Source organism: Schistocerca cancellata, chromosome 4 (assembly GCF_023864275.1).
Source record: "Schistocerca cancellata isolate TAMUIC-IGC-003103 chromosome 4, iqSchCanc2.1, whole genome shotgun sequence".
Lineage (NCBI taxonomy): Eukaryota > Metazoa > Arthropoda > Insecta > Orthoptera > Acrididae > Schistocerca > Schistocerca cancellata.
The window spans coordinates 143,779,780-143,851,868 of NC_064629.1; the positions used below are offsets into that span (position 1 = coordinate 143,779,780).

The following is a 72,089-nucleotide window of genomic DNA, read 5'->3' on the forward strand; positions in this document are numbered from 1 at the left end:
ATTCAATTGTTGCAACTGCGAACAAAACTCAAAACGCTTGTCTTTGTCGTCGTTATTGAGCTTCTGCACTAGATCCAATTTCAGTGGTTTCATAGACAGCTTCTGTCGCAGGACTTTACACACTGTCATCGGAGCCATTACGAGTTCGCCCGCATCTCGTGGTCGTGCGGTAGCGTTCTCGCTTCCCACGCCCGGGTTCTCGGGTTCGATTCCCGGCGGGGTCAGGGATTTTCTCTGCCTCGTGATGTCTGGGTGTTGTGTGCTGTCCTTAGGTTAGTTAGGTTTAAGTAGTTCTAAGTTCTAGGGGACTGATGACCATAGATGTTAAGTCCCATAGTCCTCAGAGCCATTTGAACCATTTCGAGTTCACGGGATGCACGACGCACCGATTTCTTTGGACTACTTATGGATGGCTCTCGTACGCGCTCCAAATTCACTTCACTCACGCTGGGACGTCCGCTTGTCTTTGCCGGGAACAAGCAACCCGTCGTGACGAATTTGTTGGCCAGTGGTAAATGGCCATCCTTGTTGGTGGCTTCTTACCGTACTTGGTTCAAAACATCCGTTGAACAGCCGTAGCACACTTGTTTTTGTCGAACACACAGAAAGCTTGCTCCGCACCTGAACTCGGCATGTTTGCGACTATCGCTGACTGTCAGCAAATTACCAAACTACGCAGAATCAGTATACATGAAAAAAAAAAGAAAAAAAACTTTCAGGGTTTCTCTTCAAAACGACATATGTATGATATCTGTACAATGTTTGGTTCTTGTGCAATAAATAATTGAAAGTGTTCCCGGACTTTATGTACACCCTGTATATTACGTATATTTACTGATCGATCCAAAAATCTTTCAGGATTGTGGGACAGATCTAAAGAATGGCTCTGAGCACTATAGGACTAAACTGCTGAGGTCATCAGTCCCCTAGAACTTAGAACTACTTAAACCTAACTAACCTAAGGACATCACACACATCCACGCCCAAGGCAGGATTCGAACCTGCGACCGTACGGTCGCGCGGTTCCAGACTGTAGCGCCTAGAACCGCTCGGCCACGACGGCCGGCCTCTAAAGAATGAATTTGCAAATATTGTATGCACGTGCACACACTCACACACACACTGCTACAGAAAATTAAAGATAGATTGTTGTTCTTGGAGTTCCAGAAGCTGCGAAAGTGTATCTGCCGACCGTTATTTTCACTTTCAGTAATAAAGCAAAAACACGCTGAAATCAAATGGAGTGCAGCGGGTATTACTCCACGATAGGTAAGACAGTGTGCATGTGTTTCTAATTACAGCCAACAGGGAGCAGTGGTGGGAGGAATGTGGACTAACATAGTACAACCAAGGTGAAAGTTTTGTGGCATGACAAGAGTTGCGTCTCTTAAGCTGCGCCACTGAGAAATGAGAGTTCACACATGCAATTTCGTTGCAGCTTCTGTATGCCACTAGCTGTGGCTATACTTTTGTTGCGTCTGTGAACCCAGCTTTACCCATTTCAGTAAGTTTCCTCCATTCTCACCTCTCCAGTGCGGTTATTCACCATTTTCAGGCTCTGAGAGATTTTGTATTTTCTTCCACATCGTTTGATCTTTCAACGCTTTCGTGGCATTCCTATCTGTCTTCTCCAGTTGTCCTCTATTAAGGGCATATCCAAGCCAGGCTATCCTTCTGCTTTTTATTAATCTTACAATGCCAGCTCCTTGTATGAGGTGACCAATTAAGCGTTTGTTCTAGATGAAACAATTGTTATTCTGAACTGTTGGTTGGTTGATTGATTTGGGGGAGGGGACCTAACAGCGAGGTCATCGGTCCAACCGGATTAGTGAAAAATGGGGAAGGAAATCTGCCGTGCCCTTCCAAAGAAACCATCCCGACATTTGCCTGAAGCGATTTAGGGAAATCACGGGAAACCTAAATCAGGATGGCCGGATGCAGGTTGAAACAGTGGTCCAGTCGCCCGCCGGAATGCGAGTCTAGCAGAGCCATCTCTCTTCTTAAACTGCCAGTCTGCCACACAGGTCGTCAGAACACCATTTCCAACACCCATAATTGCTGCTCGTCAGCGCTCGTTAACCCTTACACTGCGAAATATGTGTACCACTGGTCATAAATTCTGTTTATTGCTTTATTTATTTGAAATAATGGATTGTATTGGTTATATTTTCAATAGTTTATCTAGTTACCATTTTTATGTTTGCAAGTTGGTAGGTTTGAGATAGCCGCGAACAAGTGAGTAAAGATAACCGAACAAACATGGGCTGTAACTGCCTGTCGTTTGCTATCGCTATTCGCTAGTAACTAAACGGATTAGCGCGAAGATTGACTGTGATTTATGCACGGCCTTCATATCCAGGGAATTAGAAATGCGCGTGCTTAGTTACGCTGCTGGAAATTTATGCACATGTGCAGAGTTGAACACAAAAAAGGCATGGTGTGGATGTGCCTTAAAAGTTAGTTATTCAAAATAACGTTTGAGGCACTTGTCCCCAGAGTTGGATTTGCATTCAGGTAGCGTTTGCCATCCGTAGATTTATTCTTCTAATATAAATGACATAGCTCAATTCACAGCAGCAATTCCCACATTCTGAAGTATAAAATCAGTAGGGCACTCGTTTGTAAGCGTACAACTAGATTTCTTCCTCGCCGTATGTATAAACAAATAAATTGTCGGAAATTCAGTTACTAGTTAGAAAACAGTTTTAATAATTATATGCTGTGAAACGCTACTTCTAATGAAGAATGAACATTTCGGTTAATATTGTTTCACAAGTTATCACGAAAATGTTCACATGTGAGATATTACGAATCATTTCTGCTGAAAGTGCAGATCTAGGATGATTACTGAAAATACACAACGTAACTAGAGTAGTTTGACACATCTGAATCTAATAGGCATATTACGTTTTCATTTATGGTGAATTTTTATAGATAGAGGGATCATATTGACATTTGTGCGCATCTTTACTTTCTTTAGAGGTGCACGAGTGACTTCATATAGGTGGTATAGAACTGTGGCAGATTAAGTTGTGTGTGTTCATGTAATGAACTGCTGGGAAGAGGTTACTGAAGGTAACGCAGAAGGTTTGGAATTTGAAAGAGACTTGGTGCAGATGATGTAGCCACTATTTCCACACTTTCCAACACTCCTGCAATAACTAATGGTAGTGTGTGTATAACACAGTGGCAAGTAGGCTAGTTGATGAAACATCTAGTACAGATTCAGCAAGTGGGATATACTGTTTGCTTGTGCTTGAAGCATTTCATGAAAATTTTGAAACAGATTGATACTGAAATGGCTGCAAATGTGGATTTATATACACGGTCTGAAGTTGATGCTGCTAATTTCCTGCAGATTTGTTTCAAAAAATTTAGCTCAAATTTTGTGCTCCTGGTTCATTGTCATGAATATTTACCACCACACATCTTGTGGTGAACTTATTAATATGTAATAGAGTACATAGGGTGTAGTTACATTGATAACTATTACCAAAGAACACATACTGTTTGTATTTCAGTGTTACATGGGATAAAACATAATTGAAGGATTAATGTCCATCCTGCATATCTGTAAGTTACAACTGGCCTGATTGTAATCATACATATTTGCAATTTTAGCTGTCTGTCTGATAACTTGGAGACTAATAATTTATTAAACATGTTGAAGCATCTATTTTGCTTAGTCTCAAATATTTTATTTCAGTTGACATGGAATATGCCATGTTAGTTTGATGTTCCATAGATCATTTGACGATAATTAAAATGGTGTGAAACAAGTTATTTTGCAGTCATATTGCACATTAATTAGTAAATATGGCTACAAGCTGAACATTTTATAAGTTTTTTGTGTTGTTGCTAAATTTACTGATGAGTCAGTAATTTCCACCCACCACCTTTTACACTTTACAACAGAAATTCTTCTGTGGGATAAGAGTTGTGAAGGAGAAACTGTTTCAGTTTTTTTAAATTTCTGTGCAGTTTGTCTGACATTTCATATCAGAGGGGAAGTAGTCAAAAGTTATAGTTGCAGGATTATGCACTCCTTTTTGTACTAGAGGCAACTGTAATATTGTAATTACATAAATCATTGTTTCTTTTGAACTGCAGTGGATTATTTACAAAGGACTTCATGAATGGATAATATACTGTGAAGCAGTATTCAGAATGCTGAACTTCTTAAACAGATGTCTACAAGATGTTTGTGGGTGAGCATCCCATGTTAGTCTTACAGCATATTTTTTTCTGTTAATATGAAAATGCAGGTAACCAAAGTTCTGCACACCTTGGAAAGTAAGCTCTGCTGCTGATAGTTTATCGAAATTGTTGTTTTCCTTACTGCTGAGATTCGTGCCCTTAGCCTTGATTTCATTTATAGCAAGTTCTCAAATTATGACTTATTTCAGTTCACATATTCTGTCATGAAATTCTACTGCTTATTGCATCAGAGCATATTCATGTAAGAGTTGACTTCGTGTGTATGTAACCTGATACTTGAGGCTTTTGAATAGCTACTTATTCAGATTGAAAAGCTTTGTAAAGAGGGTAACCACAAGTCTGGTTCCTTCAATAATGCTAAACCAATTAATTAGTTTTCTATCCACTCAAACTGAAGCCTTGGAACCAGGAAATGTTGTTAGAATGAGTGAAATGTATTAGAGTGTGTACCAAGTAGTAACAAATAATTTATCATTTCTGCCATGTGAAGACTATCAAAGGCCTGCTATAAGTCTACATAGACATTATGAAGCTCAATATTATATGCTAATGCCTTTTCACATATTTGCCATAGCTCAATTATCTGATCTGGTAGGCTGAAATTTGCACTGATTCTCCCAGAATCTCAGCATAAGGAATTAGCTTTTTGTTCATAATGCTAGTGATAATTTTGTAGGTTATACCCAGCAGAGTAATCCCTTGATAATCTTAACAAGTCTTGTCTCTCTCCTTACGTAACTGTATAATTACACCTAAGATCCACTCTTCCAAATCATCCTTCCCTGATTACTGTAAACTTAATAGTTTGTGGATTCACTTATGGAAACCAGTTCTGCCAGTTTATCAACAGTTCTTGGTACTTTCTAATTTTTTAGATTGTGCACTACCTTCCATATTTGCTATAATGTGGGCTCTTCTATCTTTCCATCTGCAGTGTAACGGAGTGGCTGCTCACTACTGGTAGCGTTGCCCTAAAAAATTCCCTTAAACTACTCTCTCTCAATTTGTGAAAGAGGTATTGTTTATATGCCAGTAAATTTACTTCTTCACACTTACATGCAGTTACTTTTACTCACATTCTTCAGTTCTTTCTGTAATTTTCTTACAAAATTTTCTTTGATTCCTTTGGTAGTACTCTTCCATCTTTTTCTCCTTATGGTTTTTTTTTTTTTTTTTTTTTTTTTTTTTTTACCCCACCAATATACCTTTGCTCCCTTGATCCTATTTTTATTGTATAATGCTTTTTGATCTAGTATTGGATTGTAAGCATTTGTCTTGCTTCGTTCTTCTGTTTCACTGCCTGGCTATATTAATCACTCTCCATTTCTCTTTCTCATTGTTTCCCCTTGTATTTCATGTGATGGGTAAAAGTCTGCAATAGGGTCAGTGGTGTACTTACATGTGTCATACAGGAATGTTGTCAGCACTTGCTGTGAGGTATCATGGGAGCAAAAAGTGTGTCAGCTGTTTGTGTTACACAGCCAATGAGAGAGCAGCAGCCAAATGATGTGTTTGGAAATAATACATTTAGGAGAAAGGGTGAAGCATGTTTGTAAATGAGGATTATAAATTTAATTGCTCCTTGTTTGAGCAACTGGTATTTAAACTGCTCTATAACCAACAACAACGTCACAGCCCATGATATATTCAAAAAAGCAGTGAAATATTTATCTGCTCTTTGTTCCTACACAATGATACGCATGAGCACAAATCAGTGTTTTTTAATTAAATCATGGAGAAAGGTAGGTAAATCATTGTTTGGTAATATATCGAATACGTGACTCTATTAGTAATAAACATCGATCGACCTACCTTCTCCCATGACATAATTGAACAACACTGGTCCACTTACTCAAAGTGGTGGCATTTGATGCACTTTCAGATGATTCCATCCTTACAAACCTTTGACTCCTTGAGAGTCAGCACACTGGACTCGCTTTCGGAAGGACGACGGTTCAATCCCGCGTCCAGCCATCCTGATTTAGATTTTCCGTTATTTCCCTAAATCGCTCCAGGCAAATGCCGGGATGGTTCCTTTGAAAGGGCACGGTCGGCTTCCTTCCCCATTCTTCCCTAATCCTATGAGACCGATAACCTCGCTGTTTGGTCACTTCCCCCAAATAACCAACCAACCTTAAGAGTCATTTGACCACCACATTTGATACATTTTCGTGTTTCTGCAATTAATCCACGAGACATGCACCAATGGACATCATCGCCGTGCAGAACTAAAACACTGAAATCAGTCCACTTTACAATACTCATTGACATAATCACAAAATGTTTCTCCCAAAACTTGCTAATACACTGAAAAACAGCAAACGACAATGGTTTCAATTTTGGCACTAGAAATTAATTGCCTCCATTCTCGCATCTCATTGGTTATTTCAAAGAATCATTCCATTGGCCACACGAAACATGCGTTGCCAACCTATGAGCAGTAGATAGTCACTGCAGTGACTGCCGCAGACCCTGATGTAGACTTAGCCCATGTGCTGTTGTTGAAGCAGCACTTTTTTTCTTTTTTTATGCTTTTGAACAGTAGACCTCTCTCTGCTGTACTATATTACATTTATGAACTCTTCTGTTGTTCTTAGGAAGCCGTAGCAAGCTTCTGCCTCATTTTTTTGCTTCTAGTAGGTAATTGTAAGAATTATAATTAGCTCCTCAGAAAGCATGCACATTTTTTCTGTACCAAGATACTTACCTCTTTAGTACCAATAGGTATTACTTTTTCAGGTCCCTTTGCAGATATTATTCTCAGGAGACAGTCATTTACAGCATTTAACTAGTTTGCAGCAGCAAACTGGGTGATCCTCATATTATACTGGTTTGATCGTACAAAATTTTCCAATAAAACACACTTCTTAAATGATCTTCCTTGCCCAGTTGGGCATTATAGTTACCAAGGTCTAATGTGGAGTTATGTCTGGGCATTTTATGACATGCTTCATGTAGTTACTGATGGAAACTACATACCATATCTTCATCTTATTCTTCTGTTGGCACATACGCATTCATGAAGGTCACAATGTGAAATTTCCCTTTGATATGCCCAGTACATATTCTTCCACCATGAGGAGTGAAAGCAACTCCGTATCTTTATTAGTTTTCTCTTTTTATGAGTAGCACAGGAAGAATTTCAGCTCATGTACCTCACAGCTTCCCTGAACCTGATATCCTGGAGTGTGACAACTCCCATTCCATGCCTCAGTTTCTCTTCAGCAGGGTTCTTCATAACTACTGTGTGAACACCGACATACCCATTTCCAGTGTCCTGTGAGGAGGACCTCTGTATTTTTACATTGTATTATTTAACTTTCACATTTACAAAAAAATTATTTCACAATAAAGTAAAAACCTTTTATTCATATTCAGCATTGTTATTCCACAATGTATTAAAATATGAAATTCCTGAACAAACTTTAAATGGTGATGTATGCTAGGATTGTGTACTTGGCACCCTTGGTATCCTATATTTAAGTTGTTTCTAACAGAGACATGCATTTTAAAGTTCAGCATTTTTTAGTGTCCATCACTGCTATCATTCCAACTCATTGCATTTCATTCACTTTACCATCCTGGACTGCCCATTTTATGTCACTGAATTTCATACATTTAGTAACTATCTACAATGTATGGCTTTTATTTAAAGCATTGTGAACCAGATGTATTATGTATATGTACTGTTCCACAGTGAAAAACTATAGTATAATTTCAGTTGTCTGCTTTAATGAAAGTTACTTTTCTTTCATTTCAGATTGAAGATAGACCTTTATGTTTGTTAATGATGGATCTAGACACATTGTTTAGGATGCCAGTACTAAACACTCTGTACACCAACTAGATTATAATTTTGGATCAGGAATGCTACCCTGATATGTCGGAGCTCCACTACTTTTCACTCCAAGATGTCGCTCAATATGATGTGTTATTTGACAATTTCCAGGCAGTCTTCTGAACTTCAGGTATATTTGAATCTCATATCATTCCTAAAGTGTAATTTTCACCCCATCTGACTCATCGTATTCATGAACTTACAGCATAATAGATAATACAGTTGTAATATTGTACTTTATAATATGCATATATAAATTTCTTATTTCTTCTATATTTTTCTGAAATTCATAATTCAATGTATAGTTTACAACCTGCTTATAGGAACTATGTAATTAGTTCATATAGTAACATTTTATTTAAATAATTAAAATCTGATTCCCTATAATCAAGTGCAGTTCGAAATTTCATCCATCATGTAATGGTTATTGTATAGGTGTAAATAGCATTTTGTTTCTTCTGATATCCATTTCAGACATAATCTTTATTCAAAATTGTCAGTTTTCACAAAGTTTGAGTCTGAAAACCCAATCATTTCAAAAATCGTGTATCGTTGTGCTTTAGCCATGATTTTTTTTGTTTTTTCGTTTCCAGAAATCTGTTGCATATTCAAATACAGAGATACGTCAACAGGAAGAATATGGTGCTGCGATCGGCAATGCCTATATAAGACAGCAAGTGTCTGCAGCATTTGTTAGATCGGTTACTGCTGCTACAATGGCAGGTTATCAAGATGTGAGTGAGTTTGAATGTGGTGTTATAGTCGGCACATGAGCAATGGGGGCGGTGGACTCAGCCCTGTGCTTGCCATAGGCTGCGGCCACTGCAGACTTCCTGCGCATTCTGGTGTGCACAGAACCATTGTTCAGTTATGTTCTTCCTAAAAACAGTAGACCCTGTATGGTCACAGTGGTTATAGTTTCTGATAACCACGAAAGAGAGCTTCTAAACTAACCAACACTTTCAGTTATATGTTCATTGCTCATTTTGGACCGAAAAACAGTTGGTTTAGAAAAACGATAGGAACTTTTTTAACAGTAATTCCTGTAACAGCATCGATATGTATGTCTATAACATATTAAAATTTCATTAAGATTGAACGAATGTGTTTCAAGATATATAGTTTTAAAGTGAGTAGTGTGTAGCGGAAATGCCCAAATCTCTCACAATTCTTCCTACTATCTTAATTAAAAAATAATTACAGAAATTTAAAACCAAATTGTCTCGTGTGTCTGGACTCGGAGTTAAACAAAGAATATATCTGGATAACTCATTTTGCGATAGGCCCATAGCTTCATTTGTAATTAAAGCCTAAAGTTAGTTCTCCACAGTAAGAAATCGGATAGTAAAAGTCTGCCTTCTCCTTGCTCGCTGTTTTCTTTTTCAGCTTGTCATGTTCGATATGGTTTATTTTAGTGGTTTCCCATCCTCATTTTTGATGCAGGCTTTGGACTGCCGCTGGCTGAGTGAAAAACCACTTTATTTACTTTTTTATTTTTATTTTTTACATTTCTTTACTTGGAACGTACACAGTTACTAAAACAACCTAATATTTCTTTAGTGTGTGATATTTTTCGAAACATGGTGCCATGCAGAGAGCCACATCACAATTTTTGCATCTTATGTGTGTCATTTTTCATTGTGAATGAGTAGTACATACTACCCAGTGTCTCTGGGAAATCTCCTTTTTCTCTGTTGCTACGAGGAACCCTGGATAATGTCCCTCTTTATGCTGCAGTCAGAAAGGGCTTTCTTCTTTGATTGTTCGTGGGATCACACTTTTACACGTTGGACTATGAAATTTATCAAGCAACTGACGAATTATTTCGAAGTGGTATTTCACTAGTGGTATCTTCTGTTGCTTTTGTATTTCAGAAATAGTTTTTGCATTAAGCACATACAAGTCAGTCAAATGAAAGAATACTTTCTTGTACCACTTCATTGTCTTTTGGATGCATTGTAAAGAAGATAACAGCACATCTGTTATATCAACTGCACCTATTGACTTATTATAGCTGACAAATCAGGTAGGTTTCAATTTGTTTTGGCCCATTTTATGTTCTTTTTTCTTTGTCTCCACAAACTCTGACAGTGGTGGTAGGTGTTTCCTGTTTTTGCATACTGTTCTGAAGGCGTTTGTACATATCATGGAGCCACAGGAATATTTGGAGCTCAAATACCAATTGTCAGAATAAATGGTATGACCTACATTGAGGTATGGCAATAACAAACTCAAATCATCATCGTCTGATTTTCCCCATTCAGTATTTCTAGATTCTATTTCTGTGGCAGCATCAGTGTAGACAATATAATCCAAAATATAGTTGGTTTGTACATCACAAAGGACGAAAATTTTAGTGCCAAAATGGCTATTTTTGTTTGGTATGTACTGCTTAAATTGGAGCCTTCCTTTGAAAAGTAGCAGACTTTCATCAATCACTAGGTTTTCAAAGGGTACTACTGCCTTGAGGAATTTATTTTTTGTGTGCTACAATGAGACATATTTTTACAAGTATATCTTGAGATGCGGTGGAATTGTCACTGAACTGCAATAAATGCAGGATCAACTTGTACTGGCCCCTGGGCATTGTGTTAGAAAATATTGGTGTTTGAAGCAAAGAATCTGTCTGCCAGTATTCATTCACCTCTAATGTTTGACTTCTAGGCATAAGCAGAGAACAAGCTAGGAAGCAATAAAATTCTGCTGGCTCTATATGCTTCCAGCGCGCTAATCTCCTGTGTACTTGTCATCCTTTTTCAGTAATAAATTTATATTTATTATTGATCTGTGTACAGATAGCAGAAACGAATTCCATGGACATTAAGTACAAAAAAAGTCTAAATGACTTCCTGATTCTTCAGAGTCTGCTTTTAACCCCCTAAATGTGTTCACAAAACAGTGTCGTTTTGTCACTGGATGAGCCCCCATCCACTTAAACTTTCTTTTTCCTGACGTAGATTCACTTACTTCATCTTCTTTTCTGTCTTCAGAGGAAGAATCTTCTGTTCATGATGTCTAGAATTCAGCAATACGTCCAGATGCATCCAACTCTTCATTGGAAGAAAGCTCCGAAGCATCACTACAATCTTCGTTGCTACTATTCATAAGAATATTCACGATTTCCTTGTCCGATAAATTGTATCTCAACATGGCAAAGGCTACACACGCGAATGCTGTTGTCTCACCAGAAGCGAAAAGAGGACTGGCCAAATGTTAGACTCGTAAGCAGAAAGGGCCCAAAGGAGTTAAAAACTAAAGCACTTTCCTAAATTACAAAGAAGACCAGATGATGACACTTTTGTCAGAAACCCAGACAACAGTGAGTAGCGGTTATATTGTGTACGTTTACCTGCTCCCAAGCTCGGGCATATATAAATGCTGTTAGCCATATGGACTTTCGCCTGCTGGACGTACATCTGCGTCCATAGCAATCTGGCCTTTCTACCTACCATGCATACATGTACGCCTATAGTCGTGAAAGGGTTAAACAGTGTATAGACATGATTTGGACATATTTGTGTTTTACTTACCAAATAAACATTAAGTTCTGAAATCCTTTTGGACTGAATCGGTACAAATTATCATGTCTCATGTTTGGCCTAGAGTCGAGCATGTGTTATCAAAATTTAATTACAATAATATTTATTATGATTCTTATTCAGGTCAAATGGATAAAAAAATGAAGGGTATGCATATTTTATTGTGCGAAAAAATCTTCCTTATGTCTTGGGACACACTGCTGTCCATATGCTACAAATTTGTAATGCCAAACCACCATTAAGCTGGATTGTAGCCCAGATTTAATTTCTGCCTGTGAAAGAATTGTTTAGCAGTGGGTGAATACCATCGACACCTCTGCACCCCACATATAACACAGACCCATTAGACGCCAGTTAATCACAGCAGAATGCTCTGTGCTTGCAGCTTTCTGCCAATAACACAATTTCTTTTTGCTCAATATGTCACCCCATTCACATCCGCTCCCTCCCACCATCCACCACACCCACTGCGGATGTCTCATAAATTGTGACTATAAATGCAGATTTATACCTACAGTGTAATTCTATGATGGTACAAATTTTCAGGGATGTTGGAGAAAACTAATTTTATGAATTTGTACTAAGGGACATGTCTGGAAACAACAGAGTCAAAAGTTATAAGTGTAAATCATTCTGGTACCTCTGACATTGAATGTCTTCCACTGTAAACTCTTTGCTTTCCATATTTTGTCATAAGTTTTGAGATGTCCACTGTGGGTGTGGTGAATGGGAGGAGGGAGTGAATTGAACGATTATGTGGTTGACCGTAACACTTGTTTCTCACCTCCGCACCGTGGTGACAGTCTGCTGCGAAAGAAATTGTCATTGGTAGAAAAGTACAACCATAGATCATTTTGCTATGATTAATTGGAATATAATGGGCCTGTGTTGTGTGTGGGGTGCAGAGGTGTGAACACCCACTGTACTGTTGAGCAATTCTTGCACAGGTAGAAATTAAGTCTGGGCTATAATCCAACGTAGTGGTTGTTTCGCATTATAAATCAGTGGTACATACATAGGCTCGGCAAATTCTACAACCACCTGCCCATCTACGCTGTCCCATTATAACTCGATAGTTATTGTATGAATATTGTGGTAGGCCAGAGGTATCGCTCATATGAAAAAATCAGGGGCAGAATTAATAACACTGCACAGAAGCTGCATAGAATCTCCACACCACACTCAGCTTGGGGAACCTGTTGTTGTTTCAGGTTAGTTCTGTCTTAAGTGTACTACACATTGAGAATCTCTTCAGCATAGGCGCATTTTGCTTTCATTGACAATACATCAGCACCAGATATATTGTGCTCATGGTACAGGTCGGTCTTTCACTGTCTACAGATTGAATGGCTGTTTTGCTTGAAGATGGGTTATTTAGACATCATGTCAGCATTTTGCATTTCTTGCTCTGAATTCCGATAACTGTTTCTCTTTACATGTTAAAAGAAGCTGGAATCGGACATGGGGTGCATACATTCACAGGTTTCATTTTCAATGGATTTTTGAGTCCACGTTTTGTGTCATTGCATACTATTTCCTGCATAGTAGCCTTTCCCGATTTGGAACTTTATGTTGTTCGCAGCTTACAAAGTCTTTGTGTAGATTTCCACATTCTGCAGTTGGTTCTGTATTGCTATCTCTTTATTAGAGTGGTTATCTGTTGGGGATAGTGCCAATGACAGCGATATCAAGAAACATATCCTGAGTCTATAATTATAATAAAGATTTGCTTGCCTACTCATAACGTTTACAGTATAACCACCAGAAATTATGCAAAAATATGAATTGCGTCGAGTGAATGACTCTTTTAGTTTTCAGTAGGCTTAATACAGAGAAACACAAATAATTGTTACAGGTACTAATTTATGATGTTTAGTTTGCAGTCAGTGCATCTGAGTGTTATTAGTAACTATACTCTGTCTCGTTGAGGTAGAGTGATCTGCCAGGGTGTCTACATCTTCCCAACACATATTTCGATACTGTGTCAGGGAAAACCTCATGAAGACTTAAAGTTACAGCACTGAAATATCAGTTTGGGAAGACACAGACCACGGGCGGAACACCTGATCTCGACGCGATGACAATGAATCACCAGCTAGGTCTGCCACTACATCTATGCTCTATTCCCCAAGCCTAGTTACAGAAATTTGAATAAGACTCATTGGCATTTCCTATGGATATTCTGGCCCTCGTCAGCTGAGTCTTTGAGACACCGGCTGTGGTCAATTCCAAGTCTATTCCAGGAACACTTCAGCTGGTATTTTTACTGCTAGTAGCATAACTGAATCTTGGCAACAACATAGGATATGTTTGACAACTATGTGACTGATAAGTTACTTGTTGGATAGCACAGAATTATCGTGCTAAATTCACACGATATATTTGTACCATTTCCATTGAATAATCTGGGTGATATTCACGTAAGGTTGAGGGGTGCTGGGGCTAGCAGTGCAGTGTATTTAACACTAAATTCTTCTCAAATCTTCATATGGAAATGGTGCTCTAAGCCCCCCCCCCCCCCCCCCCCTTTTCTAACTCCGACTTTTGCTGTTGCACATGGATTAAGAAGAAATGCGAATTGACTGTAATAGACCCTGCAAGTGGAGTAGAAAAGAGTTTGGTTCCTGCAATAATTTAATTGGATAGAAATTAATTAGATAAAGGAAAGTTTCATTAACGTAGTGAGAAATGAAAGGGTTGTTCTACTGATTAACAGAATGAAGTTCTGTCCAAAATAACAATTTGATTTATTATGACTAAACTCAAAATAATAAATAAAATACATAAACATTTACAATACATCAAATTGGATACTCAAATAAATGCTGTGAAGTTGAAGTTGTCCATAAACTAGATTGTGACATTTATGACCAAGTGGTACGTGGAGCCAATTCCTTGCAACTCAAATCTTAAGAGAAACACCCAGCCAAACCAGCATTAATTTCTGCTACATTAATGATAACTCGGACAATGAACACCCAAGACAGAACAAAGTTAGAAAAGGCACGCTCTGCTGAGTTCTGATTATCACCTAGCAAAATTCCCTGATTTGCCAGTGCTGTGGGCGTACATTACCAAGCTGTCTTCTTAACTGCAAGGACACGATCTGGCATACCGGAGGCGATGGCTGATTGCTTCGATGTCCCGTCGTGGTGGTGATAATGTTGTGATTATAGCCTGAAACAAATTCTCCTGGTCTGGTTGTTCCAGACTAAAGACTTCCTAGCAACACAAATACGCCTGTGAGGGAGATGGAGAAGGCTCGCTACACAATCACTGACAATACAGTGAGTAATTTTAACAAGAAAAGTCACACAGTAACTCCGCTACAGTCAACTTTAACCAAAACTGCTCAAGACGGACAACATAGGCCACTTGTATGCAGAACGCTCAATACTCGGAAAGTTACGTTGAAGTCGAAACTTCAGCAACTTCGTCAAACAGTTACAATTAAATGAAAGTATGTTAGACAGCCAATGGAAGGCAGGCTGTCCAGAGCACCGAGAGCTCAGTCTTGTAACCTACTCTGACTGAAAAGCGAGAGCCAACTCTCTCAAGAGCACCTGTACAAGCCGAAGTCGGAACATTCCTGCCCCCACGACAATGGTCGTGGTTAAACATTCCAATCAGCAACTCGAAAACTGGCAGAAAACTCCTCTATTGCCGACGCAATACTATTCCACCAATGGAGATACTTGGTGCCAATTTCTGCGCCGATTTTGCTACGTTATGGAGCTATTCCCTGGGCAAGTCAATCACAGTTATGATTTTGCAGAAAACGCGGGAATTTGCCCCCCAAGACTGCCTGGGAACAAAAGTCATTCCCACGCCTCGCTGGTAGCCCGCCAGAAAGTGTTTTCACTAAGTTTCTGTGAAGTAACGGAATCTCTAGCCCAACAGCTCTTCAGGCCCCTCTGGGCGTGTCGGCCCCGCTCTTATGACAATATCAGCGTCTGGAAAGCATCCACTTGACTCCCTCACACCCTTTCAAGATCAGCAGAACCCGCCTGTCACCAGACCACCCGGGTGACGAGAGACGCTGCGTGGGAAGTCCGCGTGTGAAGGAATAGCGACTTTTCACCGCATGCAATTAGAGAGGAAAATCGAATTACTCAGAGTAAGATAGAAATATGAGAGGGGGCTCATGCCACCTCTCAAGGTGTGAAGTAAGGTTAGCAATATGTGGTTCAGAGTGCAGGAAAGTCGTTGGAAGTGAAAATTGCAACTATCTTGGCTTTAACATTACATCTTAGCTGTCCTAGCCACAACTGGAGCAATAAGGGAGAAGAAACTACCATAATGGTTTGCTAGCTCTGTGGCATCATGGTCACCTGTAACAGGAAGGCTGCTTTGGCTTTAGTTTCACTGAAAGCTACATTTTTAGCCATTTTGTGAAAGAGATACAGGCAGCCAAATCAAAAATCAGAAAGAGAATCTTACTTATTTTGTTTATGAAATTCTACATCTTTGTGGTACTTCAGAGTGAGCCAGGACACCAAGTACATGTAGACAGTTTCAAAGTCCAAACTGAATAATATCTTACCAATTCATGCTGACGTAGGCACGTTGTAGTTACAGATGCCTTATATTTTATGAAAATAGACTTTCATCATAAGGTTATTGTGGTGTGGTGTATTTCATTGGCATTAGTACAGTGCAGATTTCCATAGTGTTTTCCATTATTTTGTTGAACATAACTGTAAACACCAACAATATATTCTCTCACATTATCTAAAACAGGCTGACAGTGCTTAGATAGTTCAGCTTGCATGTTTGTGGAAAGCTAAAGGAGCCAAGTTAAAGATGTCATCAAACCAGTTTGGAAGTCCATTTTCATCCTGAAAGGAATTTTCTTGATTGCTTTTTGTTAAGCAGCAAGGAAGATAAAAATTTGAGAACATACCATGAGAAGAATAAATGCATGGGGGTGACTCTCGAAACAAATTTCTTGCTAGTTTTGTTTGTTAAATCAGTGGAGTGTGTTATCGTTTAGCAGTAGTGCAGTAGTTTTGTGAGTCCTTTTTCTTACCTATGACCACAAAGTATTTAAAGTTATTGGCAACAAATACCAGCTGCAATAGGCATACTCGTGGGGAGGAGTTCATAGCAAGCAGTACCCTGTTTAGGCCATCAGATGCAAAATATTATGTTCACAGCCCTTTGATCAATTATGTCTTTGGTGGGGCTTGTCCATTAACTCATTCTGAAGAGATTAACATAAAGGCATCATGACTCAGTGCTAGTTACAGTATTGAAGAGGAATGCATGACGAGTGAACTGATGACGTTCAAGCAAAAGTGTAGTAACCTTCATCCCTTTGATATTTGTTGCCTTGAATTGGAGCATGCAGTACTCCCACTCCTAACTTACGGACCTTGCCTATTGAATACAAATGTCACACAACTCAAGCCTTGCCTATTGAATGCCAATGTCACATGACTCTTAAATGGTCACAAATTCATCACATATGTTAGGTATAGTGTCTTCTTGAATGTGAAAAACCATTCATGCCAGAACAATCTTTCAAGAAACGAGAAAATCCTTTGTGATGTATTTGCACAAACGTACTCTCCCCACACTCAGTACAAAAGTTTAGAGCTTGTGTTAATCCTAAATCATTTATGTTTGTAAATTTTAACCATACAAACTCCAGTATGTAACTACAAGATGAATACTATAACTTCAAATGAGAAAACGGCAGATGATAAATACACTCAGTGTCGCGCAGTGGTTGGTCAGCTTGTCGGAAGGTGTCTGATGTCCAGCAGTGAGTTGTGTGTGGCCAGTAGCCAGAGGCCACTATAGATCAAGGAAACTCTCAACTGTAAACTGATGTTGACACTGCCACAAGCTGTTTTTGTGCAGTGTTTCTGGAAGTTTTTGTTCTTACAGGTGAGTTAGAAAGTGAACCGAATTATCTGTAAGGTTCCATCAAACTGTTAACTTACGCGGTCAAATGTAATGCAATCTAAAAATAAAGGGAATGGATTGGGCTAGAACGCGAGACTTTATTTCTATGTTGCATGAAGCTTACCACTAGACCACAAGCAATTATAGCACTGTAACAGCTTGTGAAGAGTGACAGCACTTCCTCCATACACATTTCCAAATCCTACGGTATTACCATCCTATACATCCTTCTTGGATGAATATATTGATCGCCAGTATGGGGTGCATCCCTCTATTCTGTTACCCTCTGGAGCCCGCTTTCGGCACATGCTACAGTGGCTTAATTTCACTCTACCTGCCACTTTCCCGGTAGGTGTGAACCCTTCACCACGTTGGCTTCGTGATGTGGCCCGTGTTAACCTTGGCCTTCATTCGCTTCCTAAGGACACTACTCCAGCCTCGCTCTATTGCCTTCAGTTTCACGACCTGCGCATGGAACTTTGCGATAGTACCTTTGTGTACACTGATGGCTCTTGGACTGACCACGGTGTCGGGTGTGCCTTCATCGTTGGCGCCCATGTCTTTCAATATCGGTCTCTGCCACATTGCTCAGTATTTACAGCCGAGCTCTTTGCCCTGTATCAGACCACGGAGTACTTAGGCAAAACAGCCTTTTCGATTGTGTCCTCTGCTCGGACTGAATCAGCTCCCTTCAGAGTCTTACGTGTGCTGTACACAGCCCATCCCTTAGTGCAATGGGTCCAGGAAAACTGTCACTTCCTCGCTCTTCGTGGAGCCACTGTGATGTTTATGTGGGCTCCTGGTCATGTCGGTTTGCCAGGAAACAAGGCTGCTACCAAGGCTGCAATCCTCTTACCTCAGCCCACTCGTTCCTATATTCCCCACGATGATCTCTGGGATCTGTCAGGTGGTGGTGTCCCTTTGGCATCGCCACTGGTCCTTCCTTCACGGGCATAAGCTCTGGCTTATTAAGCCTCTTCCATGGGCTTGGATGACCTCCTTTTGGTCCTCCCGATGTGAAGGGGTCATTTTAACTAGGTTGTGTTCTGGGCACTGCCTTTTTAGCCATCGACATTTGAAAAGTAGGGCTACCCCACCACTTTGTACACATTGCACCCAAGTTTTAACTTTCCGCCACTTCCTGACAGAATGCCCATTTTCTAACCACTTACATTCCCACTTGGGTTTGCCGTCTGAATTATCGGCCATTTTAGCAAATGACACACGGGCTGTCAACACAGATTTACTTTTCATCTGCCAAAGCAATAGGGCAAAGACCATTTAATTTTTAGTCTTGAACCTCCGTTTCTGTACACTGTCTTTTGTAGCCCTTTCGCCACATCCCTGTTTTTTACTGTCTTCTCTTCTGTCAATTGGGACTGAAATATAGTCGTTTTTTAACTCCTCTCTGTCTTTGTGTTCTATAGTTTTGACTTTGTGTGTCTGAACCCCAGTTGTTTTTGTGCCCTAAATCAAAATAAAACTAAAGAAACCGGATACCAGGCAGTGGCTGAAGGAGCCATAGGCTGCTAGTCGTAAGGCGTCATGATTTTCTTCGGTACCTGGAACTAATTCGAGGAAGTCCTCACAGTCATCCAAACCACTTAAAGGAAACAAAGACGAAAAGAAGTATTCAAAGACAAAGGAAATTCTAGTGACCCCCATGCCTATGGATCCCCCATGTTCAGCTTCTGTGGCTGCAGCAGGGGTCCCGGTGGCCCTCCATCGGCATTCCAGGAAATGAACGTGTTGATCGGTTGGCCAAGCAGGCCACCACTTCGCCACCCCTGGAGCTTGGTCTCACGGAAAGAGACCTCCGGTCAGCTCTACATCGCAAGGTCCGCGATGTCTGGAGCTTTGAATGGTCTGTCTTGAACACGCCAAATAAGCTCCGCGTGGTAAAGTCGTCCACGGCCGTATGGAACTCATCCTTGAGGAGCACACATGAGGACTCAGTTGTTCTCTGCCATCTCCGAATTGGACATACGCGGTTGACCCACAGCTATCTCCTTCGCTATGAGAACCTGCCCAAGTGTCGCTGTGATGCAGGGCTGACAGTGGTCCATTTTCTGATGGAGTGCCCCATTTTAGCCCCCTTGCGGCAGTCCTTTAATTTACCAGCTGCACTTCCTTTAATTCTAGGTGGTGATGTCTCTATAGCTGACTCAGTTTTATGTTTTATCCGTGCAGCTGGGTTTTATCACTCACTCTAGTGTGGGTGCTCTCACAAGATCTCTCGGGCTACACCCACTCCAGCGACTTTTAATTGTGATGTGGATACCAGAATAGTGTCTTTTATGGTAACAAGTTGTGTTGGTACCTCTATCAATGCTTTCCAGCTGGAGGTTCTTTGTTTGTAGTTGAGTGGTTGACCTTCTACCCGATCCATCAACCACTGTAGTCTGTTTTACTCTAGTCAACTGTTTGCTCTGCTCCTTTTATGTGTCCTCTATTTTGTGTTATGGCAGTGTTCATTTTAGCTCTGTACCCCTTGGTGTTCCCTCCCTCTGGGTGCAGAGGTTACACTTTTACTGTATAGGCCTTTCACAAGTATGTCTGTTTGGAACAGGGAACTAATGGCCTCGATGTTTAGCCCCCAGCAAACCCCAAAACCAACCAACCCAGTGGCCCCCGAGGCTCCCATTCGCTCCACATTACATATCTCAGAACCTGCATGTCTTGATACCGTACTCTTTCAACCAGTGGCAGCAGGTGACCCTGTGACATAACCTGCTTCCTTGGTCCCTTCATGCCATCACAGTATAATGACAGAACAATTCTCCCATGGAATTGTAGTGGTTTTTTTTTCCATCACCTTGCTGAGCTATGACATGACTTACGCTACTTGCCTGCTTTCTGCATTGCCCTTTGTGGTCACCAGGGATATTTTAAGAATTGTACTGGTTATGACAGTGTGTCAGGTGGAGTTTGCACATACGTCTGAACTGGGTATATAACAAACTTGGGCCTCTTGACACAACTTTCTAGGCTGTGACTATTCAGGCAATGTCATTTCAGGATTTTACCTTCTGTAATGTTTATCTCCTTCCCGATGGTGGAGTGCATTAAAATGCATTGTCTGCATTGGTTTCTCAGCTCCCCCTGTATTTCCTAATCTTGGGCAACATTGATGCCCATAACTCCTTATGGTGTGGGACCATGATCACTGACCATGGTAAGGACATCAAAACTTATCTATGTGGCAGCGACCACTTCCCAGTCTTCCTCAGTGTCACTACCCTGGGTACCCACCTAGATGGTCTCTCCACAATGCTTTAATCTCTGTTGTCATTCTGAGCTTGCTGCTACATGGAGGCATTGATGAGGCTGTCCAGAATGCAGCAGCAGCCATTATATCGGCAGCTGACTTAGTGATGTCTTATGCTTTGGGATCCTCTTGTCAGACTGTAGTACCCTGGTGGACCTCTGAAATCGCCAAAACCATTCGGTATCGTAGGCATGCTTTCCAACAACATAAGCAGTGTTCATCGCTTGAGCATCTCATTGTCTTTAAACGACTGTGTACCGTGGTCCACCACCTAATAAAGCAATGGCAGCAAGAATGCTGGGAATTGTACATTTCAACAATTGCACCACATATTCCTCCTTTGCAGGTTATGGTGATGAGACCAAATGCTCAAACATCTATCAGTGGATTGCCACTGCCATCTCCTTACCATCTTTAATCATATCTCTAGTAAGGGTGAGCTTTCTCTCAGTGGTGAGAGAGGAGCATAATCAGCCCGGCATTGAATCCAGGTATGCACCCCCTAGTGATGGACAGCTATTGCCCAATTAGTCTCACCAAGTTGCTCGAACACATGGTGAGCCAGTGGCTGTCTTGGCTCCTTGAGTCTCGGGGCCTTCTTGCTCCAGCCAAGGACAGTTTTTGCAGGGCTGTTCGACTGCTAATAATTTGGTTTGTCCCCATGCGGGTCTGGGGGTAAGAATAGGCCCAAGGTATTCTTGCCTGTTGTAAGAGGCGACTGAAAGGAGTCTCACATGTTTCTGTCATTATGTGATGGTCCCCTGTAGGGTTTGACCTCCATATTTCAAAATTGGAGAAGGGTGCCGTAAATTGTGCATTGTGTCCATCGTGCATTCAGATCTTTAACCCACTTTCTTGTTGTGTAGTCCCACTCATTCTCCGTCTATCTGGCGAGGATACATTCCTGGGTGTCGCTTTCTGCACCGACGATGTCATGGACTTCTTTCCACATGATATCGAGCATGGTAGCCAGTCCGTTGTGGTGGGGCCGCCATGTACCCTGTTGGTTGTAGCCCTCTGACAACACAGCGATTGCTCTGCTGATGCCTGTGCCCTTAACTCCCCACATATGCCAAGGAGTAGATGCGCGTCACCCTGTGGCATTGGGACTCCCAGCAATGGCCATCCTGCCAGGTGGCCCTTGCTGAGGCTGTGTGGTGCCCGTGGGAAGGGCCCTTGGTAAGAGTGGATGGCATCAGGGTGGATGACATGCAATGAAGCATGGTACATCATCTCTTGCTGGTGGCCAACCACCAGCAGTCTCTAAGCGTTCCAGGGCTCAATTCAGTGGTCTGAAGTATGACCCCAAATTTTTCCCCTCCCTGGCCACACCATGGGAGGAACGAAAGGCTAAGGATGGCAGCGAAGCTTTTTCGCCCCGCTACCTAGTGTGTGCAAGAGCTGATGGGGAGTCTTTAATGACGATGAAGCCTCAGTTCTTTGTGGAGCATTTAGAGGACAAGTTTGGGGAGGTGGAGGGCTTGTACAGAATGTGCTCTGGGTCAGTTTTGATAAAAACAGCATCCTCAGCCCAGTCATCGGCATTACTCGCTTGGGACAAGTTGGGTGATGTTTCTGTTACCATCACACCCCATAAGACCTTAAATATGGTCCAGCATATTATATTCCACAGGGACCTTCTTTTGCAGTCTGATAACGAGCTGCATGCCAATTTAGAGCGGTGAGGTGTTCATTTTGTCCGGCGCGTTCATTGGGGTCCGAGGGATGCTCTGGTTGCCTTCAACTTGCCCTTCGAGGGTGATACATTGCCTGAGAAGGTCGAGGTGATGGTCTGCCGCTGTAATGTCAAGCCCTATATCCCTCCCCAGACGCGGTGCTTTAAGTGCTGGAAGTTCGACCATATGTCTTACTGCTGTACTTCCAGCCTCACATGTTGAAATTGCGGATGCCCATCACATCCCAATACTTCTTGTGCCCCACCTCCCATCTGTGTCAACTGCGGAGAGCATCATTCACCTTCCTCCCCGGACTGCAGGATTTTACAGAAAGGGAGGAAAATCATGGAATATAAGACCCTGGACTGACTGTCTTACACTGAGGCTAAGCAGAAGTTTGAACGCCTCCATCCTGTTCGTATGACCACCTCTTACACCACTGCTACAACTGTTATAGCCCCATCTGCTGCACCTACCCCAGTCACCTGTCAGAGCCGGAAGACTACACCTGCCCTCTTGATGGTAGGAGGCAATTCCCTCCCTGTTGCTCCTGCACCACCTACTTTGGGAGCAATCCCCCCCCAACCATAAGGGATGTCCGTCCCCAGTTCTAAGCCGGAGAAGCGCCCAACTTCTTCAGCTCCTCTCACTCGGAAGGGGTCCCTGGGGGGGCCCCTCCCTTCCCAAGTTTCCACTAGTGGTAAAGTTGACGCCCACCAGTGGCGGAAGTACCCCAAAGCAGCTGGTCGTAGGGCTTCACGATCCTTCTCAGTCCAGGAGACTAAATCAGTGAAGCCCTCCCAGCCAGAGACACCAAAGGAGCAGCGAGAAAAGTCCAAGAAGAAGACCCCTAAGAGCAAGGAACTTGGGGTGGCATCCACCCCTATAAGCTTTGTGTCTGCTGAGGACCTGGATCTCGCCGGACCCTCAGACACAATGGATATCAACTCGTCGGTGGCAGCAGGTGACCCTGAGGCATAATTCACCTCATTGAATGTTCAGTGCCTTCCCAGCCTCACGATCATATATACTCCAGTGGAATTGCAGCGGTTTTTTCCACCACCTTGCTGAGCTCCGACAACTTACCAGCCTTCACCCTTTCTTCTGCATTGCTCTCCAGGAAACTTGGTGTTCGGTGATGCAAACCCCAGTCCTCCGTGGCTATCGGGGTTGTTATAAGAATCAGGCAGCTTGTATGAGGATATCTGGTGGAATCTGCATCTTCGTCCTTAACTCTCTTTACAGCGAATGTGTACCTCTTTCTAACACCTTTAGAGGCTGTCACTGTTAGGATGTGGATGCCTCAGGCTGTTACTGTCTGCAGTACCTACCTTCCTCTGGATGGTGATGTCCCACAGCATGTATTGGCCGCGCGGATAACCCAACTGCCACCACCTTTTCTGTTACTGGACAACTTAAATGCCTATAACCCTTTGTGGGGTGGATTGGTGGCAACAGGCCAAGGCACTGTCGTTGAGCAAGTGTTGGCACAGCTCGACCATTCCCTCTTAAATACTGGTGCCTCCACACATTTTAGTGAGTGCTTGTCACATACTCAGCCATCGACCTTTCTGGCCTTCTACCATCTGTCCAATGGAGAGTGCATGACGACTTGTGCAGTAGTGACCACTTTCCGATCTTTGTCACTGCCACAGTGCCGCTCTTTTGGGCGCCTCTCCAGATGGGCCTTGAATAAGGCTGACTGGGACTTGTTCACCTCCATTGCCACTATTCAGCCTCCTTCTCATGACGCCATTGATGTGGTGGTTCACGCTATAACCAGCAGCATCATTTCTGCAGCGGAATCTGCAATTTCTTGTTCTTCCAGGTCCCCTCAGTGGAGGACTGTGCCTTGGTGGTCACCAGAGATCGCTGAGGCGATTAGAGATCACAGGCAGGCCCTCCAATGTCATAAGCAGCACCCATCACTGGAACACCTCATTGCCTTTAAGCAGCTCCGTGCCCAAGCCCAATGCCTTATAAGCCGACGGAAGCAGGAGTGCTGTGAAAGGTATGTCTCCAACATTGGCATCCATACCTCTCCATCGCAGGTTTGGACCAGGATTAGGCAACACTATGGCTATCAGACCCCCGTCAGCATACCTGGGCTTTCCCTGAATGGAGCAGTGTGTACTGCATCTGACACGATTGCAGAACTCTTAGCAGCGCATTACGCTCAGAGTTCCGCTTCTATGAATTACCCGCTGGCCTTCCGCTCCCTGAAAGAGCGGTTGGAATGTCGGAGTCTCCATTCCATGCGTGCCATTCCGAATCAGCTACTTTGTATGCTGACAGCTTTTGCCTGTACTACAGCTCCACTGGAATTGCAGTTGCTGAATGACAGCTGCAGGGCGCTATCCGCAAGGTGCAGTCTTGGGCCATAATGTGCGGCTTCCTGTTTTCGGCCGCCAAGACTTGCGCCATGCATTTCTGCTGGCATCGCACTGTTCACCCTGAGCCACAGCTTTACCTTAATGGTGAACCTCTTGCTGTGGTGGAAGTGCATTGGTGTTAGGGATTGCTTTTTGATACCTGGTTGACTTGGCTCCTTCATATTCGGCAGCTTAAACAAAAATGCTGGCAGCATCTTAACACTCTTCGTTGCTTGTGTCACACCAGCTGGGGTGCCAATCAGTCTACCCTTCTAAGACTTATGAGGCGTTGATTCAGTCCCGTCTCGATTATGGGAGCCTGGGTTATGGTTCGGCATTGCCTTCCTCATTGCGGTTGCTTGACCCCATACTTCACTGTGGGATCCAACACCCAACTGGAGCTTTCTGCACCAGCCCTGTAAACAACCTACTTGAGGAGGCTGGTGTCGCTCCTTTGCGGATCCGGTGCCACCGACTACTGGTTGCTTATGCTGCACATGTTTGTAGCTTGCCTGGGCATCCAAATTACCATCTCCTGTTCCCAAACTCGGTCGTCCATCTTCCGAAACGGCAGCCCCATTCAGGTTGTATGATTGCGGTTCGCATCTGGTCTCTTCTCTCTGGGCTTGAGTTTTTCCCTCTCCCACCTCTTTTCCGGGCCTATATCCATATACCCCTATTATATTGCGCCCTGCCCATGCCTTCAGCTGGATTTGGCATGAGGCCCGAAAGCCTCAGTCCCTCCTGAGGCCCTCCGCCGACGCTCTCTTTCCATCCTTGCCGCGTTTCACGGCTCTGCTGTAGTATACACTGAAAGTTCGGTGGTTGCTGATAGAGATGGTTATGCTTCTACTCTTGGGGTTCAATGTGAACAATGCTCATTGCTGGATAGCTGCAGTGTTTCACTTCAGAGCTTGTAGCCATCTCTCGCACCCTAGAGTATATCCGCTCCTGCTCAGGTGAATCCTTCGTCATCTGTAGTGACTCCCTGAGCAGTTTACGAGCTGTCGACCAGTGTTTCCCTCACTCTCGTCTGGTGATGGTTGTCCAGGAGTCCATCCACTCTTGCCCATTGCGGCGCTCCGTGGTTTTTGTGTGGACCCCGGGTCATGTCGGCATCCCAAGTAATGAACGTGTTGACAGGCTAGCCAAACAGGCTATCAGTGAACTGGCCGTGGAGATAGGCCTTTAGCAATGTGATCTCCAGTCAGTATTGCGGCAGAAAGCCCTTGTACCTGAGGTGATAAATGACGCACCCTGCCTTCACCCAACAAGCTTTGTGTCATCAAGGAGACTACAGAAGTGTGGTGCTCCTCCATGCGAGCCTCTCGCAAGGACTCAGTTGTTCTCTGCCGGCTACACATTGGCCACACCTGGCTGACGCACGGTCATTTATTGCGCTGCGAGACCCCACCTCTCTGTCGCTGTGGATCAGCGTTGTCAGTGGTCCACATCTCGTTGGACTGTCCACTTTTAACTGCGCTGAGACAGACATTTGCGCTGCCTGATACACTCCCTGCTCTTTTAATGGATGACGCTGCCATGGCAGGCTTAGTTTTGAGTTTTATTCAAGCAGGGGGCTTTTATTGCCAATCTGAGGGTTTGTCTCTTTTGTGTGTTGCATCTGGCCTTTGGCCTACAGTTTTAGATTAGGGTTTTTAGTGTGTCTCTTGGTAGTTGGCTTTTCCTTTTATTTGTTTCCATGGTCGGCCAACCACTGTAAAACTCTGTGTGCTTTTAATTCCTTTATTACTGGTATTTGTCTGTGTCTTTCATGTTCTGTGTCATCCCTTGTCATCTACGTTGCTTTTTATTCCCTGTGGGTGTTTCATGGTCTACATCTACATCTACACATATACTCTGCTAGCCACCAAGCTAGCACGATTTGAAAGTTGGTGGTAATATTATATGCTCTACATCCTCGGTGAAGATCGGATTTCGGAATTTAGTAAACAGCCCCTTCCGTTTAGCGTGCCGTCTATCTGCAAGTGTATCCCACTTCAAACTTTCTATGAGATTTGTAACGCTCTCGCGATGGCTAAATGTACCAGTCACGAATCTTGCCGCTCTTCTTTGGACCTTCCCAGTCTCTTGAATCAGACCCAACTGGGAAGGGTCCCATACAGACGAACAATACTCTAAAACTGGACGAACTAACGTATTGTAAGCTATTTCCTTTGTTTAAGGACTGCAGCACTTCAGGATTCTACCAATAAACCGCAATCTAGAGTTTGCCTTAATCTGATCATTCAATTTGAGATCATTTCAAATAGTCACACCCAGATACTTGATGAATGTTACCACTTCCAAAGACTGGGCATTTATTTTGTACTCGTACATTAATGAGGATTTTTGCCTTGTTATATGCAGTAGGTTACACTTACTAATATTCAGAGATAACTGCCAGTCATTACACCACACATTTATTTTCTGCAAATCCTCATTGATTTGTTCACAACTTTCGTGTGATACTACTTTCCTGTAGACTACAGCATCATCGGCAAACAGCATAATGCCGCTGTCAGTACCATCAATCAGATCGTTTATGTAAATTGTAAAAAGCAGCGGACCTATTAAGCTGCCGTGGGGCACACCTGAAGTTACACTTGTTTCTGTTGAAGTCACCCTGTTCAGGACGACATACTGCTCCCTGTCTGTTAGAAAACTTTCTATCTAACTGCATATGTCATCAGATAGACAGTAAACGCACACTTTTTGGAGCAAGTGACAGTGCGAAACTGAGTCGAATGCCTTTCGAAAGTTGAGAAATATGGCATCAATCTGGGACCCAGTATCTAGAGCCTGTTGTATATCATGCACAAAGAGGGCCAGCTGTGTCTCGCATGACCTCTGTTTCCTAAAACTGTGCTGCTTTCTGCAGATGAGCTTCTCAGAGTCTAGAAAGGTCATTATGTCTGAACACAAAATATGTTCCATGATTCTACAACAAATCGTTGTCAGTGAAATTGGCCGGTAATTATGTGCATCCGATTTTCTTTCCTTTTTATAGATTGCTATGACCTGGACCTCTTCCACCCCAGTGGAACTTTCCACTGTTCCAATGATCTCTGATAGATGATGGATAAGAATGGTGCTATATTTGTAGCATAGTCAACATATAATCTTACGGGGATACCGTCTGGGCCAGATGCCTTCCTGGCACTTAAGGATCTTAATTGTTTTACACCCAGATACACTAAACACTGTATCAGCCATCCTTTCGTTTGTTCGATAATTGAAAGGGGGAATGGTGCTGCAGTTTTCTACCGTAAACGAGTTTTTGAAAGCTAGGTTTAGAATTTCAGCCTTCTGTTTATCATCATCAGTTACATTACCTGTACTGTCAGCAAGAGAAGATATTGAATTATTTGTATCGTTCATAGATTTTACGTACGACCAAGTTTTATGGGGTTATTTTTAGAATCTACAGATAAAATATTGCTTTGAGATTCGTTAAAAGAATCTTTTGTCCTTCTGACAGCTGCTTTAATTTTGTGAAAAAAGGGACCGATGACCTTTGCAGTCTGGTCCCTTCAACCCCACAAACCAACCCACCAATTTAGTTTGCCTGGAGTCTGCCATCCAGACAGCTTTTGGCCAACGTCTGCACCTTATTTGTGTCTTCATGAACCTACAGAAGTCACATTACATCAAATGGTGACACATCCTCACTGCCATAAGTGAGTGGAGCCTCAAGGCTCACTTTAGTTTTTTGTCCAGAACTTTTTGTCGCACTGCACTTTGTGTTTAATTTGGTGCTTCCCACAGTACCCTCCATATCTAAGAGAATGGGGTCTACAATTTTTGCTTTTACTGTGGCTCCTCTAGTGAGGTGTGCTGAACAGACTGCAGGAAGCAGTCCAGTCATGCGCCTGCACCTATGGCTTTCAGTTTTCTGCTGCCGACACTTGCATCATGTACTTCTGTCACTGTCGGACCGTTCGTCCACAACCATAACTTTACCTTGACAACCAACTACCCAGTGTGGTGCAGACTTATCGCTTTATGGTGTACGAAGTCTGGCGGGCATGTCTTCCCCATCTTCGCTGCCTCAGTAACAAAAGCTGTGGTGAAGACTGCACTACCCTTCAGCAGCTTTACAAAGCCCTGATCCTGTCCCATCTTGATTATGAAAGTCTGGCATATTGTTCAGCTTCACCCTCACCATTGTGGTTACTGGACCTGATTACACCACTGTGGGGTCCAGCTTGCAACAGGAGCCTTTTAGGTAGCCCTACTCGCAGAGGCTGGGGTCCCTCCACTATAAATCAGGTGTTATGCTATACATATTCGCATCTCCCCTAAGCATCCAAACTATCATGTCCTTTTTCTTAGTAGTGAGGTCCATCTCCCCCAACAGAGACCCAGACCTGGGGCCTCGGTTGCTGTTAGACTACAGTATCTCTGCTCTCTGTCGCCTCTTATCAGAGAGCGGTTGTGTAAGCTCCAGTAGTGTGTATGTGTATCCTGACCACGGATCTGACTCGATTTATCACTGAAAGATTCAGTTGATGCCATGGTGTTTTGTCATGGCAGCATACAAAGCACAGAAACACAAGGCAACTTCACACTCTGCACAGCAGGCCATAGCGGGCAGCAATGGCCGGGCATTTAGTATGTAGCTGCCAACCTTGTTGCGGAGAATCTCCATTATATCTCACGTATTTTCTTGAGAATGGAAACAGACATGACACTCCTTGCACCATTAAAAACAATTTCAATATGGTAGCTACATTTCATACCCAGCAACTTATGTCCTAAAACCCACCAAACGTAATCTAGCCAGTGACTACTTTTTTCAATGCAAACTTATCAAAATATGTGTGATGTTGTCCTTTACTTCGAAGTGTCACAATAATTACCAGCCAAAGTGAAAAGGTAAAAAGTTCATTATCAAACTTCAATGTGTGACTATAATATGTGGAAAAATTAATATTTTTAATACAAAATAGTTTCTTCAAATTGAATGAGAGAGACTGCACAGCAGAGAACATATGCAATCCCAAAACAATGGTTTTTATTTTTTTATGTGAAAACTAAAAGTTTCACTGAAAAACTAACTACAGAAAGGGCTGTAGCTATGTTTCATTTATGTAAAGGCAAATTGGATGACATAAAATTTCACTTCCTTTGTACTGTGGGATACGTTTTGCGTGGATTGGCCAGCACCACAGTAGTTGTGGGTGCCTGGATACCCAGCTGCAGGGGAAAGTAGACACAGCTCATGTGATCCGAAGGCCACTCTATAAGATGGATTTCTAGGTTCAGAAGTGGTATACATAGATTGCTCAGCAGTTGATGGCTGAACTTTTTTTAATGCAAGGTGCAGTGAACTACACTTCTTGCCGAATGGATGCAGTGTCTTCACTACTGAATTGGTGGCCATCAGAGGAGCCCTTAGCCTTGCTGGTTCTTGTACTGGCAAGATGCTTCTAAACTGAAGCAACCATCTGAGTAGTCTTCAGGCTATAGACCACTCATTAGTTAAAACTATCCAGGATCTTCTTTCTGACCGCCTTCAAGCTGGACAGCCAGTCATCTGTTTGGAGTGCTAGATATTTGGGGGTATCAGGGCATGAACATGCTGACCATTTGGCAAAGTTAGCTACCAGGATGCCAATTTTGGAAATGGGGTTCCCAGAACTGGATATTTGGTCGACCCTACACCATCAATTGTTGTTTTTCTGGAGCTCAGAATGGTTTGCCCCTAACAAACTGAGAGCAATAAAGGAGATCCCAACCACATGGCAGTCTTCCCTTCGCACTTTTTGCTAGGAATCTTAATTTCCTTTGTCAGTTGCACATTGACCAAATGTGGCTGACCAACAGCCTCAGTCTCCGACATTAGGGCCCATCTTACTGCCGATGTTGTGACTACCTGACTATGGCCGCTTGGATGTGATTTTTTAACCTTCTTGATACACTATCTCTGGTGCTAACAGACAATACCAAAGCGGCTGACCTGGTTTTACATTTCACCTGCAAAGGTGGTTTCTACACGTCTGTTCGAGGTGGGGCCCTTTGGCCTCATTGACTGCCTGAAGGGTTGGAAGGCACCTCTCACCTGCTCTGACCTAGGCGTCCCATTGTGATCCTTGCTCAGTGGTCTGGCCTAGCCCCTACCCTTCCCACCCTTTTATTCTCCTTGTTATTTTATGTTTATCATTTTTAGTGTTTTATCTTTCTTTAAATTTTACAGTCTTGTATATGATGCCCATTTTCTTGGGGTAATGGACAGTTAGGTGGTGCTGGTGGGATGCAGAGCATGCATCTTCCACAACATACCATGCTCTGGGGACCTCCAACTGCATTCCAGGCAGTGTGGCTCGCCCACCTTACACTCTTTCTCTACTCCCTCCTACTTCCCTTGATCTTCTCTCTGTTCTACTGTATCTCACTTACAATTTGGCTTCCAAAGATTTGCCTTTTTTTCTCCTTTTTCGGGAGATTATTTGTGGTTCGATACACGTAGGATGAAGGGACTGATGACGTCACAGTTTGGTCCCTTTAACTCCAGCAACCAGCCAACCAACCCCATATAAAAAGTATTGTATTTTCTAGAATTGGGAGCTATAGGTCTTGGTAAAAGCCAGCAGTTAAATCCAGTCTTGACCTGGTTTCACACATTGAAATTTGTGATGATATTCATAAATATTTTCTAAATGAAGAATTTCTTGAGTCAGAAATAGATTGAATTGTCTAGAATTCAAAACCAAGGGTATGCCACCATCTGTATTGGCACAACCAATGGATTACTAAAATGCTACTACTTTAATCAGTGTTGCCCTGACTTGCAAGTTCCTGTAATTCTCTCTCAACCTCCTTTCTGTTGGCTATTGAAGCACAGTAAGGGTTTAATATATAAAATGCTTGAGGTGGTTTCTTTTGCAATTAATTTTAATTTTTCACCCTCTGGTATGTCACTAAATAAATCCATATTACCTATACAAATAACAATACTGTAATATTGTTGTCTGTCTGTTTGAATGTGCTAACCTCCAAAACTACTGCTCAGATTATCATGGTATTTTCACAGGTAACTTGAATGTAGCGTGGGGCAACGTACACTGATAAGCCAAAATGGTGTGGCCACTGCCCACAACAAGAGTGGATGTTGCTTGGTGGCATTATGGGCCCGTGACGCAGTAACAAAAATATGTAAGTGGAGCAGATACTGATGGGAGAACACCGTAGTGAAGATATGGGCTGCAAATGGGGAAACTGACAGCTACAAAGCACCTGCATCCCTTCATGCTTAATGTCTTCCCCAGTGGTGATGTTCTCTTTCAGTAGTACAATTGTGTGTGTCTCGGAGCCAGAACCATGCTACAGTGGTTTGAGGAGCATTATAGTGAACTCACGTTGATGTCTCAGTGACCAAATTTGCCTGATGTAAATCCTATGGAATTACATGACCTGTGTGTATATCTTTAATGCCACATAGCTCCACAAACCTACCAACAAACTATTGGATGCCTCCACAAAATTTTGGGCAAACTGCCGGATGTTTGCAACTTCCTGCCACAATATTTTGGTGCAGAGTCTTCTGGCCATCTTCAGGTGATACTGGCGAAAACTCCCTGAGCTCTGGTATTTAAGACCCCTCCGGCCCATGTGTGGTGGATTCACTTGGCGTTGCGCATGCGCTACTCGAGTGCATCTGATTCTGCTGTGCCGCGCGCCCTCCCTGGTGAAAACTCACCGCATCAATATCAATTCGATTTTCTTCCTGCGGTTCCATCACAGAACTACGCCAGCTACAGAGGACACGAAGTTTTTCGACAATTGGATTCCATGCCGAATTCAGTTGGAAACCGTCGTCATGATTAATAAGACTCTCATTGTCAGACAGCCCTATTTCCATGGCTTCATTAATAACAGAACTCCAAAAGTTAGATACATGGGCGACAATTTTTGTCTCGTTGTAATTCATGGCATGACCAGTGTAAATACAGTGTTCGGCTGAAGAAGGCGAGTATGCCGCTGATGTTCTAAGATGCGATAGTGCACAGTACGCATAATTTGCCCTATGTAAGATTTGCCACATTCACACAGAATTCTGTAAACACCTGCCTTGCGCAGCTCTAGGTCGTCTTTGACAGATGCCAACAGTGCCGAAATTTTTGCAGGAGGGTGAAAGATTAATTTCACTTTATATTTTCTTAGTATTCTGCTTATTTGCGCTGAAATATTACCAGTATATGGTAATGGAGAGAGAGCTGCAGACCAGGGGAGAGCACTGCAGACAGAACAAAGAAGAGGAAGAGGCCTTTAAAACAACTTCCGATTTACCATATATTGGTAATATGGTCTCTGTGCTTTATATTGAAGCAAAAGTTTCCCAAGGTTCATGACAGTTATTCCACTTTATGTAAGAACAAGAACATTTATAAGGATTAGGCATCTGAATCAGTAAGCAAAGTTGTAAACCATGAAGAAATGTGCCAGGAGGAGGAAGCAGCTATGGATTGCATCTTCATCTGGTAAACAGCAATAGAAATCTGGAACACACTATGTTAATACATGCTTTGTCATCATATGAATGTTATTTTCAGCTTAATTATCACTTATTCAGTCATAATGTGAAATTCATCTGCCATGCCACTTGTTGTAATTTGTCCACCTGTGTACGGAACCAAACTGAAAGTGAAATAAATGAATAAAACACCAGAGCACCTGTAGCGTAGCTCATTTGCTGTATAATCATACTAATGCACTGCACTATTCAGCCTCACTGTGACGTCAGGGGCCACCAGCCAATAGCGAGCATTGTTGCTGGAATGGCCTCCCCTGATTAACCTGTCTGTGTGATTTGACATATGCTAAATGATGTACGTTTCTACAAACCACTGTGAGACACTGTTTTTGGTATGCAAATGAGTCTTGTATGAGAAGTATGCATTTTTGATCCATTTGCTGTACAGCTTTGTAAATACTGTGGTTTTTATGTTGTTGTTTAAACTTCCAGTGATGGGTGCCAAAACCAGTGATGAATAAAGTTTGTGTACAGGAGATGGCTATAAAAATAAGTTCTTTCAAATAATAAACAATTTTAATAAATTTCATCTAATTATAGACCTGATATAAACAGGTAAAGGGTTTTATTGACTAAAAAAATATACAGGGCAGTCAACAACACCGTTATCACATAATTTTACATGATCTTTTGTAATCATCATCAGTATTGTCATCTCCATTCAGTGGCCAAATATCTTCAGCATAGTCAGAAGAAGGAAGACAGTGAAAGTAATGTTGAGCAACAGGTATGACGAAGGACAAAAGCTCTTCCTTGTCCTTCGCTTCTGTAACAGCCTGTGGTCCTGTGTACAGCATTCCTTGAGGAATGTTAGTCACAGTAAGTGGGTGTCCTTTTAGATCCCGGTGTGAAGTCCAACTTGGAAAATTTTATGTCTGTTAAATGGGCTTCGTCAAATAAGACACTGAATGTTACTGAATCCACTGCCCCTTTAGCCATCATGCAGGATTTTTCCAATGTGAGACTTCCTTTCTGTTACTGACTTTAACAAACCTTTTGCAGACAAGAAATTGTTTGTTATTACAGTGATGTGACTGGAAGTTTTCCTTGACCTAGTAATAATATTGTACCAATCATTAGGACAGTATGTTGTCTTGCTGCAGTTTTCTATTGAGGCTAATTAAATCATGGTAGAGATAAAAATGGCCTCTGTTCACAAACTTCTGATTAGTTCAATGCTGTTACTTTAACTTAAAACTAGTTTCGTTGTCATGGCTATCTTTCAATCCCTCTTATAGGTATCACTGTACAAGACAGTGTTTTGCAGAGGGAATTCTTGTTCCGACATGTTCAACAAAACTGGTAGAAATGTTTATTTTTGTTGATGTTGAGTGATGACAATATGGTGTTGCCCATTTTAATAGGTCACATAACAATGTATTTTGAACAGAGAAAGGCCCTACTGCCATAAAAGATTGAATGCGTATTTTTGTGCTTTCTCCGAAATGTTAGAAAAACATTTGTTTCTGCTGTTGCAATTTTACTGAACAATTTTTCTGCAACCACTGTCCCTCTTCTTGTTTTATAAGTTTCTCCACAATAAGGTTCTCTCTCTCTCTCTCTCTCTCTCTCTCTCTCTCTCTCTCTCTCTCTCTGTGCTTTCCTTCTGTAATTTATTTTCATTTTTGGTGTTTGTTTTGCTGTATCTGCTACTGCATAGTTACCATCAGAGTCATCTAATTAATCTTTTGCCCCACAATCATCACTTATCCTTTTTTAAAAATACTACTAGTAAACCCCGTAATATTATGAAAACCATATGTCATTATTAGGGACAAGAAAAAAAAAAATCATTTTGCTTTGGCCAAATTCAGTGCTGTTTTTGTCATCACATCAAAGTTTGTTGCACGTGAAAAGAACTATTATTTTAATATTCTAACCTACATGAACCTCCTCAGTCTTGAGGTGACTGGAAGACAAAATGCAATTTCAGCATTCAATAACTATGTTGTTTCTCAGATTTATAACATTCTTATCTTGAAAATTACAACTTTAGCAATATCTTGAAAAAATTGACAATGTCACGTTATTACACTAAAATCATTATTTTTGCATTACTGTTTTTTGCAAAATTTTAAAACAGATACCTACTTTAATGTTACTTTTTGGGACTTTCAATTTTAATTAATGACTGTAGGCCTGATACACGCTGTTGGCTGCAAATATTTAAGACAGGATAACTGGCGTAATTTCATTTTTAGGTTATATATTTCTAACTTTTATTTGACAGTAATGAAGCACCATCTATGACTTATTTTGTGAATTTTTTCCCTTCAAGAGAACCCCATGTCATTTCAAGCATGTGTGAATTTTTCTCTCTGTACCTAGATTATTCCATGAAGTATTGAATTTTCAAATGTTAATGGACCTTTGGGTCTACAAGATTAATTTGATCAGGCCACTATCTAAGAAACAAATATGAATGATGAAACTGGGTTCTGTTAAAGAGATATGATACTAGAGTTGTACCAAAGTGTTCCAGTGCATCTGGAAGAACTACCTTTCCTATGTGGATTTGGGAACTTCATAATTTTGTAAGTATGTTTAATGAAAAGGAACGATTTTTAAAAATCAATGAATTAAAAATTAACTACATTCATAAAAAAGTTGCACTTAACAATCCGAGTATATCATTATATCAAATAATTAAAATTAGACAAACATCTAAAAATTTTAAGTAGAAAAAAAATCTGTATCTTGTTATGTATAGCAGCAACTGTACATTGGTGCTGGTCATGACTGGCAGGATGATGGTTCAAACCCGAGTCAGGCCATTCTGATTTAGATTTTCTCTGAATTCCCTAAATCACTTCAGGCAAATGTCAAGATGGTTCCTTTGAGAGGGTATGGCAGACTTCCTTCCCATCCTTCCTGTCCTTCTCTAATCCTAAAATGTAAACTTTCACGGCCGGAAATATCATGTCCATTATAATTATCCGGGCTGTTATGCCGTGCTCGGTTGATGAATTCTGTGGTGATTCCCAACGTTTCGTCTCCGACTGCGGGAGACATCTTCAAGGGGGTCCGTAGCTTGATGGAAGGTCCAACACACACACTGGCTCACTACTGACTGCCGCTAAATTCCGTGTCCGCGCGCCCCCGCGCCACGGCGTGATGTCACGTGTTTTGAAAACATCAGTGCAATTGGCCGCTGTCCGTCGCCGTTGATCGCCGTTGCCATCACCCAGTAGTGGACGAGTGGTACACATCTTCTTTAACACCGGCATCCATATACCGTTTAATTTGACGCCCTCCTCCTTTCGGTTGAAATTATTTGGGTGTTTAGCGATTTTGATTGCCTCCCTGTAGAGCCTTTCATAGTATCTGCTCATGGCCGCTAGTACTTGCGTCTCCTTGAAACGAATATTGTGGTTCCCTGGCTGGAAAGCATGCTCCGCAACAGCTGATCGTTCCGTTTCTCCTCTTCTACAATTTCCCTTGTGCTCTTCCAAACGTTTAGAAACAGTTCTTTTGGTGGTACCCACATAAACATCACCACAGCTGCATGGGATCCTATACACTCCAGATTTTTCCAATGGTTTGCGAGCGTCCTTGGCAGGCCTAAGGTATTCCTGTATCTTCCTGGTGGGCTTGTAAATTACGGTAATATTCCGCTTCATCAAGATCCTCCCTATTCTTTCCGTTACATTTTTAACAAACGGCAGGAAAACCTTAGATTTTGCAGTAGCCTGTACGTCAGTATGATTTCTGCGTAGCTGCCTCAACGCAGGTTTTATTTTGGCGGACGAATATCCGTTCTTCGTTAGTGCATTGTGGAGATGTTCCATCTCAGCGTCGAGCAACTCAGGTTCACAAATATTTCTAGCTCTGTCCGCTAACGTCTTGATAACACCCCGCTTCTGTTGTGGGTGGTGGTTTGAATCCCGGTGCAAATAACGGTCCGTGTGCGTGGGTTTGCGGTACACTGAGTGGCCCAAACTACCATTTTCGTTTCTAAACACAAGCACATTGAGGAAATGTAGTTTGCCGTCTACCTCCTCCTCCATTGTAAACTGAATTCTTGAGTTTATACTGTTCAGATGTTCGTGGAACCGGCTTAGTTCCTCCCTACCATGTCTCCACAACACAAACGTGTCATCCACGTATCGGAACCATACATTTGGTTTCTTGCTGGCAGTACCTACTTCTCTAATCCGATGGGATCGATGACCTTGCTGTTTGGTGTCCTCCAACCAACAATGACTGGCCGGCTGAAGAAAACTGACAGTGCAGAAAAATCTGATGCAGGAATGACCAGGGTTAAATCTTTAGTGCAGTGATTAGTAAAGAAACCATTGATGCTTTAGCATGTGTTAGTTTCATTAGTGCTAGAATAACAATAAGATCCCTGATACGTAAAGTGTACTTCCAGTGATTTAATGACACCAGTTGCGTTAGCTATGCAGCCTATAACCAATGACAGGACATCTGTTTATTTGGGGACTCAATTTAGATGACAAGTGTATCACTGTCTTTTTAGGAACAATGACTGACAACTCCTTTAATATTATTAATCATCCACAGAAGGCTTTTTCTTATTTCTTTTTTATTTATTTGTACAGCAGGTAGTAACAACAAACTTCAGAGCACCAAAAGTACTGCAGAGACTCAAGCAAACAGTATATTCCTTTCATTTTTTTAACTTTCGTCTACTGCTGTGTCTCACTAGTCTCCTAACAGCAAAAATCAAATACATTTGCCTGACAGCATTTTGCTTAAGCATCCACTCGGCAACCTTTAGAACTTACAATAGCATAGTGAAGAAGAAGAAGAAGAAGAGAAGCAGCAAGACCTCCAATATTGAACATAAGTGTAGGTGGCAGCTGTATGAACAAAGTGCACTGTTGACACACAAATCATGATAGCAACAGTGCATCTTTAGTCATAAGCCATTTTCTTCTCTTAGGCACAAGATAGGAATGTGAGAAGTTGGAGAACTCGTGTATATATCCTAGCTAATGCTGAATCTTCCTCTATGCACCCTTCCACAATACTCCCTCTGAATTGCTGAACTGTTAAAATTTGAAGACAAAATGATTCTGCCTGGTGTGCAAGGAATGAGGCAGGTGAAAGGCTGTCATAGAAAGAACGTAATTTAAATTCCAGAAAAGACAGGTGCTGGTGAGTGAATACTAGCAAACTATTAGTTTAATAAATAATGGTTGCAAAATATTGATATGAATTATTTCCAGAAGATAAAAAAAAAACTGGTAGAAGCAGACCTCAGGGGATGAACAGCTTGAATTCTGGAGAGAAACAGGAACACACAAGGAACCTCAAACCCATATCCTATAATATGGGTGGAAGAAAGGCAAACTGACGTTCATAGCATTTCCAGTTTCAGAGAAAGTTTTGAAACTGTTGACTGGAATACTTTTCGAAACTATCAAGGTGAGAGGTATAAAATACAGGGAGTGAAAGGCTATCCACCACTTTTACACAACCAGATTGCAGTTAGTGAAGACACAAAAGGGAAGCAGTGGTTGAGAAGGGAGTAACAGGGTTGTAGCCTATTTCCTTCAATCTGTACATTGAGCAAGCAGTAAAGCAAACAAAGGAGAAATATGGAAAGGGAACAAAAAGTTAAGGGAGAAGAAATAAGAACTTAATGATGACATTATAAGCCTGTCAGACAGCAAAGGACGTTGAGAGCAGTTCAACAGAATGGATCAAAAGTGAAAAAGAGTAATGGAATGGCATTGAATCAAGTGATGCAATGCTTTGTATAAAGTTTTATACAGTGTAGGATACTAAAGTACTAAATTAGGCCATGTATCAGGTAGTGCAATATTGTTTACAATGTGTCATCTACTATACTAGAAGTTTTCCTGTGCAGTATTATCAACAAATAACACTTGTAGATGAATAAACATTGAAATACTATCTTAGAATTTATACTTGTATAATTTTGTCAGTTTTATATTCTCACAGATTAAAAAAGAAAAACATTTCGGACAAACTAATTATAACCATGTTTGCGACACATTCATATGTAAAGATATCTTGAAGTGTGGCTAATACTGGATTTCCTTCGAGAATGCCCAAATATTATGTAAAAAAAACTGATAAACCAAGCAGACTATTAAAAATATCAATTGATACTTAATATGACAAAATACTTAGCTTCAAAATTTTCATAAAAAAAGTAGTTATTACCATTTGATAATTTATAGGTCATTGGAAAGCTTGTTGTGTTGAGATAAATTACACATAGTAAAAATGTCAATTGTCTAATTGAAATTTAAAATGTCCTCATTCTCACTACTATTGTCGAAATAAAGTTCATTGATCTGTCGACATGACTGCTGAGTACATAGTGACGGATGTTTCATGGCCAGGCCACAGTGTCAAGTGTGAGACTGCTGTGGCCACTTGTTGGCCTCCTGGGAGTTGGTGCATTCCAAGCAAGAAAGCTAAATTATAATTTTGTAGTTACTGATCATATCAAAGAATTAGAAATATTGCATTAAAGGTCCATAAATCTGTTTTATTTTTAATTTCATTTTGAATGATTATTAGTAACATCTATTAAGAGGTTAAAATGTAAAATTCATGTTTACTTTGGACCATGTTTTGCACCATCAATCAGGGAAGATAAACACACATGCTTTTGGTAAATTCTGATTATGTATGGTGATTAGAACTTCTATTGCAACCTGCATGATTTTGAAAAGGATGTGGAGTAAGCTTGTGCAAATAATGAAGATTATTAATACTGACAGTTTTTTATTTATGGCAGCTGAAACAATTATTACATTGTCTGCAGAGCTGAAACTACAATCCTGAAGATAACTACGCAGTTTCGACTTGCAGACTATTGAAAACAGAGGATAAGTGGCCCCTTGAACAGTATCAGAAATTGCATACATTAACTCGTATCAGGCATGATAGCACATGCCAATTTGTCGAGAATTCAAGCAGTGTTCATATTAATGAAAAAGAGATAAAGAAATGATGAGTTTTGCTATTTGGGCATCTAAATAACTGATAATGGCTGAAGTAGAGAGGATGAAAACAAGCAACACCAAGTAAAGCATTTTTGAAATGAGGAACTTGTTTACATCTAATATAAATGTAAGTGAAACTTCCTGGCAGATTAAAACAGTGTGCTGGACCGAGACTCGAACTCGGGCCCTTTGCCTTTCGCGGGCAAGTGCTCTACCAACTGAGCTTCCATACGCAGCCTTGTATGGAAGTGAAAAATGGACAATAAGCAGTTGAGACGATAAGAGAATAGCTTTTGTAGTTTGGAGATATATAAGAATGCTGAAGATTAGATCAAGTAACAAATAAGGTGCTAACTAGCCCAGATACCTGTATGCTAAAATGCCATTTCTGGAAATGGGGAGCAGTGGCAGTCCGGGATCAGATCCACCCGGTGGATTAAAGATGGTTGGTGTGCTGGCTGGCCCATATGTGGTTTTTAGACTGTTTTCCACATCCTACTAGGTGAATACCAGGCTGATCCCACCTCAGTTACACAATTTGCAAACATTTAGAAAACTTCTGCTCACTTTCACATAAATGACACTACTCAGACAGTTGGGTACACAGCCAGAAGGGCATAAAAAGTATACCATTGGAGAAAGTGGAATTACGGCCAAAGTGTAGCTGTGTCAATCAAGTCCTGTCACTTATACAGGTGCTAGATACCAGATGTAACTACTAAAAAACATATTGCATCCATTGATCTGGTTGCAGTAAACACTGTTGAATAGCAGTACTGCTTACAAACACCTCCAAATATTGTTTGAAACAATTGAGAAATTAATCAACAATCTGCTCAGTCACTTTTCTTCATGTTGTGGGTAATTCACTGAGCAGCCGGAAAGACTCGATAATGGCCTTTAGCAAGACAGTTTTAGCCCTAACCTCCCTCTTACTTAATTGCACTATTTACTGATTTAAAATTACTTCACAAACCTTGCTCATGACTCCTGTCTCTTTTTGCAGTATATTCTGTCACTCCTTGAGATGGAAATAAGAGGAACAGTTAGAAACTATAATTTTTAAACCCACAACATAAGTGAATATTATTTCTCCTTAACATCTATGTTTCATTTGCCAGTGATGTTCTAGGCAGAGTAATCTAAGTGATTATTCCTGCCTGCAAAAAGAATTTTCAGATTTAAATTCATCTCGTGTAATATTTAAATGATGTCACTGGTCATTTGATTTGTCCTCTTATACTTTTATTCCTCCTGTGATTTTGTCATTATTCCATCGCTGTTAAAACAAGTTAACAAAACTGTCATACAAAACAGAATCCAATCTGGAGGTGCCTCCAAAAAATGTAACCAGTGTGCGCAGTAGTGTTACACCATTGTAGAACTACATTTCAAATAATTTTTCTTTCTTCAGATTCTGTTTAATTTTAAAAGCATCATTTACATTATCTGTTTGTTGAGATTTAAATTTTTGTATGGACATAATTTTAATATACATGACATCAGTTGTAAAACACTAGTTTGACTTGAGTGGCACCAGTGCCGACACTCTCACAAATAATTTTTTACATTAACTTTACTTACATTTTATTGATGGTGTCAATCATTTAAGTTTCTTAATGACCAATAAATAATTGTACAAACCTATGCTTTATAATTTTTACAGTAAATTTGTTAGGAATTACACAATACAGTGAAAAGTTCTTTCAAATAAATGCAATTTTTGATATAATGCAATAAATTTTGTTCCAAAAAAAAGTATGCCTTCTAATACAGTGGCTACCAGATAGTATTTACATTTGAAATAAATCAATTTTTGTGTTTACAAAGAAAGATAAGTGTATACTGGGTGATCAAAAAGTCAGTATAAATTTGAAAACATAATAAATCACGGAATAATGTAGGTAGAGAGGTACATATTGAAACACACACTTGGAATGACATGGGGTTTTATTAGAACCAAAAAAATACAAAAGTTCAAAAAATGTCAGACAGATGGCGCTTCATCTGACCAGAATAGCAATAATTAGCATAATACAGTATGACAAAGCAAAGATGATGTTCTTTACAGGAAATGCTCAATATGTCCACAATCATTCCACAACAATAGCTGTAGTTGAGGAATAATGTTGTGAACAGCACTGTAAAACATGTCCGGAGTTATGGTGAGGCATTGGCGTCGGATGTTGTCTTTCAGCATCCCTAGAGATGTCAGTCAATCATGATACACTTGCGACTTCAGGTAATCCCAAAGCCAATAATCGCACGGACATATCTGGGGACCTCAGAGGCCAAGCATGACGAAAGGGGTGGCTGAGGACACGATCATCACCAAACAATGCGCGCAAGAGATTCTGATTCTGATAATACAGCTTCACTAAAAGAGCCTTTTCAGGTAACGTCAACATGATGTGACTGCTGGCGCATCTGATTCTCTCTCTCTCATTACAGTTCCTTTTATACACGATTGACATGTGCAGTCACTGACGTTTTGCTGTTCAGCGCCATCTGTCGGACATTTTGTGAACTATTTTTTTTTTCTCTCTAATAAAACCCCATGTCATTCCAAGCATGTGTGTCAATTTTTACCTCTCTATCTACATTTTTTCTGTGGTTTATTAAGTTTTCAAAATTTTCTAACTTTTTGATCACCCGGTATATATTAAGCAAAACAAAGTTTTTGTGAGTACAAAAACATCCAAATGTGTGCAGTTCTCAAAGTTATTGTGTGTGTGTATCTACGTGTATACCCAGTATAAATAGCCTGCTATTAACAAGCAATGAAACTCAGACCATGTGTATCGGATTCTTAATTAAAAAAGTGAGTGAGATTAAGTCCTTTGTCATTACAAGCGCCACTCCTATTTGAATGGTACATTGCTGATATGCTCACCAAGAAGATTCAGAAAATTTGGTTATGCTGAAGAATGGGCAATAGCTACCAGTAGCAGATCGATGGAAAAAACAGAGGAAACATTAACAAATGACTTGAACATCCTAGCAAAATACGTCTGGAACTGGAGACGCACATCTTGAATAAGATATATGTAATGTGTGAACTTGGGAAATGGGCTCCTGCATCATTGACATCCAAAAAATAAAGCGAGGTGGTGCAGTAGTTATCACACTGGACTCACATTCGGGAGGATGACTCTTCAAAACCGTGTCCATCCATCCTGATTTAGGTATTCTATGATTGCCCTAAATTGCTTCAGGCAAATGCCAGGATGGTTGCTTTGAAAGGCCACAGTTGATTTCTGTCCCTATTCTTCCCTAACACGTACTTGTGCTCTGTCTCTCGTTGTCAGCAGGGCACTAAAGGCTAATCTCCTACATCCAAAATACTTACAAGGTACACTATGTAGAAATCTGTCGTTTTGGCAACACTAACATGGCCACAAAGGGAGAAAAACTATGAGGCACCTCATGGGGATGCTATACTGTTATGCTTCGGTATTCTACATTGAGACTGATTTACTCTATGGAGCAATATCGTTCTGTGATTTGGCTGAAGAGTCGTAGTGTAAAAACGGTAGACATTCAACTGAACCACACAATGTATTTAGTCTGTAGCAAAATCAAATGTATACCAGCCCTAAACTCCTCATTGACTGCCACATGCATAGTGATGTGTGGTTCACAGCGAGGCTCTGTTGTGGCCACTAGGGGGCAGCCAGTATCAGATGTGAACCTTTGCTTTGGCTGCTGACGGCCTTATGGCAGTCAACATGTTAAGCCATATCAAACCAACAATGCAGGCATCTGCTGGATATGAGAGAACAACCAAGCTCAAAACCCAAAACTAGTATTAAATGCAAACATCAGTGATGATGTAAGGAATAGGTTGCACTGAAAACTCAGTAACTATTAATTTCAAATTAATAAATGAGTGGAGGCAGATTTGAACCCAAACTGCCCAACTGAAAATTCACAACATATCTTATGTAACTACTGCCACATAAGACATGATTAGCTATTAATCAGATCAGGACCAACTTTGGCAGTTGTACTGATGCACTTAACAAGTGGAACATAGTGCCTGCTCTAAACTTTGTGACCATGGTGGCGATGCACAGGCTATCCATTGTCGAGTTTTCAATTATGATATTTTGTTATAATTAGCAATTGTAATTATTATATATTTTGTTTTACACCTGTGTTTTAATGCCCTGCATCTTTTCAACATATCTCTGTTACTTTACCCCCATGAACCACAGACCTTACTGAGGTGGTGTGGCCGGCAGACAGCTGTACCGTCAGTGCAACTCCGACAGCGAAGTATACTGAAAGCTAGGGAAAACTGTAGCCTTTATTATTCCTGAGGGTGTGCAGTTCTACTATATGATTTATTGATGATGGCATCCCCATGCGTAAAATATTGTGGAGGTAGGAGTCCCTGTTCAGATCTCCAGGCAAGATCATCATCAGGAAATGCAAAACTTGCACTCTGCAGGTCAGAGAGTGGAATTCTTAGATTCCTTGCTTGGGTGGTTGCGTTAGAGAATTTCAGAAAGGGAAATGGGTAGGCCGAAGTTATCCTTGAAATTACTGAAGTGCAGTGGCAAGAAACATATTTTTGGCCAGGTAATGCAGGAGTTGGTCTAATAGTGAATAGGAATGTAGATAAGGTACTATGAACAGCGTAGTGAACACATCGCATTATCTTCAACGAAATAGATGTGAAGCCAATACCCACCACAGTAGCACACGTTTGTATGGCAAATAGCTCCACGGATTAAGAAATTACCCATCCAGATAGCTACTCTAGTTTATGTACCACTTCTGGGACTTTTGGAGGCGAGACTGACCCAGATTGAATCCGCCTTGCGGATTAATGATTAGTGCTTGCGAGCCAGCCAGCCTGGACGTGGTTCTTTGCAATTTCCCGCACCCCTCTAGGCGAATACCAGGCTGTTACCCACATCTAGCCTCAATTACACATTATGCAAATATTCAGAACACTTTCTGACACTGGCACAGAGGATTAACTCCAGACACAACAAATTGGGTTAAAAGGAGACTGATGACCTTAGATGTTCAGTCTCTTCAAACCCTTAGAGCCAGTTTCCATGTAGTGTGCCGTGTTCAGACTGTGCTCCGACTCTGTCGTGAAGCCTGGGATCACGATTGAACTCGTCCTATCCACTCTGCAGTGGCCTGAAGTACCTCATTTCCACAGTCTGCTGTGTCCTCGCTGTGCGCCCGTCGTGCTGTAGGGCATCCATCGGGCGAGCAATTCCATGACAAGTGTGCAGCGGAAACACAGTACGTCAGGTGCTGCTGCGTCACTTGTTGCCGTTCGTTTGGTATCCGAACTGCTACGACTCTCTCTCTCGAATGCACATGTCCTTTCTCACCTCACACTAGGCTCTCGGTGTTTTTTGTAGACATGGACGAGGAGTTTGTAGTACTTGTTCAACAGCATCCGGAACTCTACGATTTGTTACATAAAGATTACGACAGTAGTCTTGTCAAAGACAATATATGGACGGACACCGGTGAGGAGCTTAACAAATCCAGTAAATAAAGGTTTTGTTTTCCTGTTCATGTTACCTTTTATTATACATTATGAAAGTAACAATGATAGTATTTTTCATATGCAGCTATAATTCTGCTTGTCTGTAGCGATGAATGCAGAAGCAAGTGGATATTACTGAGGTCGTACTGAGCTCGTTCTATATGCAAAACCACATCTGGCCAGGCTACAATGAAGATAAAGAAATGGAGAGTGGAAAAAGATCAGCAGTTTTTAAATTCCTTTCTTCAAAACCGTGATACTTTCACCAATTTTCAAAGTTCCGTAGATCATTTTGTAAATGGAGAAGAAAACGGAGATCGCGAATTCTGCAACATCAAGGCATGCTGGCCAGATAAATAGAAGCCAATGGTCTTCGATCTCGCATGGAAACGGCATTGGAGTCGGGGCAACCGAACCAAGTGTAAGAGAAGAAAAGAAAATGGAATTCTTTGAAGATAGAGCGGATACAATGATGCCACGATACACTGATGTCACTTTCCGATCTTGATACTGCGAAAATGAGAGAGAGAGAGATTCAGCACTGTTAATACAAAAGAAATTAAAATGTGAAAGAATCGAGAAAAAGAAAATGCAAATAGCCATTTCTCCCAAAGTTTTCTGTTTCCCTCTAGCCCAGTAACGACGCTTCTTTCTTTCCCGCTCTTACTTTCTTCTAAGCAAAACTAAAAGAGTCCCGAGAGCCAGAACATCGTCATCTATTTGCTCCGTCGATAGCAACACAGCTCGCACACGGTATGTTCATTATGGAAATACGTGCGATGCGACATCGCAAGAGCACAGTCTGAACACGGTACCGTGTGTGGAAATCGGCCATAACAGCAGTAGCAGACATGTTGAAAGAATGTATGATGAGGTATTAAGGGGTATGAAAATTTAATTGTTGTTTGACACTGGAATGTGACTGTTGGACAACGAATAGAACAGGGACTGAGTTAAAGAATGAGACGAAGCAGTCCGGTAGAATTTTGTGCTGAGCATAATTTATTACCAACGCTTGGATTAAGAACTGCCAAAGAGGGTTGCATACATTGAAATATCCCTCCATAATTATCAATATTAAATCACGCAATATTTAAATGAAAATATTTTTCGTCTTAATTTTGCTTGGTGTTCCTTTTTGTACTGCAAGTGTAAAAAGTTAGCTACACCATATGCATAGTTGGGAGTACACATCCCATTATCATGTAGACTATTTTAAGTTTGATCTTTTGAAAGGTAAAAGTCATTTTGAATGGTTCTTAGGTATGTACAGAATACAATTACACATTTTCTTCAGATTAATGATTTATTCGACAATTGTAAAGAACTGACAAACCAGAACACCACGTTCACAGCCATGATAACGTTTGTAAATTTCTCACTGTGAATCTCTTCTTGTTACACATGAAGTTGTGATTAAGTGTATTACAAAATGATGATATTGTTACAATGATGGTGTGACAAGTTTTTATCCTAAACTGGCGGAGGGTTTCGGCGTTACTCAGGTATTTATTTATAGCTATGCCCCGATGTCCATATCACGCAGCGTCTGGCCGTGTGCTTAATGCTTGTAACGTCATATCTCCTGAACTATATGTCGTACAATGATATAATTTTGTAGGTACATACAGTGACATACGTGGGTACTGTTTGCGGATAGAGCTAGTAGCAAAGAAGTAATAAATTTAAGCATCACACACGATGCCGCAGTTTTTCGCTCATCTTATTATTTATCATGTCATATTACCTGAACTGTGTGTCGTACAATGATACAATTTTGCACTTACATTCGGTGGTAATGTGGATACTGTCTGTAAAATGTCAGGAATACATTTAATAGTAAATTATGACGTCGTGCCTCATGCGATACTTTTACTACACTACTGGCCATTAAAATTGCTACACCACGAAGATGACGTGCTACAGACGCGAAATTTAACCGACAGGAAGAAGATGCTGTGATATGCAAATGATTAGCTTTTTCTCGTGGTCGTGCGGTAGCGTTCTCGCTTCCCACGCCCGGGTTCCCGGGTTCGATTCCCGGCGGGGTCAGGGATTTTCTCTCCCTCGTGATGGCTGGGTGTTGTGTGCTGTCCTTAGGTTAGTTAGGTTTAAGTAGTTCTAAGTTCTAGGGGACTTATGACCACAGCAGTTGAGTCCCATAGTGCTCAGAGCCATTTGAACCATTTGATTAGCTTTTCAGAGCATTCACACAAGGTTGGCGCCGGTGGCGACACCTACAACGTGCTGATATGAGGAAAGTTTTCAACCCATTTCTCATACACAAACAGCAGTTGACCGGCGTTACCTGGTGACACGTTGTTGTGATGCCTCGTGTAAGGAGGAGGAATGTGTGCCATCACGTTTCCGACTTTCATAAAGGTCGGATTGTAGCCTATCGCGATTTGCTGTTTATCGTATGGCGACATTGCTGCTCGCGTTGGTCGAGATCCAATGACTGTTAGCAGAATATGGAATTAGTGGGTTCAGGAGGGTAATACGGAACGCCGTGCTGGATACCAACGGCCTCGTATCACTAGCAGTCGAGATGACAGGCATCTTATCCGCATGGCTGTAACGGATCGTGCAGCCGCGTCTCGATCCCTAAGTCAACAGATGGGGACGTTTGCAAGACAACAACCATCTGCACGAACAGTTCGACGACGTTTGCAGCAGCATGGACTATCAGCTCGGAGACCGTGTCTGCGGTTACCCTTGACGCTGCATCACAGACAGGAGCGCCTGCGATGGTGTACTCAACGACGAACCTGGGTGCACGAATGGCAAAACGTCATTTTTCGGATGAATCCATATTCTGTTTACAGCATCATGATGGTCGCATCCGTGTTTGGCGACATCGCGATGAACGCACATTGGAAGCGTGTATTCGTCATCGCCATACTGGCGTACACCCGGAGTGATGGTATGGGGTGCCAGTGGTTACACGTCTCGGTCACCTCTTGTTCTCATTGACGGCACTTTGAACAGTGGACATTATATTTCAGATGTGTTACGACCCGTGGCTCTACCCTTCATTCGATCCCTGCGAAACCGTACATTTCAGCAGGATAATGCACGACCGCATGCCGCAGGGCCTGTATGGGCCTTTCTGGATACAGAAAATGTTCGACTGCTGCCCTGGGCAGCATATTCTCCAGATCTCTCACCAATTGAAAACGTCTGGTCAATGGTGGCCGAGCAACTGGCTCGTCACAATAAGCCAGTCACTACTCTTGATGAACTGTGGTATCGTGTTGAAGCTGCATGGGCAGCTGTACGTGTACACGCCATCCAAGCTCTGTTTCACTCAATGCCCAGGCGTATCAAGGCCGTTATTACGGCCAGAGGTGGTTGTTCTGGGTACTGATTTCTCAGGATCTATGCACCCAAATTGCGTGCAAATAAAATCACATGTCAGTTCTAGTATAATATATTTGTCCAATGAATACGCGTTTACTTCTGCATTTCTTCTTGGTGTAGCAATTTTAATAGCCAGTAGTGTAGTAACGAAGAAGGAGCAGTTAGATAGTAGGGAAATGTTTTAATGTATGATTAACAGTAAAAAACTGAAATGATTTAATTAGCATCAAGTTGGGTGCACGAATGGCAAAACGTCATTTTTTCGGATGAATTCAGGTTCTGTTTATAGCATCATGATGGTCGCATCCGTGTTTGGCGACATCGTGGTGAACGCACATTGGAAGCGTGTATTCAAAAAATGGTTCAAATGGCTCTGAGCACTATGGGACTTAACATCTGTGGTCATCAGTCCCCTAGATCTTAGAACTACTTAAACCTAACTAACCTAAGGACATCACACACATCCATGCCCGAGGCAGGATTCGAACCTGCGACCGTAGCAGTCGCGCGGTTCCGGACTGAGCGCCTAGAACCGCTAGACCACCGCGGCCGGCGAAGCGTGTATTCGTCATCGCCATACTGGCGTATCATCCGGCGTGATGGTATGGGATGCCATTGGTTACACGTCTCGGTCACCTCTTGCCCGCATTGACGGCACTTTGAACAGTGGACGTCACATTTCAGATGTGTTACGACCTGTGTCTCTATCCTTTATTCGATCCCTGCGAAACCCTACATTACCATCCAACTCACCGCATGCCCCCTCTGTAGACAAACTCGAGCAGGTGACGTTATGTTTACTATAGCAATCATATAGTTTTATTTATATTTTTATTTTTGAAACATTTTCGTTGAACTGCGAATTCTTTTAGCATCAGTTGTACAGCGTATGCTATGCTAACCAAATTTGTGCCAGACGAGGGCCGTGAACCTGTATTTCCTGCTTAACGTGAACAATTGCCTTAACCACATTGACTGTCTGCATGCCCCCCGGACCAACTCAAAGTTCCACATGTCAGGCTATCTTCATCCTCATATCATAGTCTGATGTCTTCATCTGTGTCAAAGGAAGTTTGGGTTGGTTGGGGAGGCATGCATGGATAGCCAATGTGGTTAGTGTGGCTTTAGCAGCCGAGCAAAGTGGACGTGCATTGTTTCCGCCTGCAGCGCGAGCAAGATTGCTTTGTTTACTTCCTTCGGCCGACACTAATGTGACGCCGTAGGGCAACAAGACCATGGCGACTCAATACAGGCCATCAACATTGAAATTCGCGTTTCTAAACAACTTTTTAAACCAAAAGCACTCGAAGTCGAGCAGTTTTTAAAGGAGGAGGCCAAGATCCCTGCTCCTAACGTTGTTGGCATCCACCTTTTGACCGTAAGTAGCACAGCTTATGTGACACTTATTAATCACGCTACACGTGGCACAATTCTTCGAGAGATGAAACAAGGATTCCGCTTCTGCTACGTAGAGGGACCCTGATGGGCAGGGCCTACAGACTATACGTGTATTTAAACTACCCTTCAAACTCGTGGCGGTGCTTCACCCCTGCGGCACAATACAAGAACACATGACATTAAAGTAGACCCAATTTAAGACATATCCAGTCCTCCACAGAGTACGCCAAGTGTGCATTGGACTCCGATGACACACACTATCACATCTCAAGTCAGTTCTATCGTTCAACACATAAGGCCATCCATGGAAACTGTTCACCAAATTGCCGAAAGCGACACTGTAGGATGGTGTCAGAACATTGCAGCTCCCACTCATCAGAGGAAGGAGAACTGATCCCACAGGGTGCCCACCACAATGCTGAAACCATAGATACCAACTCCACCCCTACAGAATGGATGGCACGAGGGGCGTGTGTCGGCTGTTCCTCTGTGGTGAACAGTGATCAGTAGGAATGTTGTAGAGCAGGCTGTGAAGCGACTCGCTCCCATGCTATCAACCACTATGATCTTATGGAGCATGAAAAGACTTTCGTGCCCACATAATGGGCCGAGGGTGTCAATTCTGGGCCCTTTGAGGTCTGAACAACGCCGGAAGGGCCATGGTTGGTAGGGGTGACATAACTCATCATGTCCACTTCTCTCCACTATCACCATGGATAACCCTGTCCAACCACCACGCCATCAGGCTTACAGCTTAGCCATGATGAATATCAACATAGTTAGCTCTACTGCCCAGATCCAACTCCTGAGAGAAACAATATGACCTGCCAGAAGTACAAACGAACTCACTGCCGGACTTTCGTGGCTTCACAGCCTACATGATGCCTAATGGTCATGCAGACACTGGTGTGGTGATTTTAGTGCATGATGGCATCGAAGTCAACAACATTACATACCTCCCCTCTGCTCAAGTATTAGTGTCATGGCACTTGACACCTGATTCGTTAATGTTTATGCACTGTTGGGCACCACCAAATGTCATGACCGGGCCATTTTCTACTCTGCAGACATTGCACCTCTTTTCCTAGGATGGTATGACAACAGTTTCTTCGCGGGCAGTTTTAATTGTGTCCTTCATCCCAAGGACCAAATCCTGTATCTACATCTACATCCATACTCCGCAAGCCACCTCACAGTGTGTGGTGGAGGGTACCCTGAGTACTTCTATCGGTTCTCCCTTCTATTCCAGTCTCGTATTGTTCGTGGAAAGAAAGATTGTTGCTATGCCTCTGTGTGGGCTCCAGTCTCACTGATTTTATCCTCATGGTCTCTTCGCGAGATATACGTAGGAGGGGGCAATACACTGCTTGACTCCTCGGTGAAGGTATGTTCTCGAAACTTCACCAAAAGCCCGTATCGAGCTACTGAGCGTCTCTCCTGCAAAGTCTTCCACTGGAGTTTATCTATCATCTCCGTAACACTTTCGCGATTACTAAATGATCCTGTAACGAAGCGCGCTGCTCTCCGTTGGATCTTCTCTATCTCTTCTATCAACCCTATCTGTTACGGATCCCACACTGGTGAGCAATATTCAAGCAGTGGGCGAACAAGTGTACTGTAACCTACTTCCTTTGTTTTCGGACTGCATTTCCTTAGGATTCTTCCAATGAATCTCAGTCTGGCATCTGCTTTACCGACGATCAACTTTATATGATCATTCCATTTTAAATCACTCCTAATGCTTACTACCAGATTATTTATGGAATTAACTGCTTCCAGTTGCTGACCTGCTATATTGTAGCTAAATGATAAATGATCTTCCTTTCAGTATATTCGCAGCACATTACACTTGTCTACATTGAGATTCAGTTGCCATTCCCTGTACCATGCGTCAATTCGTTGCGGATCCTCCTGCATTTCAGTACAATTTTTCATTGTTACAGCCTCTCGATATACCACAGCATCATCCGCAAAAAGCCTCAGTGAACTTCCGATGTTATCCACAAGGTCATTTATGTATATTGTGAATAGCAACGGTCCTACGACACTCCCCTGCAGCACACCTGAAATCACTCTTACTTCGGAAGATTTCTCTCCATTGAGAATGACATGCAGCGTTCTGTTATCTAGGAACTCTTCAATCCAATCACACAATTGGTCTGATAGTCCATATGCTCTTACTTTGTTCATTAAACGACTGTGGGGAACTGTATCGAACGCCTTGCGGAAGTCAAGAAACACGGCATCTACCTGGGAACCCGTGTCTATGGCCCTCTGAGTCTCGTGGACGAATAGCGCGATGTGGGTTTCACACGATCGTCTTTTTCGAAACCGATGCTGATTCCTACAGAGTAGATCTCTAGTCTCCAGAAAAGTCATTATACTCGAACATAATACGTGTTCCAAAATTCTACAACTGATCGACGTTAGAGATATAGGTCTATAGTTCTGCACATCTGTTCGACGTCCCTTCTTAAAAACGGGGATGACCTGTGCCCTTTTCCAATCCTTTGGAACGCTACGCTCTTCTAGAGACCTACGGTACACCGCTGCAAGAAGGGGGCCAAGTTACTTCGCGTACTCTGTGTAAAATCGAACTGGTGTCCCATCAGGTCCAGTGGCCTTTCCTCTTTTGAGCGATTTTAATTGTTTCTCTATCCCTCTGTCGTCTATTTCATTATCTACCATTTTACCATCTGTGCGACAATCTAGAGAGGGAACTATAGTGCAGTCTTCCTCTGTGAAACAGCTTTGGAAAAAGACATTTAGTATTTCGGCCTTTAGTCTGTCATCCTCTGTTTCAGTACCATTTTGGTCACAGAGTGTCTGGACATTTTGTTTTGATCCACCTACCGCTTTGACATAAGACCAAAATTTCTTAGGATTTTCTGCCAAGTCAGTACATAGAACTTTACTTTCGAATTCATTGAACGCCTCTCGCATAGCCCTCCTCACACTACATTTCGCTTCGCGTAATTTTTGTTTCTCTGCAAAGCTTTGGCTATGTTTATGTTTGCTGTGAAGTTCCCTTTGCTTCCGCAGCAGTTTTCTAACTTGGTTGTTGTACCACGGTGGCTCTTTTCGATCTCTTACCATCTTGTTTGGCACGTACTCATCTAACGCATATTGTACGATGGTTTTGAACTTTGACCACTGATCCTCAACACTATCTGTACTTGAGTTAAAACTTTTGTGTTGAGCTGAAATCTGCTTTTTGTCACTTTTGCTAAACAGAAAACTCTTCCTACCTTTTTTAATATTTCTATTTACGGCTGAAATCATCGATGCCGTAACCGCTTTATGATCGCTGATTCCCTGTTCTGCGTTAACTTTTTCAAATAGTTCGGGTCTGTTTGTCACCAGAAGGTCTAATATGTTATCGCCACGAGTCGGTTCTCTGTTTAACTGCTCAAGGTAGTTTTCAGATAAAGCACTTAAAAAAATTTCACTGGATTCTTTGTCCCTGCCACCCGTTATGAACGTTTGAGTCTCCCAGTCTATATCCGGCAAATTAAAATCTCCACCCAGAATTATAACATGGTGGGGAAATCTATTCGAAATATTTTCCAAATTATCCTTCAGGTGCTCAGCCACAACAGCTGCTGAGCCAGGGGGCCTATAGAGACATCCAATTACCATGTTTGAGCCTGCTTTAACCGTGACCTTCACCCAAATTATTTCACATTTCGGATCTCCGTCAATTTCCTTCGATACTATTGTACTTTTTATCGCTATAAACACGCCTCCCCCTTCACTGTCCAGCCTGTCTCTGCGGTATACATTCCAATCTGAGTTTAGAATTTCATTACTGTTTACATCTGGTTTCAGCCAACTTTATGTCCCTTGTATTATGTGGGCGTTGTGACCGTTTATTAATGAGAGCAGTTCTGGTACCTTTCTATAGATGCTCCTGCAGTTTACTATTAGGACATTAATATTGTTATTCCCTGTTGCTTTTTGCCTACTACTACCTTGTCGCGTCTCAGGAGGCGTCTTGTCGGGTCTACGGCGGGAATTCTCTAACCTAAAAAACCCACATGTGCACTCCATGCGTACTCCGCTACCCTTGTAGCCGCTTCCTGCGTGTAGTGCACGCCTGACCTATTCAGGGGGACCCTACATTTCTCCACCCGATAGCGGAGGTCAAGAAATTTGCACCCCAGATCTCCGCAGAATCGTCTGAGCCTCTGGTTTAAGCCTTCCACTCGGCTCCAAACCAGAGGACCGCGATCGGTTCTAGGAAAGATACTACGAATAGCGAGGCTTTCCGCCTTCACCAACTCCGCCAACCGCTTGTATGAACTGAGGATGACGTCTGAACCCAGACGGCAGGAGTCATTGGTGCCGACATGAGCAACAATTTGCAGTCGGGTGCACCCAGTGCTCTCTATCGCCGCCGGCAGGGCCTCCTCCACATCTCAGATGAGACCCCCCGGCAAGCAGACAGAGTGAACACTGGCCTTCTTCCCCAACCTTTCCGCTATCTCCCTAAGGGGCTCCATCACCCGCCTTACGTTGGAGTTCCCAATCACTAATAAACCCCTCCCCCCGTGTGCCTGCTCGGATCTTGCTGAAGGAGCGGCCACATGTCCACTCACAGGCAGATCGGGCGATGCCACACGGCCAGCCTCCACATTGATACTCCGCCTCTCCCCTTGGGGAGAGGGTGGCCCAACCGCGCCCGGTACCCGCGAAGTTGTCTCGACAGCAGAGACCGTGAGCGAAGCATGTAACACCTGGGGTGTACCATGTTATGCACCAGACTCCCCACTGCCGCTACACTCCGAGGCAGCAGCCTGAAGACGGCTGACCGCGGCCATCAACCCGTTCAGCTGTTCGCGAGCAGTGGCTAGCTGCTCCTGCGTCCGTACACAGCAGTCACACATCCTATCCATCCTAAGAAATCAATTTATTGTAGAGAGTTAATCAACTTTTAACTAGACTGCTAATTCACTAAGGGCGGCTGATAGCTGACTAAACTGTGGTTACTAGACACTTCTTGTTAAAAAAAAAAAAAACAATGAAAATAAGCACTACCTGTCTCTGGACTGTATTCAAAACAAACGCTAGTACTACTGGCACTACAGGTGACTGTATTAAAGAAAAACACGAAATCTATGGAACACTATTACTGGTACTCGAAAATTAAAGCTTCCTAAAAGCAAAAACACACGGAAGAAGTGACAAGTAAGAAAAATACAGTTAATACTTAAATTAACGTAGCTCGCTGCATAGCAGATGTGAAGCAGACGGCAGTTACGACGACACTGACACTACTGGCACTATGGCTGACTGAAGGGAAAACACACCTTGCCCAGAACTGAGAATGGTGATTCACAATATTCACGTTTGCCGAACGCGGTAAAAGGTACATGGAACAGCTCTGGAGCTGATTGGATCACATATAAGTATCATAGCAATAGCTTTTGGAAAATGAATGTAACTCACCTACCACAACTGCTGTTTGCAAGTTGCGTGATGTGGGCTGTCTGTGAACAATGTTATTCCTGATACCCCTTGACTTTGGCATGGTGGCTCCTCAGTGCCAAATTGGCAAGCCACAAAACACTTACGCAGTTTGGCAAGGGCATGCTTGTGCGGCACCAACAGACCCTGGATTTTTACTATGCAGTGCTCAGGATCCACAATGCTCTACCCCCCTTCGCCTGACAGACAACGAGAGTGACACCTAATCAAGGCTCACATGAAGCGCTGATTTGAAGGCGCCATAGTCCATGCCGTAGTCCACCTGTGATAACATGACTGAATGGCCACAGAGGTACCCCTCATGCACCACATTGCGGTGGATATGCATTGACATCGCCAATTGTTAATCACATGTATTATGATGCGAAACAGTCACTCCCTTGCAACCCAAGCAACAATACTGAAAGACATGGAAGATCATTTCTGTCATCTTTACCAGGAAATAACTACAGATGATGAAGCCACTGTGGAAGCATTACAGCAGGTGATGTGCACTATCTACACGGCATCAGCGATGACATTAACGGAGGAAGCCTTGCCCGAAGAGCTGGGGAAGATGCCTTGGAAAAGGTTGTGGCCATAGTCTCCAGAGCCTCATGGATTATCAGTCTAATTGTACCAGAACTTCTGTGCCTTCATTATGGCCCACTGGGTTACAGTGTTCCACGAACTTATGTCTTTGGACTGCATTGCACCACCTACTTTTGTTGATTGACTTCTCATACTGGTACACAAGTCAGCAGGAGGGCAATCAGCCAACAGCTATCAGCCACTTACAAAGTAGAATGCCAACTACAAGATCTTCGACAGACATTTTTCAAGCCACATTAAGACGACATTGCCGATTATCCTCACACTGGAACAGACTTGCAAGGGGAAATGCCAACGTAAAAATGCCCACCAGTGACTTCAGGGACTTAATAGTGATCTTCTCCATCGATTTTGATCTGATTTCTGATAGAGTGCACCATAACTTCCTCCTCCAGGTAATAGACCTTATGGTATTTCCCCGAAGCCTCATTGACACCCTGTGACCCCTTTTGTCAGCAGCCACCTGTCAGATACACGTCAACGAATAGACGGTGAACCCAGTACCCATTAAGCGGTCTCTACGATAAGGTTGGCCCCTTTCTACTTACGTTTATCATTTATGCAATCATGCTCGAGCCACTCCTTGGGGCTCTCAACCACAGGCTGTCTGGCATCACACTACAGGATGGTACCTTCCTTTATAGGGCATACGCCGACGAGTTGCTACTGATGGTTTGTTTCACCAATGAAGTCTGCAGCATACTAAACTGGACTGAGTAATATGGTCAGACTGTGGACAGTGTTCTGGACATCAGCAAGTCCATGGCATTAAATATTGGGCATGATCTGGGGCCAGGCCAGGCGCTGTCACCCCTCTCCCACCAATTACTGAACTGAGATATTTGTTAGTCATGTTTATGAAGTATGTGCACAGGATGGCCACAGCAAACTATCAACAGTTATTACAGACCATACACGTGATGGTGCGCCAGACCCCGCTCTGGGATTGAACCAGCGGCAACGTGTGGAATACATAAAACTCCACATGGCGTCAAAGCTCAGTCATGTAGCACACGTTCTCCCCCTTTCGGCAGTGACAGGTCACGGACTGCAGGTGGCTTTTGGTTACTATCTATCCACAAAACACATATTTATAGTGCGTTATGACACACTCAGCCTCCCCCTGTGCCATGGAGGTCTTGGACTGGTTAATGTCTGGGCACAGGCAGCTACCATCTATATGAGCAATATGCGGAAATGGTGGACCAGTCAACATGCCTCACTCAGGCGTCGTCTGTCTCCCATGTATTGACGTTCATTCTCGAATACAGCTATGTTGTCGTGGATCTTCCCGCAACATTTCCACTGAAGGCAAAAGACTTTTACACTACCCTTCTGTGGGCAGACAAAATGATGAATGAGAGACATCAGCGTAAGTGCGCCCTCAAGAGGTTCCATACACCACCACAGTCAAAAGATTACCTACGTCAGAGCACAGCGCCGCTCTGCCCACTCGCTCATAATTACCTAGGACAACAGTATCATCTTATATCCAACAACAGGAGTTGTATTAGAAACCAGAATTGTATATTAAAGTACATAAAGTTATAGTGCTCAGTCCTAGTAACAAACACAGAGACATTCTTGTGGGCCTAGGCTGCTTTCATGTTAAGTATTTCATGTTGTTCAAACTTCAATGAAGTGACATAATATTTTGTGTGTGGTGCAGTATCTGCTCGACCTCCTCCAGAAGTAAATGTAGGCTTATTAGCACTAGAGTGCTAGCGCAAAAGTCTTAGGTGTTTTTTCGTCTTCTATACAAAGTATGTGGTGTCTGTTCTTTCAGACATGTCCAACAGAACAGATACCATATATATAATTAAGGCGATGGCGACTAATGATTCCTTCAGTGAAGATGCACACCGAGCAACTCGTATGGGAATTGGCGATATGCCGCGAGTAATGAGGATCATGAGCAAGGCCACGTCATCAGTAGTGTGTGGTATAAGTTGAGAATTTGCGTCTGACACGAGGCGTGCTTGGGTATTACATGCAGTTCTAGTGACCACTGTGTCTGGATGGCGTAGCAGTGAGTGCAACCCCCTAGTGAACAGGAGACCTGGGTTCAAATCGCTCCCCGGCACAAATTTTCATAAATCAGTGCCCACTGGCTGCTAATATCTTTAGCTCCTTTGTGTCCTGTTTTTTCGTCTGCCGTTACACTCTAATTGACATTCTGGAAGTAGCAGGGATAAAACACAGGGAGCGAAAGGTAATTTACAACTTGTACATAAACCAGATTTCAAATGTAAGACTCAAAGGACATGAGAGGAAAGTGGTGGTTGAAAAGGGAGTGTGATACGGTTGTATCCAATCCCCGTTGTTATTCACTCTGTACTGCGTGAGCACAAACGAATGTATCTGCATTGTCCTCTCTTACACATACCTTGGCTGCTGAAAATTTCAAAAATTCATACAAAAAGCTAAACGGTACAATTTACTGACTTTGAACCTTAACATGTTAATAGAATATCTCTGGAAGCTTTTTCACATACGGGGAACGTATTTTTTGTTGCAGGCTGCTGTCACCAGAGAGGGCTAGTTTAGAAAGTGGCAGAAACACACCAGCTCTTCTGTTGTGTCCTTCAGTTAGCAAAAATTGGTCGGTAAATGTTCAACGAGCATTTTGCATGAAATTTCAGCAGGATCCACCCATCAGAGGCTCCATTTATGCCCGGTGCAAACATTTTGAAGAGAAGGGCTGCATTTGGAAAGACAAACCTCCTGATCGGCCTCCTGTGCTGAAGCAAAATGTTGATCGTGTTCGAGCAGTAATCCAGGGAAGCCCACAGAAATTAATACCTCGAATATGTCCTGAGCCTCAGAGTCCACGAATAACCGTTATCAAAATCGTGCTTAAATGCTTGTGCATGAAACAGCAGAGATTGCAGTTGCTCCCTGAGGTCACATTAGGAGAATATACTGCACGATCTGACTTCTGCACTGAGGTGGAAAGAATGGCCAATGACAATGATACGTCAAAGAGATTAATTTTTAATGACGAAGCAATGTTTCACACAAGTGGCAAAGTTAATCGGTGCAATGTTCGTTTTTGGGGAACAGAAAACACGCTTGTCTGCACTGAACAAGAAAGAGACTTGTTATATGTGTTCTGCACATTGTCGACGAAGAAGATTTACAGCCTCTCCTTTTTCACTGAGAAAACAGTCACAAAAATTTGCTATCTCGACATGCTTTTTTGTGGGTTCTAGCCCAGTAGCAGGAAGACTCGAACAACTTCATCTTGCAACAAGGTGGTGCACCCGCTCACTCCCACTTGGCCGTACAGAAACATCTGATCACACATTTGCCTGGACGATGACTCAGCAGGTTCTGACGATGACGTGTGATGAAGATGGCCACCACACTCACTAGATCTGCAAGGTAATGGCTTGTTATTTTTAATGGGGTTTTGTGGAAGACAAAGTGTTTGTCCCACTTCTGCCACAATCCTTGCAGCTGTTACCGCAGCAAATCACAGCTGCAATAGGGTCTATCACCGCCGAAGTATTGCACAAAGTTTGGATAAAGTATGTAAAACATCTCAAAGTTTGCCGTGTGACTCGAGGAGCACATATCGAGTCCCTCTAACCTGTAAAAAAAGTTTCCAGCGATGCTCTATTAACTTTATAAGGTTTGAAGGAAAAAAACTATACCGTTTCATCTGTATTTTCGAAAATGTAAAGTCTTTTGTGATTAACCTGTACTTGAAACGAGCAGAACAGGAAACCAGAGAAATCTGAAATGAGAATTCAAATTACGGGAGAAGAAATAAAAAAAATTGAGGTTTGCCGATAACATTGTAATTCTGTCACAGAGGCAAAGAACTGGGAAAACCAACTGAACAAAATGGATAGCGTCTGGGAAACAAATTAGAAGATGAATATTAGGTAAAGTAAAGCAAGGACAGTGGAATGTAGTCAAATTACATCAGCTGATGCTGAAGAAATTAGATCAGATTATGAGGCACTAAAAGTAGCTCATGAGTAGTGCTATTCAGGCAGCAACATAACAGAGGACAGCCAAAGTATTGACAGTATAAAACACAGACGTAATAGCAAGATATGCCTTTTTTAAAAACGAAAAATTGTTAACATCGAATAATATTTTAAAATGTCTTAGAAAATCTTTTCTGAAGCTATTTGTCTGGAGTGTAACCTTGCATGGAAGCGAATTGTGGGCACGAAACAGTTCAAATAAGGATGTAATAAAAGCTTTTGAGATCTGGTGCTACCCCCAATGCTGAAGATTAGACGGGTGGCTTAAATGATGAATAAGGAGGTACTTAATGTAATTGGCGAGAAAGGAAATTTATGGCACAACCTGACTAAGAAGGGATCCGTTGGTAGGACATCTGAGACACAAAGAAATCGCCAGTTGATTAATGGAGAGAAGTGTAAGGGGTAAAATTTGTATTGAGAGTCCAAAATTGTTATAACAAAGGAGCTTCCGTCTTCTCAATGACGGTTGCTGCCGTATAACTCTCAGTAGTGTGGTTTGAACTAAGAAAATTCATTACCTTAGTGATAACTGCCTGACACAGGACGGCCTACTTTTGAATAGGTTGGGCTCCAAACTTTGCAGTAAAATTCTACAAATTTGTGTGAAGTTACATAAAGTTTGGGAAACTAGTGAGGGCATAAAATTTCAACGTGTGTATGATACCAGAGGCAAAATTTCAAGAGAATTCAAATCATACAAGAAGCCATCAAGAGGGTCACTGACATATCTCCTGGTAAACTTTAGGACCAGAGTTAGGAAAGAAATACAATTCAGCACAATATACAATTCAAGATAGCGGCGAGTAAGCGACGTGCACCAGCTTGACCCACAAGTTTACCCGAAATTTAGAGGTTTTGGTAAGCAGTTAGGCTGTTCTGCACAGGATGGAGAAAAATTGTGTCACAAAATTTTAACCCTGGATAGCTGATGCCAGTAGGAACCAAAATTACTAATGTTGTGTAGGTCGATAACGCACCAGTTTTAACCTACGGAAACTTGGCGCCACGCACTCCGATTGGACGTGGGATTGCCCTGTTGCCGTTCGTCGGTTGACGGGCAGTGCTATGGTTGTCGGTTGGCGAGTGGCGCCAAGTTCCCGTAGTACAACATAATTAATTTTGGTTCCTACTGGTACCAGCTATCCAGGGTTAAAATTTCGTGACCCAATTTTTCTCCACCATGTATATTCGAAAATCGGGTGGCGAGTGCCTAGTATCACATTTCATTTTTCAGTATCTGTAACGTGAAACTGTATTCAAAATGGACAATACAACATCACCAATGGCCGTCGAGAGTGCTGGGGATCGAGCCGGAACCCGAAGCTGCAGCCGCACCGTACACAATCGCTGACGTCGCCGCACTTAGGGGTTGAGGTAAGTGCCACGCTGTAGGCACGGGACCCTCTCAGGCTTGTTGTCCAGACCATCATCACTGATGCTGTCACTGTAGCAGTGATGGACGAAATGCAGAAGACCCTGAGATGAGTGCAAACGAGGTCTGTACTCTGAACAGAGTGAAACTCAGGATAGGAGACGACTAGTCGAAGAGAAGCTGACAGAGAAATCTGACTAGCTTGAATACTGTCAAAGACGTAATAATCTTAAGACAGTTCGAGATTCCAGAGAACAACAGAGAAAATTTAGACGAATTAGTGATGAATCCTGCTCGAGAGAAGCTAGTCCCAGAGGCCAAGAGGTGATCTTGCGCCCTTGGCACAGTTACCAAATCTACACCACCCCACTCCCACCTCCTCAACCATAAAACCACATTTCTACATTTTTTTCCACATAAGTTTAGCTAATTTTATAATTTTTAAGTCTGTTTCATGTAAGTGACGTATTATTGAGAAATATTACTTTATTGAACTATATTTATATAAAAAATTGCATATAACAAATTAAATGTATCATAGCAGTAAATAATTCACAAGTAGTATAAGCTTTGTAAACAAATAAAAGAAAAATGGTATTATATCGTTTACTGAGCTACTGTTCATTGGTTTTAGTACGATGTGCTGGGTCATTATAATTAAACTTACGCTGGCCGGCCGCTGTGGCCGAGCGGTTCTAGGCGCTTCAGTCCGGAACCGCGCTGCTGCTACGGTCGCAGGTTCGAATCCTGCCTCGGGCATGGATATCTGTGATGTCCTTAGGTTAGTTAGGTTTAAGTAGTTCTAAGTCTAGGGGACTGATGACCTCAGATGTTAAGTGGTGATGATGATGTTTGGTTTGTGGGGCGCTCAACAGCGTGGTTATCAGCGCCCGTACAATTACCCAATATTTGCTCAGTCCAGTTGCGCCACTTTCCACGATGATGATGAAATGATGAGGACAACACAAACACCCAGTCATCTCGAGGCAGGGGAAAATCCCTGACCCCGCCGGGAATCGAACCCGGGACCCCGTGCTACCGCGAGACCACGAGCGGCGGACACAGATGTTAAGTCTCATAGTGCTTAGAGCCATTTGAACCATTTGAAACTTACGTTGTTCTGAGTGCAGCAATGTGGGCTATATACACTTCAGGACGCTGAAACATAGTGGGTATGTTCACTAATCAGTGTGCTTACGTAGTGTGCTGAAAATAATAACAGTTCCGCTTTCCGCCTCCTGTGAAAATATGGCATTGCAAGCTGTCAAATTGTAAAATATTCCTGTTTTGACGTCAGTATGATGTTTGTCGCTTGGCGACACGCCTTGATTTCTTCTGTGAAGCGACTTCGTGTAAAGGGTTAAAAAGGTTGAAGTTTTCTGTACGAAACGCAATGGCTATTGAGAAGGAAGACAGTGCGCTGGTGGTAAAGTTGTTTTATCAGAACAGCAGCACTGCATTGCGGGAATATCACTGACAGGGCAGTAGCGAACAGGCCCTATGTCAATAAATGGGCCAAAGAATATGATAAAGAAATTCACAGAAATGCGTGAATAGGTGGTGCAGCATAGAGAGAGAGAGAGAGAGAGAGAGAGAGAGAGAGAGACGGCCCATTCCCATGGCAGTTGTTGACGAAGTTGCTGTAGCTATATACGACAGCGCAGCACATGCCGCAACTTCTGCAGCCTGTGCTCGAGCTGTGTCACTAGAATTGTCTCCCCCTGGTCGACAGTCCAAAAGATTTTGCGGCGCGTTTACACTGGTACCCCAAGATAAAGAATGTGCATCAAATGAAGCCCCATGACAGGCTACAACGCTGTTCAAAATTTTAAATCTTGGTTTTCCAATGTCTGCTGACAGGTTGACCATTTCTCTGTTGCTTTATGGGATTTCAATCTCTGTCAGTCCTTCTTTTTGTCTGCTGAAGAATTTTCCTTATAAGTTTTCGTTCGTTCTTCCGGATGTTTTCCATATCGCCTTCTCAGTTGAGAATTAAAATTTCGCTCGTGTACAGAACTTCAGGATTGATTACCGTCTTGTAATTTCTTATTTTTGTATACGTGGATATGCACTTTTGGCTGAAGATGTCATGTGTTCTCCTGCATGTTTTCTTGACTTCTTGTTGTCAAACTCTCAGTACTTCCTTTCTAAGCCTCGTTTGTTTTATGACCTCACTGACATACTTGAAGCCTCTGATCCTTTTGGTTTTACGTAATTTGTGTTTACTTTCTGAATGTTGAATTTAGTACCAATCAACTCATTTTTTTGTCAAAAAAAAGGATTTGTAGATCAGATTGTCATCGAATTCTTTGAAGACATATTTTTTTACTGTATCACTGTGATTTCACTCTCCGGTAGTATCACTAAATTACTTGTGAAAACTTCTTCGCCCATGTAGAATATGTTTCCGTAATTTTTGTTTTTTTTAAATTCTTTTCCCCAATCCCTAAGGACTTTACTAAGATGAGCGGTGACAGTCCAGCTCTTTGGCAACCACCACTTTTAATTTCAAATCGTTCTGATATTTTCCACGTAAATTTTACTTTGGACGTTGTGTCCGTGAGTGTTTGACTAGTACGGCTTACTGTCTTTGGGTTTAGTACGTGCCCTCCTAGGACATCAAACAGAAACTATCGGTCTATCAACTTATGTCTTCTTGATGCCGACGAAAGTATACATGATTGAGCAGTTTCTGGTTGCCTTATATTTCAGTAATGTTTTTGGTTGAAAATGTATTCTCCTGGGAAATCTTAAAAGTGGTTCTGGACAGTTTTGTAACTCAGAGAAGTATCGAAATTGGTACAGTTTTGATTTGTCAGCGTGAGTTTACCGTCCCGCTTTGTGAACAATAGATTCTGTGGTGTGTACCCACGAATCTTACCACTGAACGTTCTGTAAAAGTCTCGCACCTCAATTGAAAACGTTACTTACGCGACGTCAAAAATAATGACAAGTGAAATTATTCGTACGGGAGTTAGGTAGCTTTTAGCTGAAGAGCTTACAGCGACGTTGACGAAGAAAAAATGGACCCACAGATGCTGGATATGAAAATCGACATCTCGTAGGAATCTTTTCGGAAAATCACATGCGCTAACAGGGGAGTTATCTGACGAAACGACGTTTCGTTCGAAAATTATTTTGAGATAAGTAAAATCAATTCTACAATCTTTTTAAGCCATATTCCTGGCTCTGTATACATGTGTAATACAAGTATGCGAGATGCTGTGCAAGCTCACATTAAATCACACGTAACATTGAAATACCTAGCAGCTGGAGTCACTGTATAATAAGTGTTGCATTTCGATGAGCACTATTTCAAAGTTTTTACGTTATCTAAAATACACTGGTGGCACATTGTAAGGTAATGTTTTTGTCTCAACAGTTTAGATTTTTTTTTTTTCAGAGATGATCAAAGTTCTGATAGGTCACAGGTGCTGTCAACACAGCTTTGTTTTATTGGTATGGCACTTAATTTTGTAACCAAACATTGTACTACTGTACGAACACGCAGGATTTTAATGAGAGTCAAGAGTACTTTTAAATCTCTAAAGCCACAAATAAATTTTCACTTCACGGCAATATTTACTCTCAAAGACTAAGCAAAAAATTGCTATCATTAAACTGAAACAAAAAAGTACGATTACAGCACTCACTGTTCTGCAGTAGTATGAACCTCAGTAAATACACACTCTCAGTATTTTTGATCCATTTCGTCCCTGCAAACGATGGAGTGTTACTCTGTTACATAAAATAAGGAGTTGTTGAATGTTAGAATGATATTCACATCGCGCTGTTTAAGAACATTTTGCCAATTTAGAAAGTATTTATCACTTAGTTGAAGACTAAGGCCATTATTTGTGTATGGAGCTAACTTTCCACGTACATAAACAAACTGTTCTAGATCTGTGCTGGCGAACGAACTGCAGCAGAATGAGAGCAGATACAGAAAATTGTTGATGGAAGAAAGTATCGGGACTATTATAAACGGAAGGCCAATAACAATATTAGTATGGAATTGACACTTTTCTCTTAACAAATGATCTATCTACGCTCGAATACATGATAGACAATTTGGTCGGTTACAGTGAAGAGTTTGGCCTATTTGTCAACACTTCCAAGACAAAAGTTGTATCTTCTCTAAGAGAAGAATCCAAACAACCTTGTCAATAAAAGGAAATAAAATTGAGCAAGTATCCCCCTTGAAGTAATTTGGAGCTGTGATGGATGAACGATGTGACTGCAAAAGAAAGGTTGAATCAAGAATGGAACAGGCCAGGAACCAATTTATTAGCATGAAAAAACTTTATAGAAGATCGCATCTTAGTCTGCAACTGAGAATGCGAAGATTCGTTACTACGTGTTCACTGTTTTTCTCTATGAATGGAAAGCTGGAACCTTCACCCATTAAGTACCAAATTCTTTTCTTCGATCTTCCTTTAATTCTGTGTTGCCTGATTGACAGAGAGATGAGGAAAGGGAATATAAAATTTAAATAAATGCAGTAACCTTGAACGAAAAGATTTATTTTAATCGATCTCCAAATGGGGATCGTGGCACATGCCACTCTCTTTTTACACTTTCTTTATTTTTTGTGACAGACTACAAAACAATCAATATGGAGTCCCACACTGCAGACAGAACACTGTTTCCTCACATTTTTCTTGCCAACTGCACATTTTCTTTGTGTCTCCAGTATTGTGCGTTCAATCAAATGTTCGTTTCCAGAAGTCCTGAGTTCAATTGGAACACGTGAAAGGGATGATTTTGGGTAAGATGGACGTCCTGCCCTTTTCATATCAGAAGCAACAGATGATTGAACAAGATATGCCTTTGCCTCCATCCTCCGGAATTGAAACAGTGGAATATTTTCATTCGAGAGGCATTAGATGACGTGCGCGTTGACCAAAGCTACATATAATGCAGGGGGGAACAATGGGAAGTACAATTTCTAACCTCGAATTCTCACACGATATTTCTACACATTCCAGTCCACTTCTTTGTCCTTAGCTTTGCTCCATCTCTTTACTTGGCTTACTGGATACACTCTCTCATGGTTTGACAAGAGCTTTACACAATTGTTATCCTCCACATTACTGCCGTTATTTCCGTGTTCTTGTCAAATCTATAGCCATACGTTCCTCTTCGTTTCTCCTTCATGCTGTCCTCAGATTCTATTGGACAGTTATTCATTCGGTTCATACGGGCAGTTTCAGTTGCCTTTATTGCTCTCATTTCTGAGAGCTCTTCCATCAAACGGAAGCTCGCGAAAAAGTAATCAAAGCCGGCCGGTGTGGCCAAGCGGCTAAAGGCGCTACAGTCTGGAACCGCGTGGCCGCTACGGTCGCAGGTTCGAATCCTGCCTCGGGCATGGATGTGTGTGATGTCCTTAGGTTAGTTAGGTTTAAATAGTTCTAAGTTCTAGGGGACTGATGACCTTAGAAGTTAAGTCCCATAGTGCTCAGAGCCAAAAGTAATCAAAATATATTTTGTGAAGTTCGGGAGTCTGCAGAAACGAAATCATATTCAGCACAACTGATCCGCCAAGTCCCAGAATTGAAACAACACTTGTATCCTCCGATTTTCCTTCATAGACTGACATATGGTAACAGAAACCGCTTTGAGAACAGCATATGGCCAACTGTTTGAATCCAAATCTTACTGGTTTCCGGCGAATGAACTGCTTTGGGTAATGGTGCCCATAATATCGTACCATTTGCTCATCAGTACTCAGGCTGTTGGAAAAAAACTTAAAGTTTCATTAAACTATTATTCAGTAAATCCATCAACGGAAGAATAAGTTTATCCCTTTCGTCAGGTGGGATTCGGTTCAGACGTGTGTTATCATTGAAATGAAGGTGGCGCTTTATTTCCAGATATCTGTTGCGACCCATACACTGTCGTACACACCATATATGAAAGTCCTTATTTTAATTCCAGTATAGCTTTGTAAGGGCATGATATCCAGTGAAGAGTAGTGTACCTATGAACGTTTTTATACATACATTGGATAACTCAGAGATGTGATTATTGTTCTGTGTAGCACATCAGACACTTTCATTGACAATCAAGTTCAATAACTGTTCATCAAAAAATTCTTTAAAGCACTCAACAGCAGATTTTCCTTTTAGTGCTGCTACCAAACTGGATTTTCTCTGTTCAATTGCTGCTGTATCAGAATTGGTTTTAGAGTAAGTCACATCTTCTGTTGTCCAATTAGAATTGATAATAGCTTTCACTTTCTTCTTTCGTTGGCCTGCATATTCCTCATTTTCCTTTTCTCTATTGGCACGAAAATCCAGGGAACGTGGCACATCAGATGCAACAGTATTTTCAAATATATCTGCGTCGATATCTTCGCAGTCAGACATCTCATCTACACGATGTGGAGGCAGCTCGACAATGTCAGTGGTCTCATTCACATCACCATCATCACCAAAAGAAGCCATGCAGTTCGGGTCAGTTACAATTTCTTCAATCTTCCTCATAAAAAGTGTTTCGTAGCAACTCATTGTGCTTGAGGAACAAATAGAAGCAAACGAAAGTTTTACGTGGAAAATGCCATGAGCCCCAAATGGGGATCGAAGGTCAGACAGGTGTAATGCAGAAATGAAATAGGTCTTTGAAATAAATGATCGATAAACATCTTCCCGAGCCATTACAGAACATGCTTGTACGCAGATATTGGAAGTTACTTACATAATAACTTACGCTGTTTTGAAAATGTGAAACTCTTGTAACGCTGAAAAACATAGCTTCTTCACAGAAATAAAAGTGCACAACTCACTCGTTTAACAACAACTGACGAAACTTCAATGCAAGCTCTCGACAAAGGTCTGGACAACAATGGGAAACGATAGCATTCGCTGCCAGCAATTTTAGAATTGCAAAATTTCCGTCTCAAAGACAAATCCCCAAATGGGGATCATGGCACTTAATGGTTTAACCAGTGTCTAGAGAAAAGAAATAATGCTTCTGAAGTGTATCTGCATTGCCGTCTCTCGTGGCTGAAGGACATTCGGAGGTGGTAGAACAACACGTCAGAAGATGCCTTCCATGCTGCAGCGTGACGTCCAGTTATGTGGACCACCAGCCTCCGGCATGAGAAGGCGCTTTAAAAAGTGGACATTCCTTGAATACTATTTTTACGTTTTTGAAAACAGAGTTCGTCTGTTTAACCAACCTCTTAAAATCGATTTTTTGCTAGTCTGCAAGTTCTTTTTGCCCAGATCAGGAGAAGAAGTACAAAGACTGAGAGTTTAATGCCACCCAAAATTAGTGATAATTGTTACTTGACTAATTTTATTGACAGACTTAAGAAGTTAAAGAAACTTAAAACTTTTCAAGGGAGAGATACCGACTGGGCCTTGCTGCACACTGGTATATTTCACCTCTTATAATGTGTCCTAGGTATTGAGTTTATCCTGTGAAGGGCTCCTTTATTTGAAATTTTCAGCGCCCAAGGTATGTGTAAGAGAGGGCAATGAAGATACATTTCAGAAGCAGCTTACGTATTTATCTTTTTCCGTGTTTCCTTCATAGTTTAACTCTTCAATTCCGTGCCTGTCTTTCTATTTAAGAGGTGTGATCTCACATTTTTGTAACTGTGAAGTATAGATTCGTGCAGTCTGTAGCACCGTTGCCATTTCTTTTCAGCTACCAGCTACCATAGCTCACAAGAGGACCACGCCTACTCGTCATCAATGATTTCGTCCAAATTTATGGTATATGCAGGGTTTGGCCAGAAATGAAAGTGACAGGAGTGTGAGCTCGAGATGGCCAAGAATTCAGAAAAAATATCATTTTTGGCGCGGGCCGAGGGAGGCATGAGCCAGTTGGTACACTGGGGTTGGTACGTTTGTGGTGAGGTCTTATGAGACCAAACTGCTGAGGTCATCGGTCCCTAAGCTTACGCACTACTTAATCTAACTTAAACTAACATACGCTGACAACACACACACACCCATGCCCAAGGGAGGACTCAATTCTCCGACGGGGGGAGCCGCGTGGGCCGTGACAAGGCGCCTTAGACTGCACGGCGGTACATAAGTTCGTAGCGTTTCCCCATAAGTTTAATAAACACAACGTAAGCATAACAGAGACTTCAACCAGCAATAATATATTCTCCTTCATTATTTACAACAGTCTGCCAACGCCGGGGTAATTATTCGATTCCGAGACTGAAAGAAATCACTCGATTTTGAGGTGAAGAAATCGTCGAGCCATGTTCAGAGCGCTTTTTCATCCGGAACGGATGTTCCTTGAAGTTTGTTCGATAGAGAGCGGAAAATATGAAAATCTGAGGGCGCAAGATTAGGTGAATAAGGTGGGTGTGGAATGACTTCCCAACTCAACTCTTGTATAATGTTTTTTGTCAGTCTAGCAGAATGCGGGCCGGTGTTATCGTGGAGTAGGATCACTTAACGCAGTCTTCCTGATCGTTGCTCTTGGACTGTCTCTGCAAGACGTCTCATTTGATGACAATAAATATCAGCAGTGATGGAAACACCTCAGGGAAGCAATTCGTAGGGCGTCACACCGTCGCTGTTCCACCAGATGCAAATCATATCTTTTGTGGATGCGCGCAGATCTTTTTACTAGGAGTTGCTGCTTTGTTTGGTCACAACCATTCAAAAAATGGCTCTGAGCACTATGGGACTTAACGTCTATGGTCATCAGTCCCCTAGAACTTAGAACTACTTAAACCTAACTAACCTAAGGACATCACACAACACCCAGTCATCACGAGGCAGAAAAAATCCCTGACCGCGCCGCGAATCGAACCCGGGAACCCGGGCGTGGGAAGCGAGAACGCTACAACACGACCACGAGCTGCGGACCGCAACCATACCTTTCTTTTCCTTACGTTAGCCTAAAGACACCAGTTGTCGTCACCAGTAACGGTACAGGATGGGAATGGTCGGCGTAGTTCACGAGCCAGTTGATGACGACCAAGCAGAGGTGCACATATTGCCACCCCTTGATTTTTGTGATTTTTGCTTAGAGCATGCGATACCCATACACCTGATCTTTGAACCTTCCTCACTGCATACAAATGTCGCACTATAGCGAATGATCACTGTTCATCTCATACACCAGTTCTCGAGTACATTGACATGGATCATTGAGGATTAATGCGATTAAAGGATCTTCATAAAACCCCGAGGATCTTTCTGAAAGTGGAGAGTCAGTAATGTTTAAATGATCCTCCATAAAACGAGAAAACCACTTTCTTGCCGTGCTTTGTCCAGTGACATTATCCCTATACACGGCGCAATGTTTCTGGCTGCTTCCACTGCTGTCAGCCTGTCACCCCTCTACTGAACTCAAACGGAAGAATATGTCGAAAGCGTTCCGATTTCTCCGCTTGGCACACCATTTTCTAGCATCTACAGCTCTACTCGCTATCTGCAGATGAGAAAATGTAAAATCAAATAGCAACAGTGAACTACAAATAAAAAAAATGACAATCGATAAATGAACTCATAGCAACCGGAATACCAAAATTCAAACCAAAAACGTTACGAATCAGAGGGCTGCGTGCCCTCTGTAACAAAAAAAACTGAGTTAATCGATCAACAACGAACTTCAACGGGTGTCTTAAGACGTCCGCCCCGAGCAGATACAACGAAAGAAAACGAACAAAATGAGATTAAAAAAAAAAAGCGCAAAAAGTGCAGATCGGTGATCCGAGTGTCGTGGGTTCGAGTCCCTCTGCAGAATTTTTTTTTTACTTTCGATTTTTCTTTTACTTTCCCTGCAAATAAATCGAAATTATGCTCAATGTTTTGTGTTTATTAAGATTTTCATAAAGACATGAAAAGAAGGAAAGACAAGGAATATTTCTGATTGCAAATAAATGTCCAAGATAGGTTCCCCTTAAATGCACCCAGCTAGTGGAACCCTACTATGTCTACTTTTATCTTCAGGCGTATAATTAGATCAGAAGCGTCAATACTGATCCTATCTCATCGAGAGGGAAAAATAAATTGCATCCCAAGAAGACTGCATCAAAATACATTCCATTGTACATCGCCAGCTATCCTCGCCAGTATTTGGCA

The 72,089-nt window shown here is 42.1% G+C and overlaps 1 long non-coding RNA gene across 2 annotated transcripts; it reads left to right on the forward strand.

Moving 5' to 3' along the window:
* Positions 1–2,244: 2,244 nt before the first annotated feature.
* Positions 2,245–33,063, forward strand: LOC126184637 (uncharacterized). 2 transcript variants are annotated; one of them, XR_007536850.1, is made up of 4 exons: positions 2,245–2,514; positions 4,111–4,208; positions 7,979–8,186; positions 31,858–33,063. It is a non-coding gene; the product is annotated as an uncharacterized LOC126184637 (long non-coding RNA). The 2 variants fall into 2 exon arrangements; XR_007536851.1 differs by lacking the exon at positions 31,858–33,063 and adding an exon at positions 8,650–9,103.
* Positions 33,064–72,089: the final 39,026 nt, after the last annotated feature.